Source organism: Ischnura elegans, assembly GCF_921293095.1.
Source record: "Ischnura elegans chromosome 13 unlocalized genomic scaffold, ioIscEleg1.1 SUPER_13_unloc_1, whole genome shotgun sequence".
NCBI lineage: Eukaryota > Metazoa > Arthropoda > Insecta > Odonata > Coenagrionidae > Ischnura > Ischnura elegans.
The window spans coordinates 6,334,222-6,394,335 of record NW_025791657.1 but is presented as its reverse complement, the minus strand read 5'-3'; the positions used below and the strand labels follow the sequence as shown (position 1 = coordinate 6,394,335).

General features: G+C 39.7%; 4 protein-coding genes and 1 long non-coding RNA gene across 5 annotated transcripts; 3 read left to right on the top strand and 2 right to left on the bottom strand.

Moving 5' to 3' along the window:
* Positions 1-15,841: 15,841 nt before the first annotated feature.
* Positions 15,842-17,122, top strand: LOC124172532 (uncharacterized protein F54H12.2-like). Its single transcript, XM_046551979.1, has one exon. The coding sequence runs from the start codon at positions 15,842-15,844 to the stop codon at positions 17,120-17,122; it is 1,281 nt and encodes a 426-aa protein (XP_046407935.1).
* Positions 17,123-25,801: 8,679 nt separating this feature from the next.
* On the bottom strand, positions 25,802-28,002 carry LOC124172399 (gastrula zinc finger protein XlCGF71.1-like). The gene has a single exon (XM_046551854.1). It carries the CDS (start codon positions 27,912-27,914, stop codon positions 27,132-27,134), a length of 783 nt encoding a protein of 260 aa, XP_046407810.1. The 5' UTR covers positions 27,915-28,002; the 3' UTR covers positions 25,802-27,131.
* Positions 28,003-28,280: 278 nt separating this feature from the next.
* On the bottom strand, positions 28,281-37,815 carry LOC124172420. Its single transcript, XR_006868160.1, has 3 exons — positions 37,672-37,815; positions 37,448-37,567; positions 28,281-28,722 (listed from the first exon to the last, which is right to left on the bottom strand). It is a non-coding gene; the product is annotated as an uncharacterized LOC124172420 (long non-coding RNA).
* Positions 37,816-43,176: 5,361 nt separating this feature from the next.
* Positions 43,177-44,364, top strand: LOC124172531 (E3 SUMO-protein ligase ZBED1-like). The gene has a single exon (XM_046551978.1). The coding sequence runs from the start codon at positions 43,177-43,179 to the stop codon at positions 44,362-44,364; it is 1,188 nt and encodes a 395-aa protein (XP_046407934.1).
* A 4,120-nt stretch (positions 44,365-48,484) lies between these two features.
* On the top strand, positions 48,485-59,572 carry LOC124172530. Its single transcript, XM_046551977.1, has 3 exons — positions 48,485-48,535; positions 54,518-54,596; positions 59,139-59,572. Exons 1-3 carry the CDS (start codon positions 48,530-48,532, stop codon positions 59,570-59,572), a joined length of 519 nt encoding a protein of 172 aa, XP_046407933.1. The 5' UTR covers positions 48,485-48,529.
* Positions 59,573-60,114: the final 542 nt, after the last annotated feature.

The following is a 60,114-nucleotide window of genomic DNA, read 5'->3' as shown; positions in this document are numbered from 1 at the left end:
ACAGTGCTGGTTAACCCTTTCACCGTTGTTCAATATCCAAAAACTTTCTCCTCTCATGTGGCGAAAAGGTTAACATGCGTTTCGTAGATCCATGGAGAAGGAACTACCAGGATGGATTCTCCGAGCTCACCCTCGCTGGTCCCTCTCTTCGACCCTCCAAGCGAGGGGCCTCCCTCCCCAAAAGGGACCGCTGTGACTGCATTTTGAAAATCTTTATCAATCAATCCGATCATCAAAAAATGATCATTTTCATCGCACTCCTGCCAATCAAGCAATCAAATACGCCTTTGAACCGTGTTACTGCGATGTAAAGTAACGATTCTGTTAACTGTGATAAAAACGTGGCTGCGGACCAGCGGAAAATGGCCATTTTAGCAGGAGTGCGATGCAAACAAATATTTTTTGATGAACGCAGTGATTGATATAGAATTTCAAATTGCAGTAAGAGCGGTCACTTTCCGGGAGGGAGGCCCCCTCGCACGGAGGGTCGATGAGAGAAGCCAGCGAAGGTGAGCTGGTCGAGGAAAGGGTCCCGGATTAGTGACCCTTCGGAGCGCTTCGGCGAAAGTGCTGACCGCATGGCAGGGACGAAGAAAAACTACGTTCACAGCAGTCTGCCGTGCGAATGCACCTGGTACGTTCACAGCAGTGAAAGGGTTAAAAAAGTGAACAGGAATGAGAATTGATGCGATGAATAATAACATGAGAATCTGGGGGTTTCTTATCATTTTTTATTGCCTACACCGAAAGATTATTACTCATGGAGTGTGCATTTCACGCTTTTAGATTTTTAAATGACGATATCTATTTTTCGCAATTAAATCAAAAGTGAAAAATTTCAAGCTCGCGAAAACGCGACGGTTAAGTATGAATGATGGGAAGAGCACAAGTGACGTCATTTTGGTTCCCGGTGTAGGCGAGTGAGGTGACCTTGGGGTGAGAATATGTGCACCGCTGAGATGCAGGCTGCTAGCAGGTAGCGGAGTACCATGCTAGCTGGTAGCGGTTGGCTTAAATAAGGATTATTATATTTTATCAAACGAAGGAAACTTTCTGACCACAGGCAATTTCATTAGGGGATTATGAAGACATGTTTCCCTGAGTTCTAGTGCCTCATGCATGCATTGGAGTAGAGACAGGAAAGGGATTCCAGGACACTTCCGGTCGGCCGCCATCTTGGAATAATGCAACCAATGAAATGCGAGTACGTCACCAACTCGATGACGTCACCAACTTGATGACGTCATAAAAAACTCGCTAAATCACGATTGCATCATTCCAAGACGACAGCCGACCGGAAAATGATCGAGGAATCCCTTTCCTGGCGTCTACTTTGTCGACCAAAAACCTAAGTACATAAGAATAGTGTAATACACAACCAAATCTTAATGGAGAGTAGAATGGAGAAAACAAATAAATGTAAGAAACGAAATAAGAGGACAGGGAACAATGTAAATGGAAATACACCAACTTTATGACGTCACCAACTTGATGACGTCATTGAAAAACTCGCTAAATCCCGATTGCATTGGAGCAAAAAACCTAAGTACATAAGATTAGTGCAATACACGACCAAATTGAAACGGAGAGGTGAATGGAGAAAACGAAAACGGGTTACTCACGGTTTACTCTCTCTCATCGAAGTCAACTCTCGCAGGTAGAGTTAGGGCGTTGTCCGGTTAGAGTTGATGCAATGGGTTGACGAAATTCAGGCGCTCACCTTGGAAATTCTCCGAGCTCCGTGTGGGGAGGAAAGTAAGGGCGTTGTCCGGAAAGACGAGAGGTCCCTACCCCTTTTCCCCCTCACGAATTCTCCTCGAGGTACGCCGGATGTTACTCGTGTGACTGCTGAGACTAGACTGACACTTTTGCCCGCTTGCTCTGTATGAAGTCCCCCCTTTGCCTCGAAGTGCGCATGCGCGGAAGTTTTATAACCTGTGGAAAAAAATGGTGCTGTTCCATGTCCGACCCGGGAGGTAGCACCGAGGACTCGTTATCCCCTATATTTAACGTGGCGGATTCCCCCTCGGAATGAGACATTTCCTCGAGGCATATCTCCACCTGAGGGAAAAATGACTGGGGAAGGAATGGTGAGGGATTGGAGAAGGAGCGATAAAGGGAGGTAATAGGTAAAAAGGGAAAAAATGAAAAGAAAGGGATTTGACGGGCAGACCTACTCATTTTCTCCCTCCTCCTCCATCTCCTCCAGATCCCTCAGCTCCTCCTCTTCATCTTCATCACCTCTCTCCCCCTCTTCACTCTCCGAGTCCGCGATGAACGAGGGAGGTGATGATGATGATGATGCACGTTCATCCCCGCCTGAGCTTAATTCCACCGTGCTAGCAATGGAATCAAACTCAGACGAGGACACCGTCTCCTCGCTGAATTGAGACACAGTATCCAATTCATCTTGGTGAGTGTAGATGCTGGCTCCGAGGACATTATCGGGCACGTGCAATCGGCAACCCGGACAGTCCCGCGCAGCCCTCCTGATGTGGCGAACAGGACGCTCGCATACATCGCAACGCGGGACTGCCGGGTTGTACGATGTCGATTTCATCACCGTGTGGGTCATGTAGAGGCCTTCCATCTGGACCTGCAGTCTATGGAAGCACCTCTCACAAACCCTCGCCAACCTGCTGTTATTTCTGACGAATATCCGCCTCTTACGCAGGATTCTCGTGTGAATTACCCAAATGATGTACCTAAGGCACGCCCAAAGAGGTTCGTCGCGATCCATTTTACAGAGTTGAGTGAGAATTGTTAATATGACTACCATTTATATAAATCCCCATCTTGTTTCCTTATCCTAGGTTGCGGTCTACTTTTGTAAGCGAGAGCCCTTATCTTTTGCTTCACATATAATTAATTTATCATGCTTCACGGTGGAGTCCACCGCTGCACCCATACCACTGCAAAGACTAGCGGTTTCTAAGAGGCGTGAGTTCATATCTTTCCCACCAAGATAATTAATTAAACATGCACAAAATGTGAGAAACTGTCTTCAAATGCCTTATCTATTGCACCGGTTATATTTAATTTTCATGCTTCAAGTTGGAAACCGCCGCGCTACCCACACCCCTTGAAATATTCCGCGGTTCGTGCGAAACGGAGTAATTATTTTAACCCTCTCCCTAATTAATCATGCACAAATCGTGAGAAACTGAGGCTTTAAAGAAGTGGCTTTTAACGGTTCCCACCAAGACCTGCCACGCCCTTCCTAGGAAGCGACACCCACCCTCCAACGGTGAAATCTCCCCCAAACCAAAGCAAGCAACGTTACTGTGACCTTATCTATTTCCGGACAACACCCTAAATTCTCTCCGCTCACAGAGCTGCGTGAATTTCCACGACCTGAGCCCTGGTCTTGTGAAAAAGATGAGGCGTACCATATCTCACAGAATTACATTAATAACTCATTGCATCAACACAACCATATGCTGAAAATTTTGAAGTATTCAAAAAGAAAGAAAAATGGATTTAACTCTACTTATGGGTTGGAGTTTAAGGGGAGTGGTATTGCCGCAAAAAAAAAAGAACACACAAGGTATTAATAAAATTAATAAGCATAGTGTATTGTCATAAATTCAGGTTACACAAACACATATTCACGTTAAATAATTTTTTTTGTCCTTAGTTATTTTTTTTGGTTGAAACATTCGAAGGCGAATAAAGAAAAAAAATAAAAAAATTGTGCTCACCTTCCTCCTCGCAACCTGCACATTCAAGAACTACACTTTCCTCGGCGAACGACACTCTTTACTTGAAAGCATCAACAAGAAATGAAATTAATTTGATTGTGCTCACCTTCCTCCTCGCAACCTGCACATTCAAATACTACACTTTCCTCGGCGAACGACACTCTACACTTGAAAGCATCATCAAGAAATGAAATTAATTTCACATCAAGTTCGCACCACACATTAAAATAATATCACTTTTTTAGCAGAAAAACTGAGCTAACCTATTACTGCTTAAGCTAGGACACACTTTGAACTTCATTCACTTTTTCACAAAATAAAAAAAAGGTGACACAGGACAACACAAGACGCGATATTCTTCTTAGGGGAAACATTCACTTCGCATTAACTTCGGCCGGGGAAAGAAGCGACAGCAAGCCAACATCGTTGATAGTCAAGTGAAGCCTCTCAGAAACACCGCCTTGCGCATTTCTGTTATAACTTTCCACGTCTTCTGTGTCCAGGGCTCTGCAATACTTTGCGGGCAGGAATACTTTCCCCAGGACCTCTCCTCCCGAGTCCGCAATTACTGCAACAAGCGCCTCGCCATACTCGGTCTCCATGCGCTCTAAGGAGCGCACGACGTAAAGTACTCCCCTCGGCAAAGAATTCTTCCGCACAAAGGGAATGTTCGAACAGTTAGAATTGCTGACTTTCTTGAATAGGGCTTCCATGTTGCTCGCTCAACTGCTCAACGAAGACTGATTTCCCGCCACGCTCTCTCTCACGATAGCGTCACCAAGCGGCCAACGCCCAATCTTCCCACACCACGCAACGCTGAAGCCAACGGACAAACGCCCCATCCCACTGCAAGCAGCCACTCAAAGTCCTTATCACTCCCCACCCCACCACTCCCCACCCCACCACTCCCCACCCCACGCGCCGCCCAGGCTGATAACTCCCCGTGGCAGAGACGCTGAGACTTTATCTCCTTCCGGCTTCCCAACTCAAAATAGGCGCTGGGGAAGTTTCCTCGTGCGTCTCCCTAACGGTCGTTTTAGCAAGCGAGTGAAATACTCGCGTGTATATTTTAAATTAAAACAAGCTTGCACCCTCGGGGCTTGAATAATAAATGTGCACGTTGTGTGTTTTTTCTGGTACGCAAATTCATCCCTAAAAAGAGGGCGAGGTGAGCAATTTCCCAAACAACCAACCATTCGCTACAGCATGCATGCGATATTGTTGCGTGCATATTTTAAAAATGAAAAAGATACTCGTGCTTGGAGGATTAAAGAAGAGGCGTGGTGGTTTAACGGTCGAGGGGCGGTCAGGGCGAGACAAGGTTGTAAGGGAACGCGTGTTAGGTCCTGAGAAAATATTTGAATCCGTTGTGTTATTTCCCAGGCGCAGAAACTCTCCACTTTGTGAAGAGGCGAGGTGGTTTAACGGTCGAGGGGCGGTCAGGGCGTGTCAAGATTCGAAAGGAACGCGTGTTAGGTCCTGAGAAATATTTGAATCCGTTGTGTTTTTTCCCAGGCGCAAAAACTCTCCACTCTGCGAAGAGGCGAGGTGGATTAACGGTCTAGGGGCGGTTTTGGTTTTCTCGCATCCGTTTTGTGTTTCCCCAGGGGGGCAAACTCGCCACTTAAAGAAGAGGTGTGGTGGTTTAACGGTCGAGGGGCGGTCAGGGCGTGTGAAGATTGGAAGGGAACGAGTACTAGGTCTTGAGCAATATTTGAATCCGTTGTGTTTTTTCCCAGGCGCTCAAACTCCCCACTTTGCGAAGTGTCGAGGTGGTTTAACGGTCAAGGGGTGGTTTTGGTTTATCGCATACGTTTGGTGTGTTCCCAGGAGACAATCTCCCCACTTAAAGAAGAGGCGTGGTGGTTTAACGGTTGAATGCGGTATTGGAGACGTGACAGGGCGACTCATGTTTGCGAGTGCCGCATATGCATATATATTGCGGTATTTAACGATGCTTAGGGCATTTATTGTCAAACTATTGTGTTGTGCACACGAATCGCTCAGTGTTATTTGAGTTACTGGTTATTAGCGCTGGTGACATTTACTGTCAAGCTATTGTGTTGAGCACACGAATCGCTCAGTGTGATTTGAGTTACTGCTTATTTGCGCTGTGATTTTTCGTGATATTAGTGAAGTGTTGGTGTGAGGAATAATTGTATTCATCATGCAGGTTCTTTGCAACGTGTGCTTCGTGCATTACGATTCAACTCATGTGATTGGACATGAGATGACTGAAGTTCACCGCCGTCATATGATTCATCAGAGTGGTGGAGGAGGAGCAGGTTCTCCGAGTGTTGTCGAGCTCAATTCCGCTGTCACAGGCCGTTTGAAGACATATTGGATAGTGGGTAGCAGGGAAAGGCGAACAGACCTTATATCATTTCTAAGTGAAATTGAAGATATAGTGGTGTCAAAAGTTATTGGACATCTAGAGCAAACGACGCTGAAAATAAATATCCTAGTGCAGGCAAAATTCTTGAAAGGGGAGGAAACCAAGGATTTTTGGTTCAAAACAAAGAATGAGAAAATTCACGAAGTTGATGATGTGCGTGAGATAGTTCGAATTCATTTCGCCAAGTTGATGACGGAGAAATCAGAGTTTGAAACTAAGGGCTCAGGTTGGTCTCTTCTAGAAATATTGGGATGCGAGCTACGGGTAAACAAATATACAGCAATAGGTGGTTCGATGTTTGTAAATCTTCCAAATATTATCAAACACAGGAATGCAGTTGTGAATGTGCAAAATAATGACGCCTTCTGTTTTAAATATAGCGTATGGGCAAAAAATGTGCCGATCCATCCAGAGAGAGTCAGCAAATATAACACACATGAATTTAACGCGGGATATATATGGGACTGTGTGAACTACCCAGTCAGGTTGCAGGACATTCCACGCTTTGAAAAGGTCAATAATATATCAATAAATGTATTTGGTCTAGATGAAGATGATAATGTTTACCCGATGAAAGTAGTAGATATAGAACAAGAAGATCACAGAGATTTGCTGTACTTAACAGACACAGATAGAATCCATTACGCATGGATAAAAAATTTTAGCCGATTGGTAAGTTCCCAAAAATCAAGAGGTCGATGCAGGCTGCATATTTGCAAAAGATGTTTCTCTAATTTTATTTCAGAAGAAAACCTTGCGAGGCATCGCGTAGACTGTGTCCGAAATTCACCAACTAGAATACTACTACCAACTGAAAAAGATAAATGGCTCACCTTCAAAAATTTCTCTCATCGTTCTTTCGTTCCGTACGTTATTTATGCTGATTTTGAATGCCTTCTGCCTAAGGTGGCAACATGCGAGCCTTGCTCCGACCATTCGTATACGACCCATAATCAAAGGCATGAAGCGATGTCATTTTGCATTCACATAGTCTCGAAAACGGGGGAAATGTTCGATCCAATACTGTACCGGGGGCGAGATGCGGTAGCAGTTTTTATAAGAAAATTAAGAGAAATTTCAGAGATGGCATCGCGAGTTTACAGTACAAATATCATAATGGAAGACCTGACGGAGGAGCAAATTCGCTCCTTCATCACAGCTGACCTCTGCCACATTTGTGAAAAGCCTCTGGATGGTGAGCGGGTTCGAGATCACGACCACCTCACCGGTAAGTTCAGGGGTGCGGCCCACAAAGATTGCAATATAAATTTTCAGCTACCCACATTTCTCCCCGTTTTCATACATAACCTTTCAAACTATGACGCACACTTGATTGTTCCCCACCTAGGAATAGATGGCTGCAGAATCGGAGTGATTCCCAGCACACAAGAAAAATATATATCATTTTCGAAATACATAAATTCCTATTTCAGTTACCGTTTCGTAGACAGTTACAGATTTTTAGATACAAATTTAGCCAAGCTTGTTGAAAGAATACCAAAAGACAATCTGCGAGAATCCAAGCGTATTTTTGGTGATAAATTCGACCTCATCACGCGAAAGGGAGTATTCCCTTACGAATATGTTGATGCCTGGGAAAAGTTGGAAGATAAGCAATTACCTACTCGGGAAAAGTTCTACAGCTCCCTCACCGAAGAAACTGTATCCGAGGAAGACTTCGAATTCTCCAAAAAAGTTTGGGAGGACTTTGGTTGTAAAACTCTCGGTGAGTACTCCGATGTCTATTTAAAAACAGATGTTCTTCTTTTGGCCGATGTATTTGAGTCCTTTCGAAGCGTATGCATGTCAACATACGGGCTGGATCCAGCTTGGTATCTGACTTCACCTGGACTGGCCTTCGATGCGATGCTGCGCCTCACCGGTGTTCGGTTAGAACTGCTCACCGATTACGATATGCTGATGATGATGGAAAGGGGTATAAGAGGAGGAATAAGTCAATGTGTTAAACGCTACAGCGAAGCCAATAATAAATATATGGGAGAAGAATACGATGCACAACAGGAAAGCCGCTATATAATGTACGTAGATGCCAATAACCTATATGGGTGGGCAATGAGTGAACCTTTACCTACTGGGGGATTTCGATGGGTTGAGCCCATGGATGCTGACAGTATTTCACTGATTCCCGATGATAGTCCGAAAGGATACGTATTTGAAGTCGACTTAGAATACCCACAGTGCCTGCACGATTACCACTCCGACCTACCCCTTTGCCCGGAAACGCGAATCCCACCCACCGGAAAGTGTCCAAAACTATTGACAACCCTTTTGAACAAAGAAAGATATGTCCTGCACTATCGAAATTTAAAATATGCCCTCTCCATGGGTTTAAAATTGAATACTGTGCATCGCGTTATTGAATTTGACCAATCGGCATGGATGAGACCATACATTACACTCAATTCTGAGATGAGGAAATTGGCAGTTGACGACTTTAGCAAGGATTTTTACAAGAAAATGGTGAACTCCGTGTTTGGCAAGACGCTAGAATGCGTGAGGAAGAGGCTTTCAATGGACTTGGTTTCAAATGCGAAGAGGCTCAATAAATTAATAGCAAATTCTAGATTTATAGATCGCACTATCTTTGGTGAAAATCTCGTGGCTGTGCATCGGAGAAAGGCATCAATACTAATGAATAAACCTATTTACATCGGGCAGGCAGTACTAGATATTTCAAAAATACACATGTATAAATACTACTATGACAATCTGAAAGCTAAATATGGTGACAAAATGCAGCTCTGCTACATGGACACAGACTTCTACATTGTGGAAATAAAAACTGAAGATTTCTTCTCCGATATGCTCACAGATCTCTCCTCCTATGATACTTCAAATTACCCAGTTAACCACCCTTGCCATTCCCAAACAAATAACAAAGTAGTGGGAAAAATGAAGGACGAAAGCGGTAGCGCGATCATCACGCACTTCGCAGGTCTCAGAAGTAAAATGTACACCTATAAGTTGTTAGGAGGTAGAGTCTCAAAACGGGCAAAGGGAGTAAAGAAAATAACTGTTTCAAATAGTTTATCATTTAATGACTATGTGACTTGTCTACGAACGGGAATAGATTCATACAGAAAAATGAGCATGATAAGATCGGATTTACATAACATGTGCACTGTTCAAGTCAACAAGATAGCTCTCAGTTCGCGAGATGATAAGAGACATATAAAAGATGATGGAATTAATACATTGGCGTGGGGGCATTACCTAATTTGAAATAATTTTATAAAAAAGACCACTTATCAAATGCAAATGGTGTTTTCCATCGAAATGGAAACTGAACCCACCAACGATCACCCGTTCTATATATTGCGATAGCGTGAATAATGTGGGGATTGTGCTCTCAATATATATATAGCGCGAAGTTCCGAGGTGGAAGTCATTCATTAGGTGGGTCTTGTTCAGTGTGGTCTAGAGGCTTCTGCTTCCCCGACTAGTGCAGTGGTGTCACCAAGTGCCCCTTCCAGCTACCATTCGGATTCATAGATATTAAAATTTTCTCATCCAAATTAGACTTTTCTTCACGATTTCGTACGTTATTCAGCCTAGGACATGTGGCTTTTCTTGATAACCTGCTTATTTTCCACAATTTGCAACTCTCAGGAGTTGTCCCTCAACTCATCCGATGTTGATAATAAGTGCATGCGGTCTTTCCTGCATGCATTCGGATACCTGGACGTCTCAGATAACCAAATGATAAATTTGAACCATTCGGATGTTGAGAATGCATTTTTGAGGATGATAGAATTTTACAACGTCAGTGTAGATGACGCCATCAAGCTTACCCGCTTACCAAGATGTGGAATGAGTGACATCGGTAGGTACTCTGCATCATCTGCCACTTGGTCAAAAAGAGTCATAAAGTGGCGATATGCTCTTAGCGACGCCGTACACATCAAACTTGCTGAAGCGGCGTTCAAAATGTGGGGAGATGAGACGAATCTGGAATTTCAATACGATCCTTATAATGCGGATATAATCATTTCCGAGAGAGGTGGGTTACACAGATATTTCTCCCCCTCTCAGTTATGCCCGTATCGTTTTTTCGGTCCTGGATACATATTGGGTCATGCGGAGTTTCCGGCCGAGTGGAAAGATCATATCGAAATTCATTTGGATGAATCGGAGACGTGGTATTTAGGGCGAGATAAAAACGCACCCGCACATCACACTAACCTTTTTCACGTACTTCTACATGAAATTGGACACACTCTCGGACTCTCGCATTCTAACGATCCGAATTCGATCATGTACGCATCGTACACTGAATCGTATCGATTATCTCTGCATGAGGACGACATTGCGGGAATTCGCAGTTTGTATGGAGACCCACCCGCGGTGCAAACCCAACCTCCACCTCAGGGGGAATCCTGGACTGGGGATGAAGATGAGGAGGAGGTAGATGATTGGGTGGGGGGAGGTAAAGGAAGAGAAGAATCAAACGATGAGGAGGAAGATGGGGTAGAAGGATTTGAAGGTGAAGGAGGTGGGGGGAGAGGAGGAGGAGGAACAGTTCCTGACAGTGATGTTAACATGTGTGACATTAAAATGGGTCGCGATTTCCTCATAGTGAACCAGATAATGTACGTTTTTTACGAGGGCAGGGTTTGGTTGGTGGACGTGAATGGTGGGGGTAATGTTTCCAAACCTTTGCAGCTCTCCGAGTGGTTAGCATTTTTGCCAAGGAATTTCAAAAAAGTTAAGGCAATATATCAAAGACCGTCCGGGGAAATAGTGCTCTTCTCCGAAAAATTAGTATACATGTTCCAATATCCATCCCTACAACCCGTACCAGGTTATCCAAAGAATGTTAGGGAATTGGGTTCCAGAAATGAAGTCGATGTTCAGGCTGTCGTTAGTTCACATACTGGGCGCACGTACTTGTTTTACAACGATGAGTACGTAATGGAAATAGATGAGTGCACATTTAAGGCTAAACAATTTGGAATCACTTCCAGACTTTTTACCGGTATACCTGAAGGAGTAGATTCAGTGTTCCGTTATCTGAATGGGATGTTGTACTTTTTCAAAAATGATATTTTTTACGAATTCAATGAATTCAGTAACAAACTCGTGAGGGCGGGCAAGTACGACCCGGCATTATTTGGAATCAAATGCGCAACCCATACGTCGACCTTAATAGGTGAATTGAAAAAGTTGATTACGTTTTTCGATCAACCAGCCAACGTTTAATAAAGATGGGCTCACGATGTGACTGAGTTAGTTGCCCCCATGCCTCTGAAGTGGAAACATCCTTTCACTTGCATCTGCGCTGGACCTTCCTGCTGCGGTAAATCAACCTTTGTCGTAAAATTTTTGAGGAACTTGTGCGAATTGGTGGATGGAGATATTGAACGTGTGATTTGGATCTGCTTCAAAGGGAGTGAACCAAAGGATAATCTTCCCGGAGTTGAATTCGAGCACGAACTGCCTTCTTTCGACAACCCGACGAGGTTACCAACCCTTTACGTCATTGACGATTTAATGCATGAATGTTATAACTCGGAAGTCAGCAAATTATTCACCCGGGGTTCTCACCACTGTAACATTTCAGTGATACTGATCACGCAGAATATATTTCATCAAAGCAGAGAATCTCGAAATATTTCGCTGAACGCCAAACACATCGTAGCTTTCAAAAATCCCAGAGATACTCAGCAGTTCCTTTATCTAGCGAGGCAGGTGTATCCAGAGAAACCTACGGAATTGTTCAAGGCATATCAGGATGCAACCGAAGAACCGTTTGGTTATTTAGTGCTTGATCTTTCTCAGGAGAGGTCTGGGAAACTAAGGTTTACTAGCCATATTTTTCCAGACGAGCAAACGTACGTGTACGCTCCTACAGCTGTCGTAGGCAGTTGTTTGGAAGTGGAAGCATGAGTGAGAAACTACTGCGTAAGCATTTTCACGTTTTTCAGAATATAAAACGTAGTTCACCAAAGCTTAGGAAAGCAATTATTTCGCTTTCGGGTTTAGATCTCACCAAGGCGTTGTGCGAGGTTTGCATCAACGTTCTGAACGGAAATCTGCCCATTGATCCCGAGGTTAGGAAAAAGTTGACCCCCTTCAAGTCCGTACTCAGGACTCTGTGTTGCAGGAAAGTGCCGCTGCGAAAGAAACGAAAAATACTAGTTCAAAAAGGGGGATTTCTCCCAGCACTATTAGGAACTCTCCTTTCCACAGTGATAGGGGCTTTCGCTTCGAGATGAGTTTGAAAAAGTACTTGCTTATCGATCCTAGGGAATTCGACAAGAGTATTTTCGATAAGCGCAGGACTAGTTTGGATCAGCAGTTGACTAGCGTTTTGAAAGAGAAAGGTTTAAGTGACTCGGAGAAGTGGTACAGATACAATCGCGCCTTGAAGGAATACATAGCCGCTGCTGAGGAAGTGCAAAAGCCGATCAAAATACCAATCTTCGAACAAGAGAAAGAGCGAATATTAGGTGAAAATTTCGAACTGCCAGCGAAAAAGTTAGTCCAATGGTCAGGAAGGAATCAAGAAGGCGCGATGGGAACACAATCGCAGGCGACGGAAGACTTAAAACCAATAATTCCAGAGGGTCTAACCGAGGGCGAAAGAAAAAGAAGCCTGAGCGGCGAAAGAAAGTTAAAATCTCCGAGGCGGACAGAACGAGTCATAAAAAGAAAGTCACCATGGACTCCGTATCCTACGCGAAAGAAAAGTTAAAGAAAATCTACTACGAGCCCTCACATCCCGCTAGTTTTTCATCCGCTTCGAAATTGAGTGAATATTCGAAACTACCTCGTTCCTTTGTTGCAAGTTGGCTCAGCGGGCAAGATTCTCACACACTTCACAAACCTGCTAGGAAAAAATTCTTGAGGAATTATTATGCGCTGTATTCAATCGATGAGACATGGCAATGTGACCTTATCGATATGAGAAAATACAAACGGTTTAATTCAAACTATCAGTACATTCTGACAGTCATAGACCTGTTCTCAAAGTATGCTTGGGCGTTTCCCCTGAAAACCAAGACATCATCGAGCATAATAAATGCATTCAAAAAGATTTTCAAGACACGCATTCCTTTGAAGATTCAGTCCGATAAGGGCAAGGAATTCGTTAATACCCAATTCAAAACTTTCCTTTTGAAAAGAGGCGTTAAATTTTACACAACGAACAATCCGGATGTGAAAGCAGCTATCGTGGAACGCTTCAATAAAACACTCAAGAGAAAACTTTTCATGTACTTCACTGCATCGAACACATACAATTTCGTGAAAGTGCTACCACGTTTGTTAAATTCATACAACGACACTGTTCATTCCAGCACTGGGGTAAAACCCAGCTCTGTTTCGATTCGCAACTCGTATGAAATCGGATTGCGACTGGCGAATTCGAAGAACAACCATAAAAAATCTATGAAAAAGCCCCTACTCTCGGTAGGTGATTTCATCCGCATCAGCAAAGAGAGGTTGCCATTCATGAAGGGGTACGATAAAAATTTTACTGAAGAAATATTTAAAGTAAAATCAGTTAAGATAGGTAAAAGCGTTCCAAGTTATCACATAGAAGACCTAAGTGGGCAAAAGATCCAAGGCTCATTTTACGAGCAAGAGCTCGTCAAGGTGACTTTGCCCGAACGATTTAAGATAGAACGCATACTGAAGAGGCGAGGAAAAGGAAAGGCTATGGAATATTTAGTTAAGTGGGAAGGTTACGGTGACCCTTTTAATTCTTGGATTCGCGCGACGGATATCTCTCATGTATGATTTAATTTAGTAGGTCCAAAACTGGACAGGTATAAATTGGTAGCGAGCGAGCCAATTTGATCATAGTATTTCGAGTGTTTTGGGGGAGTCAACATGTCGCAGCATTATGTCACAGTCTTCAGCAGTAGTTCCCTCAACATATTCAGAGAGAACACAATATCCCATTTTACGAATGTTTTACCGAAGGAATTCATGTTCGATGGAGAGTGGGAGGTGGGATTGGCTCAAATTTCCTACCCCGAGATCGAGAACACCCATTCACGTGAAAGAGGAGGGAGAGTAACGAGAAGTCTGGAAAGCAACCGATTGCCTTTGGCAAGGAAACCCTTAGGTGCGATCACTATTTCCATGCCTCTAGGTTTACCCCCTCTTGTGTTGGAGTATGGAACGTACGCATCTTTTCACGATTTCGTTTTCCCCAACAATAGCGTTCATCGAGTTCACCTCCTGGACATGCTTGAAGAATTTAATTTTGATTACAGGATGAATAACAGAACTCTTTCTGATGCACCTCCGAACGTTAACATCACAATCAACAATGAAAAGTATGGTGTTCGTTACGTGCTCGATCCCAACATCGTGAAATATTCTAGTTTCACCGACGTGTTGAGGACGCTATATGCGGATGACTTTAGTGAAGTATTCAGAGAAATGAAGCGCGAACTTTACACTTCAGACTTCGCTTTTGTGAGAGTCGTGCCATCGCTTTACCTGCAACTACCTAAAGGAACATACAGTTCTTTTTATCATTTGTGGAGTGTGGTGTTCTTAAACTTCGACGTTGGGGTAGTGTCGAGCATAATAGGGGAAATCTCACTTTTTAGACTGTTGCTTCCCGAAGTACTATATAAACCTTATGGTGAAGAAGACATGGAGGATGCCGCTCACGTTATAAACTCGAACGATGGTGTAAAGATTCAGATTCCAATGGGGTATTATCACTCCATGCAACATTTCTTATCATCCATGCAGACTGATGAGGCGGGAAGGGCTCATACCCACATTCTGGAGAACACGAAGTCATATTTGGATATGAGAAGGGGAAAGGCTCGCGGAGAGATAGCTAAGGTTGAAGAAACCATTTCAGATTTTAATCCCGAAACAAGTTACATGTATGTGTATACGGATATGATTCAACCGAATGCAGTCGGAGAGGTTACCACCAGGCTATTACGGATAGTTAGGGCGAAAGAAACGGATCACGTCTTCAATCCCATTTACTACTACCCTCTGGAAAAGAATCGGATAGACAGTATCGAAGTTAAACTTTTGGACGAAATGGGAAGATTGATACCATTCCATGACGGGACAGAACACTCTCGGCTCACGTTTCATTTTAGGAAAATTGACTATTAAAAAGGAGGACTGGAGCGGAGATCGCGCATTGTGTTACGAGATGTCGGCGGATGTGCGTCGCTATTTAGTGCACGTGGGACGAGGGGTTGATGGAAACATTGGGCAGGTGTACGTTGCTAATCGCAGATATCAAAGAGGACGAGGATTCGGGAGCATCTTCAGCAGCCTTTGGCGAATGGTGAAGCCACTAGTCGTTAAGGGTGCGAAAGCAGTTGGAAAAGAAGCTATGAACGTGGGAATGGGAACATTGAGCGATATTGCTGCCGGTGGACTCCCTCGAGAAGCTTTTAGAGAGCGCGTTAACGAAGCAGGGCGGAACCTCAAGAATAAGGCTGAGACTAAGATTTCTCAGATGATGACTGGGTCAGGACTCAGGATAGTGAGAAAAGGGAGGATTTCCAAATCTCGCGTCACAGCAAAGAAGATGAAAGGAAAAGGTAGCAAAATGAACTATATTAGGAAGAAGCGTAAGAATCAAAATGGCAGGGGGAAAGTAATTAAAAGGAAATCTAAAAGAAGGGTGAGGAAGAAAAAAAATAGGGCCACTGATATCTTCTCTTAAAGGGGGAGAGTTTTTATAATTTTTTTCATTCGGAGTTTAGTTGTTGGGGGAGTAACATTCACCATCATGACGACCGTACTACACAGTTCCCTGGACTTGTTCTCCGTAAAACTGGAGCAACACGAAATCACGGGTAGGCGAGAAATTCCCCACAAACCTACGACTTCTCTAGATTCAGCGACTACGATTGAATTTCACGTGCGGGATGGAGGTAGTGCCACATATAAGGATTTGAGCAGTGCTCGACTGAGCTTGAAGGTGAAACTCACCAAGTTAGATGGCTCCGATTACACTTCGTCCGATGAAGACCAACCCGGTGTAGTAAATAACATTTTGCATTCTATGTTCTCGCAATGTAACGTGGAAATGAATGGGCATTTGGTGACACCCTTTGAATCAAATTACCATTACAGAGCATATCTAGAAACAATACTTAACTATGGTCTGGATGCCTCGAACACTCATCTCAAATGTGCGGGTTGGGTTTTGGATGGTGAGGGTGAGGATTTGGAAAACGAGGGGTATGCGGAACGGAAGAAGATGTTCAAGAATAGTAGGGTGGTGCAATTGGAAGGTAGGATATTCTCCGACGTGTTAAATCAGGAGAAGTTCATGTTGAATGGTGTTGACGTGAAAATGAAGTTTTCTCTGGCCAAAGACGCTTTCTACATCAAGGAAAAATCTCAACAGTCCAAGCTGAAAATTTTGGACGCTACGCTGTACATGACTCATTATAACGTTTCTCATACACGATTATTATCAGATGAGAAATATCTGCTCACCAATAACGCAGTCTATCCATACAGAAGAACCGACATTAAAACGTTCACCATACAGAGAGGCGTCCGTTATTTCAATCAAGGAGGACTCGTGCAAGGCAAGTTGCCCATAAGGATATTATTCGCTATGATCTCACACGACGCTTACGTAGGTTCGTGCACCAAGAATCCATTCAAACTGCAACATTTCAACATCACCAATTACTGCCTGTATTACAATGGGCAACCAATCCCATCACAGGGTCTTGAGATGTCCTTTGATAATTTGACTGGGTTTTACACTCACGCTTACTTAAGCATGATAAATGGCATTGGAAACCTGCACTCGGACAGAGGTAACACGATAACAAAAGAAATGTTCGCGAAAGGTTATTTTATTATAGTGCAGGATCTCACACCGGACGGATCGAGCACCGAGGATCATACGTCACCGGCTGAAAGTGGTGATTTGGTTGTGGACATCACGTTCGCGTCTTCTTTGCCGGCTCCGGTAATGTTATTGATGTATGCGGAATACGAGAGTGCGATAGAAGTCGATAAAACCAGGTCGGTCTACCTTAGATTTTAGAAAAAAATGGACAGCTCGCAGATAGAGAGGTTATTAACAGGAGAGTTAAAAACAAGAAAATGCTTTCGGGGGGTTTTCGCATCCGATAAGTTGCCCGGCAAGAAGAGAGCTGGCACTTACGTCATCAACTTGGACCCGTCCAATCTGCCGGGGAGTCATTGGGTAGCGGTGCACATAACCCGTTCCAAAAAAGCAGAGTTCTTCGATTCTTATGGATTTGAACCACTCGTTCCACCTATTATAAATTTTTTGAAATCGGTCGACGCGCATTTCAGTAGGAATCATTTTCGATTGCAAAACGAGAAATCTGATCTATGTGGTGAATACTGTTGTCTGTATGCTTTTTTTAAATCAAAATCGCTATCCCTAGGTGACTTCCTTAAAAATTTCACCAGGCGAACCGACCTGAACGATTGCAGGTTGCTTCAACTTTTTCACTCTTCGTTTGGGAAAGCTCCCCCTACCAGTCGTTCCCGCACTTGTCATAAGAATTCTCAACGCTGTTGTTCCCAGTTCTCAACTAAAATGAAAAAAAGCAGAACATAGAAGGAAGGAGTGACTCACTCTCCGTTATCGCCTGTTCGCGGTTAACGATTACAGCGTCAGTTAACCATATATAATCAACGTGTGGAGTCCGCAGCTCACCACTTGTGATGGAGATTTGGCGAGACGAGGACGGGAGAGCGTGGAGGATACTCGGCAAAGTTGAACTCGCCTGTCCTCCCGTCACCGAGGGTGAGAACCTGATTTTCACAGTCGCTGAGGACGGAACAGACGTCAATTCAGTATTAGGCTTCGAGACACCCACTAGCTCGAAAGGAAAGGCGCGCAAAACTACTCGCGTAAGGAACGCAGGAAAAGAGCCAGTCACCGGCACTGTGCAAGTCGAGGCACCCATCACCAGCTCAAAAAGAAAGCCGCGCAAGAGCAACAACCAAGAAAAGAACTCAGTGATCGACACCGGTACTGTGCGAGACTGTCAACACACCGCCAGCTCAAATACAAAGACGAGCAAGACGACGCACGAACAAAACGTGGGGAGCAAAACTTCTGCGCAAGTAAACGAGCCCACAGTCAGCTCTTCAAGAAAGCCTGCGAGGAGCACACAGGAGAAGGAGAGGCAAGTGAAAAAGAGGAAGTCTTCGCCTGCAAATCAACCAACAGAACCCCTTTCTCAAGTGGATAACAGTGGTGTCACAGTAGATGTGCTGAAGGAGTTAATCACAGTGATTCAAAGAGAGTGAATGGGGATTCAATTTTTTAGAAAAAAATGTCCCGTGAGTGCATAGTAGACTTTCAGGCCCTAATTGGCGACAGTGGAGAATTCGTGGTGAAGGAATTGGCCATGATTGATGTGCGTAGCGGGTCGACGCGCTTGTGGTCGTTCAAGAATGCACCGGGCTCGTTCTCGAACAGGAAGAACGAATGGATAGTTCGGAACCATCATGGCATGGATTCAACCGTGGGTGTACTCTCACATGATCACTTAACCATGATTCTCAACATGTACTTGAAGGGATTCGAATATCTGTTTGCAAAGGGGCTTGAAAAGTGCAAATTCCTCTCCACATTGGTGGGGAGGGAGGTGAAAGATCTCGGAGAACTAGGAGCGCCAAAACTATCCAAATTTCCTCGGGGGAGCGTTTGCTCATTCCATTCCTCATCGGGAAATCTCGTTTGTGCTCTTGCGAACTGTACAAATTTGAGGGAATGGTACCTATCAAACTATGGAGGATTTACTTCACAAGGAAGCAAGGCGTGGCGTGCTACGCCCCATCTGGACTGAAATTCTTATGGAAATATTTTTTGAAATTCCCCACCCCCTGTTTCATCATCACCAACGGACTTTTTTTAAATATACCACCTCAGTATCATCTTTCCCAACGGACTACATGGAAACCGGATGTGGTTACCTCTCCCCATTGTTTCATCATCACCAACGGACTTTTTTTGAAAAAATACCACCTCATTCTCAGTATCATCTTTCCCAACGGACTACACGGAAACCGGATGTGGTTACCTCTCCTCATTTCTCGAGTAAAACTTGAGTCTTCGTTTGAAAACAGGATGTGGTTCAAGCCGCTCCATTCCCAGTGACACTTGAAACAACGTGCACGAGTTCTTCAGTTTCGTTAAATCCAACGGTCGAGATGGACTCCCCTTCTCCTATGCTTTCGAGTTGTCCAGAGGCCACACTGGGAGAGACGCCTTTGAAAGTGTTTAAGGTGGGGAGTGGGTCGGACACGTACAAAATATACGTTCCTCTCTCCATATCGAAACTGTACCAGGTCGACTTCACATTGACGCTAAATTTCCACAACTCTTTTTACTGCACCTTTCTGCATCAAAACTCTGAAATTGACGTCGTGGGGAGCAAAGTTACATTCTCAGGCTTCAGGGATACTCAAGGAAGAGTGGAACGATTTAACGTCGTGCCCTTGACTGAGTTGCTGTCTTCGGATCCAGTTACCAGGAGTCAAGCACTAAGACAGAATCCCATCATTTGGGTGGACGTCTGCGAAGAGAGAACAAACCCGTATTTCCCAACATCACGAACGTGCACCGACGGCGTAGCTCACTCTACCAACAAACCTGTGTTTTACACGGATCACTCGACGTCGTCCGTGAAGTACGAACATAGCGGAGCTGAGAAGGGACAGCGCCTCAGAACGCTAAAGTTTGTGGTCGTTTTCTGCGAGCTGCACGTTTACTAATAAGTGTCATCCTTCATCTGTGAACATGTCTATCGCGAGTAAGAGGGCGGGAATCCGTTACTACATGCACTCGGTGACAATTGGAGGCGTCGCTGTGGAGTACAAAAAAGGCAAAAGTCACGCCGACCTATATGCAATACCTGTTCACATCGCACCCGAAGATGAACCCCTGGATCTTGAGTTAAAAATTCGTTTTGATAGGCTGGCAGTATGCCGAACTCAATTGTTTCATTCAAGCGTCTGGTTGATGGGGGATATGATCACATTCCGGGGATTTCTCAGTGCACAAGGAAAGATAGAGCCGTTAGACCTTGGTATGCTGAGGAGTCTCGATAAGCTGAAATTTTGGATTGATGTGCATCTGCCGGCTCGTGATCGTATCGAAGTTAAGTACTCTAAGAAGGTGAACGCACACCTAGGTGATAGCGGAGGAGATTCGAAAGTCCTGTACGTAGGAGAAAGGGTGAGGACATTGGAGATCATTCTGTACAGGGCGAAGAAGTGACTCTCTCTCGTTTCAAAAACGATTTCCATCAATTTCCATCCATTTCTTTATTTTTGACCAGCGACAAACTGTCATACATCAACTCTTCCCGACATTGTTCATTTATTCCTTTTTTTATTTTCGACCAGCGTCGAAATGTCATACATCGACTCTCACCCAATTCGTTTTCCATCAACATCCTTTTATTCTTTCGAAAAATAATTTTCCGTAGTGGAGATATGCCTCGAGGAAATGTATGTTTCCAGGGGGAATCCGCCACGATAAACAAAGGGATAACGAGTCCGCGGTGCTACCTCCTGGGTCGGACATGGAACAGCACCATTATTCATTCTTGTAAAAAATTATGGAGTATGCGCGGAGAGAGAAAAAAAAAGTTCAGTGCAGTCATAGCAGTCGTACGAGCAGCATCCGTTAATGCTTGAGGGGAGTCCGTGGAGGGGTAGCAGTAGGGAGGGCCCTTATCTCCTTTCCCCTCCCATTCCCAAGCGAAATTTAACGCGCATGCGCACTGCTGGAGTCCGTGGAGGGGTAGCAGTAGGGGAGGGTCCTTATCTCCTTTCCCCTCTCATTCCCAAGCGAAATTTAACGCGCATGCGCACTGCTGGGACACAGGGATGCGACAACGAGAGTGGACTAAGTAAGGCCAGTCGAGGCACAGCATTCGTACGAGAAACAACCTGCGACGCTAACCAGCTCAACGTCACGTCGACAATTCGAGGAATGGACATTTCATCTTTTCGGGCGAATCACAACGTTCACCATCGAGCTGAGCCTGCGCACGGTTGAATTGGCGAGGGTCTCCGGCGCGATTGGGCGGCACGTTTACGGGATTAGTACTGCGTGAGTAACCTCTTATTCCCTTTCTCAAATTTCCTCATTGCTTAGCTTTAAAAATTTTCGTTGTTCCGTCTCTTCCTTATTCATCTGTTTCGCCCTTCATTTTTTTTTGACCGGCCACATTTTGGAGGTGTATTTTCACTATTTTATGTACTTAGGTTATTGCTCGTCAAAGTAGACGCCAGGAAGGGTGGTTCCTTGTTCATTTCCCGGTCGGTCGCTGTCTTGGAAAAAACGCAAACAAATGAATGCGAGGTCGATGACGTCATCAAGATGATGCTCTTATCAATTCGGTGACGTCATATATGACGTCATCAAGTTGGTAATTTCATCATCTTGATGACGTCATCGACCTCGCTTTCATTTGTTTGCGGTTTTCCAAGATGGCGGCCGACCGGAAGTGTCCTGGAACCCCCTTCCTGCCTCTACTCATTGGTTATCTCAGACGATGTAAAACTCCTATCTATTCGTATAGAAACTAAGTCTCTGTGATGTCACGTGGAGTGGCATGGTATGGGCACCAATCTGGCCTTTTTTAAATGAGGATAAAATTGACCATTGCCATTCGTCTAAACTGAGATTTCTAAAACCAAATAATTTGTATATTATGAATAAAAAAAATGGTGGGTAACGAATCGCAATCAATGCCATTCGTTTTCTCTGATGAAGGAAACTATCCTGTTCATTTATTCGGCCGAAAATGACAGAAGGTTACACTCGAAGGTGTTGGGGCTTCGATTGTAGAAAATAAGAAAGACTATGGTTACACAATAGGGTAGTTTCCTTCATCAAAGAAAACGAAAGGAATTGATTGTGATTCGTTGCCCACCATTATTGTATTCATAATATACAAATTATTTGGTTGTAAAAATCCCAGTTCAGACGATGGCAATGGTCAATTTTAACTGCATTTGAAAAAGGCCAGGTTGGCGCCCATGCGATGCCACTCCAAGGGTGCGGTCCAATAAATGCTATTTTTGCCACCAGACGCTACAGACGAAAGTGCTCCGGAGCACCGGTCCATAGGCGCTACGTTTGCTACGAGAATTTCTTTTCGGACCAGTCAGGAGTAAAGTCAAAATGGCGGAAATGAACGAGGGCGGGAAAACTGGTATTATGAAATCGAAGAAATGGTTTTAAATTAAAATTGAGGCGATTATGGTCATTGAATAATGATAAATATTTTCCAATATCATTTTAATGAATTTTATCTTCCAATAGCGAGGTTCCACAAAGTAAAGCAAGAAACTTTGGACCATATTTCTCACACCTACCCTCGCCTACCCCTTCTAATATAAAATCATTACCCTAGTACAGGAAAAAGTAGGTACTCTACCGTTTTCTCACTTGAAACATATTAACTTATTATGGCTGACAACTATTATAAAACATTAATCCATTCCATGTTTATCCAATTTTTCTTTAGATTTTTATTTATGGCATGAGTTGATGTGTCGATATATGTTCATACAATCCTTTCTTATAGTACATGTCCCTTTTAATAATGTTTTGTTGCCTTTTGAATGTTACGGTTGCTTCCAGAGTCATTTGACTTCATTTTGGGGGAGATACGAGAATGTCTACGGAGATATAGTGCTTGCTACATATTTATTTTAATCACTATTAAATTTACATCTATCTACTATGTGAGCCTACTTCGTAGTCACCTTTACAGAAAAAAGGCGTCCAATAACGGCAACGTTAGTACACTCTCCATAGCCTCGGTGAATTCCCTTCGAATATCCGCCAAAATATGACTCGCTCGTTCGCAGACCCTAGTTTTTACGGGAGTGTCTGAAGCGGAGCGAGAAATGGGTGTATTACGTTTCCCGACGTCAAACCTTAACCTGAAGCGCTCCGTAGTGAATGACGGACCGCTTGGGATCTCGTCTGTGGCGCTGCGAAGAAGTAGTAGCGTTCAACGGACTGCACCCCAAGTGACGTCACAGGGCCCTTGTTTCCATACGAGTAGATAGGAGTTTTACATCGTCTGAGATTACGAATGCATGCATGAGGCACAGAGCTCAGGGAACCATGTCTCAATAACCATCTACTAAACTGCCTACGGTCGGAAAGTTTCCTTCGTTTGATAGGGTATTAATAATCCTTATTTAAGCCGAGCGCTACCTGCTAGCAACCTGCATCTCAGCGGCGCACATATTCTCACCCCAAGGTCACCTCACATGGCAACAGCGGGAACCAGAATGACGTCACGTGGAGTTTTCCCAGCATTGATATTTTGCCGTCGCGTTTTCCCGCACTTGAAATTTTTCACCCTTCATTTAATCGCGAAAAATAGAAATTGTCAATTAAAAATCTAAAAAATGTGTGAAATACGTACTCCAGGAGCCTTTCCATTTAAGCAATAAAAAAATCAAAGAAAACAACCATATTGTTTGGTTGCATTATCAAAATTTCGATGTCTTTTTCAAGAAAATGGTTAGGCACATAAATAGTTTCTTTAAAATATAGAAATTCACAACCAATTCAACATTTTTCCGGGACAATGTGAGAAAAAACATATGAATTATATAATAATGGATAATAATTTTTATTTTTACAGCTAAAATAAGGAAAAAGAGTATCATTTAATGGAAATAGTGGTGTTTGGCCGAACGTGTTATCCTTCCTAGTTTTTCGTCCTGATTACCAATCAATCGTGTCTTTGATTTGTATTAATTCGATAAGTGTGAAGAAGGTGAACATTTCACTATGAAAGAATAATGGGCAAATCAAAACTTTATCTCAATAGTTGACTCACTAGCATCCTTTACTTCAGCCATTGGTATTTGGGATTTTAAGGTCCTATGCCAACGATGACATAAAAGTTGTAGTGAATATGCCAAAAGATAAGCTATGGTTCCAATCTTAACCCACTGTAACCCAATGTTGCTTCACATGGGGATACAAATATAGAATTACAACTTCAAAAATCACATCAAAAACACACACATTTTCAGCTCAGTTCAGAAAAGATTTAAACTACCCTTAATTTTGTTTTGCTAACTTTAACCCTTTCACGCCGGACCTTGGTTCAGGGAAATTCTTTCTCAATGCGAGTGTCTTGAAAGTTTTCTTTACTCCCTTGTACGAAGCTTTTTCGCGTCAACTGAAGGCAGTGGTTCCCTCCCTAACCATTTTTGGATCCAACTCAGAGGGCGCCGATCCCTTTTCTCGGCCTCTGTCCCACAACCTAGAAGGATTAAAAGCCCCTTCCTAGCACGAGTCGGCGGTCAACTGGCTAAAATGTTAATGCAAAATATATTAAAATATTTGTGGCTCGCACCGATTTATTTTCATTCAAAATGAATTCTGTGTTTTTTTCTGAGCATGCAGATATTTTAAACGAAGTTCTGATGTTGATCTTGACGGATTTAGTATATGTACTAGTTGTTCTATAACTCCGTTGCGATTAACGTTAGAATTTTGTTTGAACTTTCCATGTGGTCAGCAAAAAAAGATGAATTCATTTCTAGCATTTAATTTCAAAAGTAAGCAACAAATATTTTTTTGGAAAACACACTGCAAATAACAGTAGTTGACGGCGTGTAGAGGATAGGAAAGGGTCGACCTGAGCGGCCGATGATGGGACTGGGCTTGCGCTAAGGCGGATCGTGAGGGGCGACCGCGTCCGTGGGTCTATTGTGTCCGCGACGGTCACTTTTTTCGACCTGTGCCGCACAGGCGCGGCATTCGTTGTTTAGGGTAAGAACATTCAGGACGCACTGGTGTGGCATTCGTTATTTAGGGAAGAAAATCCTCGCCGCAAAGGTGAGGCATTCGGCGCGAAACGGTTAAGGGTAAAACAAATAGCTGCCACAATGATTATGAATGATTAGAAAAGTTTTTAATTGAGAAGTCTAAAATTTTATTATTCCCTGAAGAAGCTCTGGGTTAAAAAGGGTGAAATTGGATATCCTAAAATTCTTTACTTATTTCATATACCTACAGTGGTTATTAAAAGACTTTTCTAAAGTCCATTCCTAAAAATCTGTAAAAACCCTATGCATCAGCCATACCATCATTACTTATGGAAACTGGGCCTTTTAATAATTTGCAATTGAGTGTATATAAATGCCGTATTATATTGAAAGTATTATACTCTAGAAAATATTATCTCTGGATATAGTCCTAGCCATACATAAGCAAAAATTTGCAGTAACAAATTTTTAAATACCACAGGGACCAATGAGACATAGATACCATGGAATTGTTGGTAATTCTAATGGAAATATAATTCCCTACATTTATTAGTGGATTCACTATTAAGTACTAATACTAGCCGGAAATGTTTTGTATACAGATGCAGTTTATTGTCATTTGTTTAACACATATAGGTACATAATTACAGTAAGAAACAGGTTACCCTAAAACACAACAATCACAAGGATATTTGGAAGCACATGGTAGCAGCAACCATAACACAGACTCCTAAGTCAGATGCCTTAGGTTAGACACTTCCCATGTCCATCCTACTTTACCATCTAGTTTATCTATAAAGAGAAATGTATTCTTAAGATACAGTCCACAAAAATCAAATAATAGACTAACAAAGGATTGATTAAATTAAAATAACTACGATATGCGAAAGGAAAATTTTTCAGTAAAAGAGTTGTGACAGTTGTATGACAATATTTTACAATATAAAAAGACAATAATTAACCAATGAAAACTTATCATTATTACCATTCCCAACTGGGTATTTCCTCATCATTTTTAACAATACTTGTGTGAACGACAATAAATTATGCGCCTATGAATAGATTAGTTAACGGTAAAATGAGAACAATCGTGATACAAGTGTAACAATATTTTTAGGCTATTGGCAAAATGTGTACGATTTCAACCCAGAAAACATCATTGATTTCATTAATAATACACATTGAGACATAGCAAGGAATGAGAGGAACATAAAAAAGATATCAGACCTTGAGCAGACAAGTTCGAGTGAAAGTTAGTGGCATATTGTCTTAATGCAGAGTGAGCTAAGTGGGTGGCCTTGCACTATTTTGCTACCCAGCTCCTTCAAAATACAAATAAACAATCCATGACTTCTTCATGCATTCACTACTACGTCTCACCATCCCTATTGGGTATTTGCTCATCATTATAAAACACTACTCGTGTAAACAATAATGAATTACGTGTCTCCTGAACTTTTTGCTTAAGGAAAAATGTCAACAAATGCAATATCTAAATGGTGTATCATTCCAGCGAGTATGCATGCCAGGTGCATTTCAGTAACCAATTTGAGTAAACCCTTCATACCGTCAACTAGAACTATAATGTCTCTTAGATGTGGAGACGGAAATGCCTCACGAAGTCGCTCTTCTCAGAGAAAGTTTTCCCACATTCCCTGCAAGAATAGGGTCTCCCTCCTATACGGGTGATGGTCGAGGGTGGACTTGTGAGCAAAAGACTTGCTGCAGGCATTGCATGAACAAGGTCTAACTCCTGTGCGCATGAGCTTATGTACGGTGCATGGAGATTCAAAGAGAGAAGGATTTCAAGCAAATGCTACGTGCATAAGGTTTGTCTCCTGCGTGCGTATGTTTGTATGTGGTTAGCTGGCTACTGTGATAGAAAGATTTGCAGGAAATGTTACATGAATAATGTCAGTCTCCTGTGTGCATGTGCATATGGCTTTTAAGGACACTAGTATGCGTGAAGGACTTCCTGCAGACACTAAAGAAATAGTGTTTCTTCCATGTGTGTGTGTGTGTATACGCATGTGCTTGGTAAGGTTATAATTATGACCGAATGATTTACAGTGTATTCTACATGAAAAAGTTTTTTCTCCTGTGTGCGTAAACATATGGTTGTAGAAGGTGCTTCCCTGAGTGAAGGATTGCCTGCAGACACTGCAGGAATAAGGTTTATCTCCTGGGTGTATACGCATATGCTCGGTAAGGTGATCACTACGACTGAATAATTTACAGCATTTTTACATGAATCAGGCCTCTCTCTTGTGTGTACCCATATGCCTGTTGAGGTTGCTCCTATGAGAGAAAGACTTACTGCAGACACTACAGGAATATGGCTTATCCCCCGTGTGTATATGCATGTGCTTGGTAAGGACATCACTGCGACTGAATGATTTACAGCATATTTTACATGAATAAGACCTCTCTCCTGTGTGGGTACACATGTGTCTGGTGAGGTCAGAACTCAGAGAGAAAGACTTATTGCAGGTGCTGCATGTATAAGGTTTCTCTCCTGTGTGTGTACGCTTGTGTTTGGTGAGGTTGCTACTCTGAGAGAATGACTTATTGCAGACACTACAGGAATAATTCTTCTCCCCTGTGTGTACACTCATGTGATCGTTGAGAGTAGAAGATTTAGTGAAACACTTAAAGCACACACTACAGGAATAAGGCTTATCCCCAGTGTGTGTAGCCATATGCTCTTTGAGGTTGCTCCTGTAAGAGAAAGACCTATTGCATACACTACAGGTATAAGGCTTATCCCCAGTGTGAATACGGATATGCTCGGTAAGGGAATCACTGCGACTGAATGATTTACAGCATATTTTACATGAATAAGACCTCTCTCCTGTGTGGGTACACATGTGTCTGGTGAGGTCAGAACTCAGAGAGAAAGACTTATTGCAGGTGCTGCATGTATAAGGTTTCTCTCCTGTGTGTGTACGCTTGTGTCTGGTGAGGGTGCCCCTCAGAGAGAATGACTTATTGCAGACACCACAGGAATAATTCTTCTCCCCTGTGTGTACACGCATGTGATTGTTGAGAGTAGAAGATTTAGTGAAACACTTATTACACACACTACATGTAAAAGGCCTCTCTCTTGCACTTGAACACTTTCCCTTTTTGATGTCTCTTACCCAAGGGGAGGAATTTGAGGAGACACTTTCTACACATGGGTCAGTTCCCACTGCAAATTTTCTCCCTTTTCTACCCTTTCCTTTCTCCTGAGTCCCTCCGGATATTTCCTTTATAGGCCCATTTCCTTTTCGCCTCAGCTCTTGTCTTTTACTATCTGCATCTTTTATATCTAGCACATTGGATGACTCAGCATCAACGTCCAAATTGCTGGCACCAAAATGAGTGTCAAGGTGTTTGATGAGCTCCCTTTTGCTGCTGTATCCACCGTTACAGTGGTAGCAATTATATGAATTTGTGTTTGATCGTTGACCACTAAGAGGATTTTTAGCCTTGCAATTGCTAAACTCATCTGTGTCCCCCGTGACTGCCTCTGTGCAACACCTCTTTTTACTTATTCTAATCATCCTAAGGACATTAGGGATAATTGGTGCGTCACAACCACTTCCAATCCTCCCAACAGACCTTGTGTCTCTGCCTCCACTGATGATGGATGCTTGTTTGTCCATCGCCAGGAATTGAGCAAGATGTTAACTTATCAGCAAGAACAGTTCCACATTTTTCCAAGTCTTCATTCATCATTTTCCATCATTCCCCTGTATCGGATGGTCCACTCTCAGATTCAACGAATGTCAGTGAGGCTGAGGAAAGAATACAGTCACCACTTAGATGGTTCCCTAATCTTCCTTCCACCAGCTGGGAGCCCTAGAAAAAAATTTAATATTTTAACCACAAAAGAAAGTAATGGTGATCTAACTTCTTAAAGCACTTTGGTTGATAACCAAAGCAATTTTATAGAAAGCAAAAACTTGCTTCAAAGATTCAAGATGGTCCGCCCCTTTTAATATATGCTCGTTTAGAAGTAAATTGTGAGTTAAATGCTAATCTAATGTAACAAACAAAAAGATACCATAAAGCGTAACCTGTATCAAGTTAGGTAACCAGAATTAGAAATAAGCTCAGGAATAGGAATTAATAAATGGTGTAAGCACAAAAGAGGAAAGGGGTAATGGATGAGGAAAAGGAGCACACACTATCAACTATTCAAGAAATAAAGATCTGGATTGAATAAAAGGAGGGAGTCATAGGATGGACATACAATCTAGCACTTAAAATTAAGCTACTTAAAGGGAAACAAACCATAACCTGTGGGACCTATGAAGTTTTGAGTTTCTATCATTCTTGTGAGATAAAGGTGAGCAAATACACTTTTCTTTTGCTGTATTACGTGGATGTTTATTACAGATTTGAAAGAGTGCAGGATTAAAAAAAAGTCACTTGTCATTTCAAAAGTAAACAATAAAATAATCAATTGTAGAGACTACAACAAAATAAACCATGCTGTCATTATTCTGAAGTTCCTTCTGAGCCAATGCAGGGGCTAGCAAGTCTTTTAGACAAGTGAATTGTTTTGGAAACTGTAGAAAGGATTCTGAAATACTCAACTCAGCAAGCAGTATATGATTCCTGTTGCAGGAATATGATATCCTAACATTCTCAATGAAACTATCCTTTTCTAGACACACAAGGCTATTTTATCTGGGATTCTTTTCGTCAGTGGTGATCACCCAGTCCTCCCATTAATAATTTACTCTGGTTTACTCTGCACACGGTACTACCACAGAATAGGAACTTGGGAATCATTATGGTGACTTAAAGAAAATAACATTTAAACTACTGTGGCAAAGATTCTACCTAGTGAGCAGAGAAGGAACTATAACCACCATACTCCAGAAGAGTGAGGCACATGACTAACTGTGGCTCTTGGCTCCATAAGTCTCTCTTTCTTAGAAGATATCTAGTTTATACAAATCAATACATTTTTATTTATAAACAGTCACAGCTAAATTTTCACTTGACGACAAGCATTGTCCATTTCGAAGGTAATGTCAGACAGTGTTCTAACATGCCAGGTTCTGGGTGTAGGTATATAATTAAATTCAAAATTACAAGTCGTTATGTTTAACTAAAAAGCAAGCATAAGTTAGTACATAATATTAGAATGTAGAACGAAGTCAACATTCATAACATTGGAAGCAGAGATAGCCCACAGGTCTACATCAGTAATCCATGTGAACATTAAAAACTACCTGACACCTATGATGAAACCTTGTACTACTTGATATACCTACACTAAAAATGCCAAATGTAGTAAAAATCAAATGATATTGCAAGAAGGGATAACCTTTAGACATTACACAGTCATGCTCATAAGCATGAAAACATAATTAACATGTTTACATTACACGATGCTATATTAAAACAGAAAGCATCATATTGTTGGCAGGGGTAACGTTCAGGCATACCTCAGTATATCATATGAATATAAATACAAAAATTGACAGAAGTACCTAATGTTATAATGCAAGCTGTGGTCAAAAATCATCATAATCGAGGCAGAGATAACTGTCAGGCATATCTCAGCCCTTCATGTAAACAAATACTCTAATTAATGTATATATTTCACATGAAAAAGTCACACTTATTGTTACCCAACGCATGGAAAATCTACCATGCATACCTTAGTCCTCCATGTAAATATTAAAACCCATTTCAGAGACCTAACCCTAGAATGCTAAATTAAGCCAAAACTCTTAACATTTTGCGGACCGGTCACTGAGATCTCCATGTTTTGCGCGCTGAATGCTGAAGACCGGCCACGGAGATTTCCGTGTCTTCACATATGATAATAAAACTTTTTCTCCTTCTTTTAACATTAGTTACTTATACTAGCATTTGCTTCAGTTGAATTTCAGAATGTGTTTTTATTGATATAGATTAGGCTTATACCATTCAAATTATAAATTTATCAATATTATTTCAATGAACGTAATCCACTTTTAGAGATTACTAATGTATAGGAACAAAATGTCACTTAGCCGTGACGTGTGAAAAAAACTTGAATAAACATTCATTTTTCTGTAACAGCAACTCTCTAAATTCTACAATATTCTGAAATTACGAATTATTGTATTTTAGATTATCAGGAATAATTTTGGTTGGATTTCTTAGATCCTTTCATATGGCTCTAACAAAATCTATTGTCGGTAATTCTTTCATCGCCTACTTTGTGCCATACATTATAATGTATGCAGCCAAGTGAATAATGCATATTTCACCTGAGAGTGAATTCAGCTTTCCTTCTCACGTGCCATGGTCTGGATTCTCACAAGACATCCTATCTTCAGAACTCCATGTAAACACATCAACGAGTCTTGAAGGGCAAGGACAATGAGGGTCATTTCAGTGGGACCCTATCTTTTGGTCCTTGATAGAAAAGGACCAGATGGCCACAACGCTTATCTTTGTTAGTCTCTAATGTTTCCCTTTGCTAATAATGCATATTAGTCTCCTTTGGGACGTTCTCGTGTGGTTTACTCTCTTCGTTAGAGATCTGAAGTCACGTTAGTGAGGAATCAATTCCTTGGATGAAAATTGGTGTACGTTTACCCTATGAAAGTGCATGCATATGTAGCCTACGTATATTTAATTAATTTCCAGCAATAATTCCTGTGTACCTTACCAACTGAAAAATTACTCCAAAAACAATAAGACCCCGTCTATGGTAATGGCGTTAACTAGTGGTGGTGCTTGCGGATTGATGGAGAAGGATACATACGAAGAACTTTGTGTTGATGCATAATCAGACATGCCAGATGATAGTGTAGACGAGTGTGAGAGCTCAGATAGTGAAATTGGTTTTGATATTGGTGGAAGACGACCTAAAAGAAAAGCTGCACAGTTAGCTTACACTGATGATAGTGACTGGGATGCAAGTGATAGCAATGGTAGCTTAGTGAAAGACACCTCCGTAACATGGAATAAAATTGTCCTTCCAAGAAGTTTGGAAGATTTTCAGGGAGTGGCAGGAATCGTCAATAATAATCCTGATAATTGTGAATGTGAGTTAAAAGTGGCAAAAATGTTTTTTGTGGGATGATCTTCTTGAAATTATGTGTAAAGAGACCAATTTGTATCGAATACAGAACAAAGGCAGATACAAGTCTTCGCAGAAAACTGGCAAGTGGAAAAATATAATGGTGAGAGAGATGAAAGTTTTCTCAGCAATTATAATTTTGATGGGGAAAGTCAGGAAATATTCAATTCAAGGAATATTGGAGCACTGATGAATTTATCAATACACCCATTTTTAGTATTTTTCTCAGCAGGAACAGATTTGAACAAATTTGGAATTCTAGGCATTTCAGTGAAAACAAATCAAATTCAAAATCATCCAATAGGCTACATAAAATTAGACCAATACTATCATATTTCTTAGAAATTTTAAAAACTGTCTGTATGCCTAAATGTGATCTCTCCCTGGACAAATGAGTAATACCTTGGAGGGGAAGATTGAGATTTAGAACATGCAATCCAGGGAAATCGGTGAAGTGATTATGTACTGGTGAGAATGGTGTGTGAGAGTTAACCCTTTCGAGACCGCGGAGTTTTCGTCTTAGCTTGACTGCTGTACCGAGCCCCAAGAGACTCTTCTTTCTCATGGTACGGAGCATTTTTGGAGGGCATTCGTTAAGAAGGGTCTCGCTGAACCTTTTTCGACCCCTCCACGGTGGGACTCCGCATTATCGCGGACTCCGAGAGTAGTTGTGCTCCCTCCTTTCCGGGTTTACGACCATACCCGCGGCATTGGTTCGCGGTCAACTTATGTATTGCTTATATGTATTTAGTAAATGGATAATTGTTGCTTGCACGTAAATTACAGACATAGAATATAATTCCTCATTTTTATCTGAGCATTGTCAAATTTTAAACGAAGTTCTAAGGCCATTATCAAAGCATTTAACGCAGCAACAATTTCCATGTTGATGTTTATACATAACTCGAGATATAAGTTAATATTTGTCGTAGAATTTCGTTTAAAAATTGTAAACACTGCTCAAAAGACAAACAATTCAATTCTTAGTTTATATTTCTTGAGAAATGAACAAATATTTATTTCGAAATTTGACTCTATAAACAATTGTATGACCGCTGTCCCTTACCGCAGAGAGGGGTTATAAAAGACGAAGGGTCCGGGTACCTGCTCCCGGATTCGGAGGGTTAATCCTAAACCCCGAAGCGTTGGGTCCCGAGACAATGGCGACCTAAACCCCCGACCGTCCTGAAAGGGAGAGAGCTAGAAAACGTATATATACGGGTTTCGTTTTCTTGACCGGGAAAATCTCACACGTACATATACGCCCGTGGTCTCCCGGGTCAGGAAACGTCCACACGTATATATACGTGTACGGTAGGGAAAAGGTTAAAGTGGTTGTATTTGCAGCATAGAAATGTACACAGCTGAAGGAAAAAAATAAGAGGAAACCATTTTGACCCTTTTAGATCTGTATTTACACCATTGGCATCATGTGTTCCAAGATAATTATTACAATAGCGTACAAATAGCTGAAAATCTTCCAGCGAAAAGAACTCGAGCTTGTGGAACCATCCGTGCAAACAGAAACTTCCCGCTGAATTTAGGCATGAAATAAAAAGTATGAAGAAAGGTGACTACACATTCTGTACACGGGGGAAGTTCTGCTGCTTGCGTGGAAGGACAAGAGGGTGGTGAGGATGATTTCCACACTCCGAAACTCGAATATGGGCGAAGGAAAGCAAAACAGATGGACGGGACAGATACAGAAAAAACAGATTTGTATTTTGGAGTACAATAAGCACATGGGAGGAGTTGATAAAGCTTATATGAACTTGGCTTACTTTTTAGTACTAAGAAAAACTATGAAGTGGACAAAAAATGGTGTTGTGGTTGATCAACTGTGCCCTATTTAATTCTTTTGTAGTTTATAAAACATTGAGCACTTCTACCCGTTTGACCTTCAAAAAAGTTGTTTTGGAAGTAGCCTAGGGCTGGGCTAAATGTGAGGAGGGAAGAAGTGCGTCTTCCCACGATGATGACAAAGAGGGCGAGATAGAAAGGCCAACTCAGCGAGCGCATCGTGGATAGCCCGGCAAGGATAGCAGAGGGAATGGTGAAACACACTCTAGAGAAGATAGTGGGGCACGGAGAGAAGAAATATCCATCGCGTATATGTCGAGTTTGTTCTGCTAATAAACTTAGGAAGGAAACTCGGTACATCTGTGGATTCTGCAAGGTTCCCCTGCACAAAAGGAGCATGTTTCACCTAATATCATACAAAAGTAGTTGTAAATACAAACACCTCTGGTAAGAAAAACGCTTCAAATTTTATTAACATACGTTGAAAAGTAAACATTTTTATGAGGGTTTTCATGTAAGTGTCATTTAGGTTAAAGCTCATTTAAATGCCCGGACCTACCCGATGAGATTGGAATTAAATACCCAGTCCCCAACGTGTTAATGATGGAGGCTAATATAACATTCTAGGCATATATCTCCTTCATGGAAGCAAAAATAAAACCTAGGTACTTCACGTAAGTACCTGACCTAACAATGGGGCATTTTATTAGACCTATAGCTATTCGAGGCTTGGTTAACCCACTAGGACTATCTCACTTCTTCATAGAAACATTAAAACCAATTTTGGCATACCTTAGCCCTGCTTCAGAGATTCAGCTAAAATACGAAGGAAATGGTAAAGTAGTAAAATTTAAAGCCAGAAATGTTGCCCAAGGTTTTTCTCAGATACCTGGTGTGGATTTTGATGAGATAACTAGTCCTGTTTTAAAGAAGAAATCAGAAAGGATACTAATTGTATTAGCTGTGGAAAACAAATGGCATATAAATCATCCAGACGTCAATAGTGCTTACCTTAAAAACTCCATCTGCGATGAAGTTTATGTCGAACAGACTGAGGGATTCCTGGATGGGGGAAGTGTTCAAAACATTTTGTGTACAAATTGAAAAAAAGCTTATATGAACTATATCAGTCAGAAAGGGAATGGAATACATATATCGATGGATTGTTAAAGGGCATGTCATTGAAAGAATGTATGACTGAACCATGTGCTATTCATCTGAAAACCTCATAATTGGTATGCATGTAGAGGATTTATTGGTAATTGGGGAAGAAAATAAGATTAAAGGGTTCAAGAAATCATTGGGTAAGTTGCTACATTTTAAGGATTTAGGTCATCCCAATGATATTTTATCAATGAGTATTTCCAAGGAAAGGAAAAATGTTGTCCAAATCGGTCAAATGAATTATATGGAGAAAATTTTGAAAGGGTTTCCAATGGACAATTCCAAGAGCTGTTCTGCTCCATTGCTAGTGGGAGGTGAGCTAAAAAATATTCAAAATGATGAGGCTTTTGATAAGCATTTATATCAAAGAGCAATTGGGAGCCTACTATACCTATCAAATTGTACCAGACCAGACCTAGCATTGACAGTATGTAAATTAGGTCAAAAATGTATTTCTCCTTTGAAAAGTTATTGGACGAATGTAAAACATGTACTTAGATATCTTGTTGGAACAGCAAATTTAACTTCGATATATTTCAGAAAACAGGAGCCTTTTGTGGTTTATTCGGATGCTGACTGGGCGAACGATGCAAGAGACAGAAGAGGCCTAAGTGGCTTTGTGATTCTTCTTGCAGGTAAACCAATTGTTGGGCAAAGCAAAAAGCAGTGAGTGATGGCAAGTTCCACAGTTGACGCTGAGTATAGAGCAATATATGAAGCAGTTAAGGAGGTGTTGTGGTTGAAACAATTTTTATTTGGAACTTAATCAAGAAAAAATTGGGACATTACCAATCAATATTTTGGTTCACAACCAAGGCACAATGTGTGTGTCCAAAAACAAAATTTTATCTTAGCAAACTAAACATAAAGACGTTAGGTTTCGTGCAATTAGATAGAAGGTAAATGATGGTGTCATTGATTAAAAATATGTGATATCAAGTGGAAATGTAGCAGAAATGTCAACTAAATCTCTCTCAGGACCAAAGATATTGGAATTAAACAAAACCTTTGATTGCCATAATCAAAAAATGTTAAGTGTAATATTGTATGTTTAAAAAGAGAAAAAAGTGTTTAGACTGATGATAAACCATTGCTTGTCAAGGGGAAGTGTTAGAAGCTAAATTTAAAATGTGTGTGCAGGGCATTGGTTGTTGCTTGTTTATTTTTTATAATGATGATTTAATTGTTGTCGGAGGAGCCATATTACAGAATATAGTGAGACAGATATTTAAACAATTTTAAGACAAAACATATGCCATGAACATCCCCCAACGACAGCACTAAAAGTAACAATCAGATCAAATGAATATAATCAATTCATTAGGGCAAATAGAGAGAGTATATTTGAAGTCATAAGGATAATCACGTGCACAAAATAATCAGGGAGCTTCAAAGAGATTGTCACGATAATCCCCCAAAACTCAACGTTGAAAGAAGTGTTATGAAGTAATGGAAATAAATAGTACATGATTTCAATAAAAGAGAACATCTATCAGCACTAGAAAAACATGGTGAGAAGCACAAAACAAACAGAGGGCCTGAAATGAAATGTCTATAGAACAGCACAGTTTTTGAAACTTAGCATTATCATTAATCGGAAATAGGAAGTATTTGATTGCCATTCAAGACACAGTGAAATAAGCATGGCTTAATCAATCTCACAGGCACAAATTGATCAGACAGCTTTAACAGAATGTTAAGAGCATTCACCAATACTCAGCACTAGAAGAAGCATTATAAACAGATGGATATAGGCAAATTGCATATAAAAAAGGGCCTGACATCACTCGAAAAAAATGTTCATACGTACAAATTAATCAGGGGGCTTCAAAGGAAATTCCATGAGCCTCACTCAATGGTGAGCACTTACAAAAAATTATCAACAAATGGGAATAAGCTCTTCATGGTGACCATAAAAGGGAGCAACTATAGTATATATGACAATTGAAAAGTATTTTCACAAGCACAAAACCATTAGGCAATTTAAAAAATATGAACATTCCTCAATGGTCACCACTAAAAACTTTCTGAAGAAATGCAAGTTACAACTTTATGAACACTCAAAAAGTAAATTCAGAAGAACAACACAATAAAGAATCTTCAAAGGATATGTCATGATAATCCCCCAAAACTCAGTGCTAAAATTAGCTTCAAAAAAAAATTGAAATAGGTGCTTCATGATGGCAATGAAAGAGAGCATTTATCAGCACTCGAAGAGGATTTCCCAGAGCACTAAGTAATCATGCAGCTTCAGTGTATATACGTTCAATAAAAACACAAAAGATTCATGGTTGGTGGCATGATTTAAATACCAGCGAACATTTAGAAAACATAATCAAAATATCAAGAGAACAACACAGAAATGTATACAGAATACTCAAACATGTAGACTAGCTATTCACACCAAGAAAATAATCTTAGTTCAAGAGAAACTATACGCATGATGTTACTATGAGGTTCTAATATGAAATTGTGTATTTTAAGAGACCTATCATCACAAAGACACAATAGCAAATGCCCATTACTCACCGTAAAAATATGGATTATATACACCAATACTAATTCCGTGCTACGGCATTAGAATACAAGATTACGTTTAATTTCCTCAAATTATGACAGGCATCAGTGGATCCAGCACCAACTCAAAACCTATATAGCAAATAAGTAAATAAACGGAAGTCTTTCGTTAAAGGCCAACAAAAACATGTTAACAATTAGCGTAACCACTAACTTTCTTACAAACAAAAACTAACCTCGAGTAATAGAATGTCCGGCATCAATATGAATGTTTAATTATGAGACAATATCTCACAAAGCACACAAAACAGAGAATTATTATTCTCCTGGATAACAATGTTCCTGCAAGCGCCCGCTCAGGAAGAAATCGACCATCGATAGCGTCGCTAGGCTCAACAACACGTCGCCGCGGCACCCAGAAGGAAACTTTTGCCCCGTTTACACCACGATCGTCGCGACGTTGATCGCGACCAAGGTGATAGAAAGTAAGGTGGTCTCACTTCGCTGTTTACGTTTCGGCGGTGACGTCACGGCCGACACCTCGCTCAGCCGCCTGGCAGGATTAACATGCTATGCCCGGGTTTTCCTGTCATATTTATTCACATTCTCGCCTTTGGGCTAGATATGTCGATGAAACGGCTGTGGGGTGGTGGAATTTATATGTATGACATTTGAATGCGTTCAATAGAATAGTTTGTCATGAACGAAAGGTATTTTTTTAAAGTGAATAAATGAAGGACGACGCCGAACGGCTGCTATTTTTGATTTTACGAACAGAATTGCCTTGGCCGAACTGAAAAAGCGGAATTTCCGAAGAACAACTGAAAATGCCATTTTGAAAAGTAATCCTAGAAACTCGTGAAGATAAAATTTCGTAACTACTAAGAGTTGTTTCTAAAAACTAGCATTTGTTGAGTCCAACTCTTCCCCTCTCGCCTACCAGAGTGAATTCTTATATACTGTCTTCAATTTTCTGCACCATTGTCGTTAACTATAACCATCTAGCCATAATACCATGTAGAACTTTAACGCAATTAACATTGTTAAGGGTAAAATTTGTGTTTATTATTAATATGCATTTGTGCAAACGGTGATTATTTCTTTTAGGAGTCATTTGAATCACCAATAGTAGTTCCTAAGGAAAAGGTAATGAAGGGAAAACTATAAGCGTGTTTCAGTCAAGTTTTTACAGGACGTTTTTCCGTACATATTTGAATAGTTAACAGTGTAAATCTTTTCTAGAAGTACTAATATTACCTTCATGGCTCTGAAGTAGCAATGCTTAATATGGAATAATTTGAACTTGGTAAAGTATTAGCTGAGGAACAAGATCGAAGAGTTTAGGGAAACTTCCATTAAGATAGTACAATAAACATACCCCTATGAAAAAATTGTATAAGACTGTTTCAAATTTTTATACATTCTTATACATTGCCATGGCAATGTATAAGAATTTGAAACAGTTTTATACAATTTTTCCATAGGGGTAATTCGAGGAATTTTGATACAAATGTGGTCAATTTGAAGGGTTAACCATTACTATATCATTACCCAAAATAAGACAGAAACAGGTATGCAAACAACAAGCTAATATGCACTATAAGTGCTTTTCAAGAGATTTGGAGCATGGATAAAAGCTGCATCAAATAAAATCACAGATGGAGGAATTAAAAAAGAAAACAATACACATATTTCAAACTTATGTAATATACATAAAACAGCAAATTTTACATTTCCAGAATTCAGATTTAAGAATGCTATTGAAACTATTATTTATACAACCAATGCAAAGTATGCAAATTAAAAATAAATCTCAAGTGTAATTGATGGAACATATCTATTGATATAGTTTCAAAGGAATAGGAAAAGAATCATGAATACGGGATGAAAGCCACCACAAATCTTCCATTGTTACTGGAATAGCTGAACCTGTAATTAAAAATGTGTATAAATTGGTGAGCTGTACTAGAGGAACTAAAAAATGAACTATTCAACAATTTCAATGAATAGCACCAGTGTACACCAAATTTTCAGTCTCATCAAACGTTATAAAACCTCTTGATTTGTATCAAACATGCTATTACTCGAGTGTCTATTTCATCATTCACAGTCTGTGCTACAGGAAAACTAAGGTTGGGCAATATCAATTTGCAGAAAACATTCTGCCAGTCTAATCTAATGCGAAGATGGTGATCTTTCTGCCAACTGTCTTTCCCTGGACTCTTCCCTTCTTCAGCTTAAGAGCTGAAAAGCATTTATGCAAGAAATCCATGAAGAAGACATAGTGCATCAGGCATAGAAGAGCATCCAGCACAACTATTCAAGATAAATAGATTAATAACAGGAATAATGCCTCAAATAATATAATCACAACAACGCAACGATTTACATACCTATGGAAGGATATTTGAAGTCCGCTCTTCTTAGCTTTGTAAGAGCTATTACCACAAGTAGCCACCGTACAACGCATTCTTTATGATGCTCTCACCACGCAAAAAGAGTAGTAAATCGGCAGTATTAGTCAGGGAGCGCAATATTCGTTGCTGAAGAAACTGAATTCCCATGCGGTTCATCCGTCGAAAATGGCCGGTGTCTGCCGTGACGTCACAGGACTTCGGCAAGGGAACTGAGACCACCTCTCCTTTACCACCTTGGATCGCGACTACTGCACGTCTACACGTCTAAAAGTTACCATCGTAACTCAGTGCTGCCCTCGTTGTGGAACTGTGTCAGATAACAACTGACGACGACACTGCGTGAGAAAATTGAAATCCTGGAAATTAAGAAGCAAAAGAATATTAATGTTTTCATGTGCTAAAACTGAAGCTAGACCGAACTGTCGGTAAAACGTTAAAGAATATAGGTTTCTTTATGGGAATCTGTCCAAAGTTTAGCAATATTCGTGCGGTAAAGACAGTAGATATGTCTCCTTGCTACGTTCCAAATTGGAATATTTTGCTAACTGGTCACTTTATTATAATATCGACTCCATCCGGATTGAACGTGTCCAAAATAAATTTTTCAAATTAAATAATTGCGATTTATTAATCTCTTTGTCTGATTACATCACTTCATATATTCTTTCCCTAGTCAATTTGAAAACTTGCACGACCAAGGATCCTCCAACAAAGGCATATTCCTCTACAAAATTATCAATTAATATTTAGATTGTTCCAATCTCCTTTATTAGTAACTTTTAATGGATCCCGTCATAGCTATATAAATCCTCACCTGCTTGTTTTTAATTACCATAGAGCAAATTATGTCTTCAACTCCCACCTATGATGAGATAAAACTAAAACTAGTCACAACAGTCCGTGAAGTCTTTAAGAAACTAGATTCTTCGAGAGAATATGTCAAAACATTCAGGAATATTCACGCATTAAAGACAGTACATATTGTCGTTATAATTTAACTAGAAAAGGCTTAGATTTCGGCTTGATTCGGCACAAGTATTGATATCTCCATGTCCTCATCTAAATGTTATGGTTATTTCTGGCGAATTTTATTGTGAAATCCTGTATACAATGATTTAATTGGTTAACATTTTGTGCATGTTTGTTATTTTCCATCATCTGTGAATTATAATGTAAGGATACATGGTTATGGGTTAACCTGTAAATAACGAAATGCATAAAACTGGTATAGTACAGAATATCCGATATCATTTGGTAAATAGAACATCAGAAAAAACTTTCCCCTAACGTCCTTCCATTGCCTGCTGAATAATGTCTTCAATCGTTGCCATATATCTTTGATATATTAGAGTTATTTATGAAATATCAATTACTGTATCAAGATTGCAACGGCGCGAAAGAATCGTATATGCATCGATCTTCATTTCGATCTCTTTTTTTCTTGGCACACTAGCGCTAACCATCGTAAGTTCGGCAGTGTTAGGTACTAAGGCCTACGATGGTAACTCTGCGCGTCTACACGACGTTTTGAGGTTACGATCGTACGGATCAACGTCGCGACGATCGTGGTGTAAACGGGGCATGATCTTGGGTAGTGATGGGTGAAAATAATCGATTATTCATGATAATCGATTATTTGGTTCCGATTATTTCGATTATGTAATCGATTATGGGGTGTCGATTTAATCGTTGAATCGATTATTTAAGCTCGATCCTCACTTGAAAAAATCGGCGGCACTTGTCGTTTTTGAATATATCTCTAATCGCGTGAGAATCAAGAACCAGTGGCTATATTCATATTTTGCAATTTTATCGCAGTAGATCTGAATTGCTTGTGATAAAAAACATTCATAATGTCTCCCTTGAAAAGTCATTTATGGAAATTTTTTCATAAAAACTCGGGAAAGAGTGCGACATGTCGTACTTGCGGTAAAGTAATCATTACGTGTGGGAATACCACTAATTTTAAAAAATCATATGATGCGGATGCATTCCGATATGATGAGAGATGAGGTAGAGCTTACCATTAGTTTGGCATTTATCTTAATTTAATAGAGCATTTTAATTGCAAAATATTTATTTTATAAATATCCAACTTATTAGGCAAAAGAAAGCTCAATTTTTTCTTGAAAATAATCGTGTTTAGTATTTGAGAATTATGAAGAAGAAGCTAGGGAAACAATCTAATGATTTATCACATAATTAATCACCTTATAGCTGCATTCTTATTAAAGAAGGTGTACGTCAATTTGTTAAACACAAATTCTACTACTTTTAAGGTCATTCGAAGCCAAAGTGGCAGAGTCACCAGAGTTCCTTCAAATACAGTGAGCATACATGCATTAGATGATGAATCTGGGCCTTCGTCTGCTCCTTGTTCAATGCCTTTGGTAATATTTCAATGTCATATACCTATGTCTGATACTTCTCCTGTCATCTACTTAAATGATGTGTAAGCAGTGACACACTTATCTAGAAATCATATATGTATATCACAAATTTAATTCATTCATTTTTTAGCAGATGGTGAGCCCATCTGCAAACACAGACCAAAACGAAAGTGACCATGCAAGTAGGAGTGAATCAAATACTGTTGAAATGCTCTCTCTGGCTGACACTCAGCCACATCAACTGCAAATTAGAGACTCGTTCAAGAAAATCAGATCCTATGCAGGTAAATGCACTGCATACAAATTTGTTATCTGATTAGCCTCAGTATCAATCCGTCCAACAGATATTAAAAAGTTTCCATGACATCATTGCCATAGATAAGGACTAATAAACTTTACTGAGTCTCCCCAAGACTCAGTATTTTATTTATGAGTTTTGGAAGAATTTCATAAACAACCTTTCCACCTGAAAATAGTTCAAAGTGATGTTTAAATTTCGATGAGTTATTTATTGATTACCAAGGTCAACTTATAAAATATTCTTCTTTCTTACACAGATGGTGGCAGTAAAAATGATAAAATAACGAATGCCATTTTGTATATGATCTGCAAAGACCTTTTGACATTTTCTCATGTGGAAGATGAAGGGTTTAAGTACTTGATGAAAGTAGCAGTGCCTTTGTATACAATTCCAAGTAGAAGAAAAGTAACCTTAATGATTGATAAAAAATATGAATTTATAGCAAACATGTACAAAGACACATTGGCTTCAATGAAAAATATAACACTCACAACAGATATCTGGTGTGAGACAAAAAACACTAGAAGCTTCCTAGGCATAACAGTGCATTACTTAAACAACAATGATCTAGTCTCTGCAACAGTGGGTGTCGTAGAATTGCGAGAAAGTCACTCTTCAGAGTATTTAGCCAGAATGCTTTTGAGTGTTTGTGCAGAACGGAACATTGCACCCGAAAATGTTACTGCTGTTGTGACTGACAATGCAGCAAACATAGTGAAAAGTGTAACTGACACATTCACAAAGAAAAAGCACTTGCCATGCTTTGCACATACATTGAATTTGGTGCCAAGCAAGGCAATCGAGTCAACAGTTGGTCTACCGGAGATAATTACCCAAATTAAGTCTCTGGTCACCTGGTTTAGGCAGTGCGTTGCAGGAGCGGATATGCTGCGCAAATTGCAACTAGACATGGGTAAATCAGAAGGGCAAATACTGCGGCTGAAGCAGGACATAGCAACACGCTGGAATTCCACATTTTATATGCTGGACCAATTTGTGAAATTGAGTGCCCAGGTCAATAATGTGGTGATCAAGTTCCCCCAAGCACCACCTATGCTAACAGCTTCTCAGCTGCAAGAGGTGATTGAAATAATTGCATTGCTGAGACCAATAGAGTCCACCACAACCGAAACTTCTGGCTCCAAATATATTACATGCAGCAAAATCATTCCACTTGTCCACTGCTTGGAGTCCCACCTTGATGCAGCAAACCCCACCTTTGAGATCAGTATTAACCTAAAGAGAAAACTGCAGGAAGAAGTCCATAAGAGATTCAGCAAGATCGAGGGGGTAACCATCTTAGCTACCGCCACCTTACTAGACCCTCGCTTCAAAAAGCTTCATTTCAAGGACCCACTTCTATGCCCTCAGGCCATCAAAAACATAGCATCGATGATGAGAGAACTAAATGAAGATGAAGGCATTTCAATCGCTGCCGCAGATAACTTGGAAGTTAATATTTCACAAAATGAAAAATTTTACTTGTGGAGCCACCACAAACAACTGGTAGCCACAAGAATCCATGCATCGATAATGGATAACACTGAAGTTCCAAATGAACTCACTCAGTACTTTGTGTCACCTATTTCCCCATTAGAAAGTGACCCAATCCAGGAATGGGATAAATTAAAAGTACTCTATCCTACCTTGCACAAAATAGCAATGAAGTACCTACCAGTTGTGGCAACGTCTGTGCCATCGGAACGGTTATTTTCAAAGGCAGGGAATATAATAACTGAAAAGAGGAACCGACTGACTGGAAAGAGGTTATCAAAATTAATATTTTTAAATTCTATCACTGAATCACAATGTGGACTTTAAATGCAATGGCTCACAGTGACTAATATGTTTCAAATTAATAATCTAAATAGGAAAGATCACATAAAAAACCTTTTTTTCTCCGAAAAATGCAACAACCTAAAAATGGTATGACTTATATAACTTATTAAACATGTGTTATTAAATGAATATAAATTAAATCATGTTGCATGGTTTAATCACATGAGAGGAAATTTTTTTAATTTATAAAATGAAGCACTTTCACATCAAAACAAAGGATATTATTTTCCACAATGGTAATTGTCATGAATCCCTCACTCATCAATGTGCATATAATCAAGACTATGAAAAGGGGGACTAATTGAATCCCTGGATGGTGATGAAGTTAACTTTAATTAATTAGTAATTAAAGTAACATTAATTAATGCACCTAATTCACAGAAAACCTATACTGGACAGGTAGATACTTAGGATCCCAATTCTAGAGAAACCGATTCGAATATCAACCCTGACCAAGAAATAAATATAATTTTTCCAGTTATATTTCATTGTGTACATGTTCATGACCCCGGTATTGCACACCGGATTTCCAATCTTAATACTTGCATAACAATTAGCATCATATTTTCGCCAGACCAAAAAATAAAACATTGTTTCCAAACACTGATTTCTTCTTCACCACTTTCCTCAGGGTTAGTTTCATATAGAATTTATATTAATGTAGAGACTCCTTATTTTAAATAATTAAAACCACAAAATTAACCGATTTATTCAACAGTCGGCCTTCACCTGACGACTGTTAACGTTTATCCACGATGATCCGCATGAATCACGATTATTTAGTTGGTACAGATGTTACAATTAAAAGAATCACATGATGGCATAACTCGATTCAATTTAGAAAAATCATACAATGTCTACCGATTCTAAACATGAGAATCATATGATCTTACTTCCGATTTTCTTGAGAAAAGCATATGATAAATCAACCGATACCCCACAGAAAAAGTTTCAAATGATTTTCTAATAAAATATCGTATGATATCATCGCCATTATCCAACAGAGAATCGGTATAATCGTATGATTCGTTGCCTGCACATAATCGGTAGAATCATATGATTCGATGCCTACTAAAAATCATATGATTCGATGCCTGCAAAAAAATCATATGATTCGTTGCCTGCACATGGTAGAATCGTATGATGCGATGCCAGCAAAATATCATATGATTCATAAATCGTTACCTGCACATAATCGGTAGAATCGTATGATTCGATGCCAGCAAAATATCATATGATTCGTTAATCGTTACCTACACAGAATCGGTAGAATCGTATGATTCGATGCCTGCACATAATCGGTAGAATCATATGATTCGAAGCCAGCAAAAAATCATATGATTCTTCCGATTATCAAAATAATCGATTATGCCATCCCGATTTTTACACTGAATCGATGCTTTGGATCCGATAATCATTTGATACGATTAATCGATTACGGCGGAATTTCGCCCATCTCTAATCTTGGGTCTACTTTGACCGCTAGGAGCGCTTCGTTCGTGGTACACTCAGAGACGCCTGGCGCTATAACAAAAAAGTTCAGAGGCCTGGTGACGATTTGACGCTATGACGGGGTCCTTTAAAATTTACTAATAAAGGAGATAGGAACAATCTAAATGTTAATTGATAATTTTATAGAGGAATAGGCCTTTCCTGGTGGATCCTTTGTCGTGCAAGAGTTTTCAAATTGACTAGGGAAAGAATATATGAAGTGTTTTAATCAGACAGTGAGATTCCTAAATCGTAATTATTTAATTTGAGTAATTTATTTTGGACACGTTCAAGCCGGATTGAGTCGATATTATAATAAAGTGACCAGTTAACAATATATTCCAATTTGGAACGTAGCAAAGCGACATATCTACTATCTCTACCACATGAATATTGTTTATATTTGGACCAATTCCCATAATGAATACCACAGTCTTTAAAGTTTTACCAACAATTCGGTCTACCTTTAGTTATTGCACATGAAAACATAATATTCCTTTGCTTCTTAATTTCCAAGATTTCAATGTCCTCACGCAGTATCGTCGTCGGTTGACACAATTCCACAACGAGGCAGCACTGAGTTACGATGGTAACTTTACATGTGTAAACGTGCAGTTCGTCGCGATCGACGTCGCGACGATCGTTGAGTAAATAATTTTAAACGTTGTGTAAATAAAAACGGGGCATAATTTTTGGGTCAGAAGTGGAATTAAAGCGCCATATCGGCAGCCTCAGAAACAAACATAATTCCCAAATTTCTTTTACATGCAATTCAAAAAAGGTTATCTAAAAAAGCACTTAGGAGTTCATGCAAATAAATTCAATATATATCAGTTTACGTTCAGAATACAAGAATTAATCAATTTTCGATGGCTACAAGGTTCCCTAGCGGCAAGAATTGCAGCTACAAACCTGGACTCTAGACCAATCTTTTCTTACCTTGTCCGATATAAAATAGGGGAACATATACCATAAAAAGGGACTATAAAAAGCTCACATTTAAATATCACCTAAAAATCACATTGCAACATATAGACATAAAATACAAATACTCATTGAAACCCTAGTTTAAAATAGCCCAGTCAAGCAAAGAGTAGTTCAGACCTAGGGCTTTAATTGCGTATCTTACCACGAGAAGACCATGTATACAATAGGCCTACCATCGAAAAATGAAGAATTCTTCCATTTGCATTAATTTAAACCAATATATTATTGAGGTTTATTGCATTAATCCTGACATGGCTATTTCGAAAAAACATTTTTGAACTTTAAAATAAAGAAATTCTGAAATCCTTTTGCTGACAAAAGGGAGTTAAGCACTGTAACCGTAAGGGAGCTGAAATTGGGCTTAAATTCCTTTCTGGTCTTATATTTACGTAATCTTAACAAAAAGTTGATAATCTACCGTAAATAAAAGGAATATAGATGAATTACAAATGAAATGACCAATGGATGCATCAAATGGAAAGCAAGTAGTCCTCAAACACAGATATTTGGCCTATTATATAGGTATGCTCTTAGCGGAAGAAAAAGCAACTATAAAACCGCGATTCTAAACCAATCTTGTATACACGATCTTGTGATAACATACTTATTTCACAGGTAAAATGACCGTGTCATATGATCATGAAAATTGTTGATAATATTCTCTATCCATGCTGTTGCATCGATATATATATATTTGAGATGATTTATTAATAGTTGACTTATATGGACCTTTCCTTGAGCATTCCTAATTGTTTTCACGTATCATCCAAGTGAAAGTAGTTTCCTCCTGGGATTTTATGATCTTTGTCAGTGCTGTGTGGATGATTTCTTTGAAGATTGATCTGATTTAAAGATTGCATGAGATTTTGAAGTGAAAAAATGAGTCGTACCACTGGAATTTTCACGGATTCGTCGGAAAGGAAGTCAGGGAATGACCTTTGTAGACTTTGCAGGAGGAATCATGGTTATTATTACAACATATTCACTTCGAAAGTAGAATGCAAAACAACTGTTAAGGATGCCCTGCATGATTTAGTCGGTTTACAAGTAAGTGGCATATTATTCCTTATCAAATTTTTTACAATGGTGTTACTTCATCTCGCGTTTGCCCAGATAATTTCGAATAATGTTGACGAATACTTGTTTTTTTGCTATCTCAGGTTGCTGTGGGAGATGGCCTGCCCACTACCATGCGCCCACTGTGTTTGAAGAAACTCACGGAATTCATTGTTTTCAAAAACACTTGTTTGGAATCAAACGCCGTTCTGAGAAAACTTTTGCCGAGAAATTACTGCTCGGTGAGTACTTTTCGTTTTTTTTGTATTTTTATTAGAATCCTGGTACATCATAAGTTTCGGTGAGTGTAAAGTGACACACTTGCGTTGTGTGACAGCAGAAAGAACTGTAGGGACATGATTTTTTGCGGACTGCAATAGTTATGGTATACATTTGTAAGGATTAACTGAATATGGTGATAGATTAATCGCTTGGTGGCTCAAGTGGAGGAAAAATATTGTGTAATTGCTTGATGCCGTTGAATCCCATTTTAACTATATAAGCACTTCGATTAACGATCAATTGTAAACTGAGCCTACTTATTTTTCAGCTACAATAATGGGGGAATGAAATATACATTCCTGTGCAAGACTGCCTGGTGCCCTGAAACAATATGCTGGTAAGTTTTATTACCATATGCAGTGAACCGTGAGTTGAACCACCTTCAGTTGTAAAAAGGTTGTATGAAGAAAGAGGGTGTGTCTGTCATAAATGTTATTATTCCAACATACTTTTATTGGCACTTCGGCAAGTGGCCTTCTTGCCTCCACTGCTAGGGAGCAGGGTGAGGATGCAAGTGAATTAAAGCTCTATATTAGTGAAGAATCTCACCTCTTTCCCTGCAGTGAGTAACAAAAGGCTGTTCTCCTGCAAGGAAGGAGTGTGGATCCCCAGGGGTAGGTACTGTTCGTTGAAAGTACAGTGATCTTTCTTCAAGATTCCTTTTCTCTTAATTACGATGATGCAGGAGTATTTACAGGTAGTGTAACCCATTTAGTTCCAAGTTTCTAAGAACTGAAAACATGCATTCTTATCTCAAAAGAAGCCGTTTTTTCCTTTTTATGTTGTCTGCAATTGTTGCAGTGTACTTGCTTTCAATTTTAGCTAGTTAAATTCTGCTGTTGATAAATTACATCTCAATACGATCACTATTTTACTATGGAAAATCCTGGAACCAATAAATCATATCTCATGAAGATGTTTACTTATGATATAACATCCTAGGACTGATAAATCATAGCTCTTTAAGAAAACAAGGTCTCAGATTGTAATCAAACTTTTTAGTGGTGTAGTCCATCAGGGGCTGTCCACGAATCACCCACCATATGGGGTTTATAAGCAATGGTTTCAACTAAAAACGCAGTTAAACATTCACAGATCTATTTTTTTCCTGTAGAAATGGTCTCCCTTCAAGTAGGAGTACTAGCCCAATGGTCATGGTGCGTGGCTACTATCGGGATGTCCTAGCTTCAATTTTCGCGTTGAGCACTTTAATCATAATCATTTCTACTTTTCACTTTACAAATTTCAGCTGTTCATCATTATCTCAACGATTTTCGCTGAAAAATTTAGTTTTCTGTGTGGACATCTTTTTCTGCAATGTGGCGGCATCAAATTTTTTCTCATTTTTTCGCACAGATGCCTAGTTTCAATTATGTTATTTAGGTTCTTTCATTATCAAAGAAAACTTAATTCTTTTACGTCATCGTTTTAATAGAAAAACATAAATTCCAGAGGTATCTTATGAAGATAATATTGCAGTGCAGGCGTAACATGTATTACAGACCACTTTCATGGTGAAAGAAATGCGTGACGTATTTAATTTTCTGAGTATTGAATAAACATTTATTTTGCACAGAAAATATTTATTGGGAATACCAAATTTTTATGTTACTGTTCAGGTTTCTCGGGTTAACAGATTTGAGTAAAACTTAATTGATTAAGTAATTGGGCTTTATTGCCAACAAAGAAAATACATTCCCTTGCTACACACCATGGCCCCCTGGGCCCATGGTAACACACCAGGCTCACATACCAACACATACAGAGTGACTGCGAGAGACTGACCGAGACTGCCTCTCCCGCCAACTAACGTGCGTAACCAACGTGCGCACACCAACGTGCGCACACCAACGTGCGCACACCAACGTGCGCATGCGCATCAACAGTTTTGCGCAATATAGATGTACCACACATATATCCAACACACCTCCTTACATCTATATTGCACTTACACTAATTCAAACCCAACACATTTCGAAAACTTTCAAACTTTTGACGACACAAGGATTTAGTAAATACATCAGCAACATTATCCTCTGAATTTACCTTGACAATATCAATCATACCATCCCTAACACATTCATGCACATAATGGTAGTGTACCTCAATATGCTTTGAATTTTTAGTAAAATTACCATGCTTTGCAATATCAATTGCACCTGAATTATCTTCATAAACCTTCATTGGCTTTATTAATTGTACATCAAATGTACTCAATAACTCTTTTATAAATTTTAATTCACTCACTGCTTCTGACAAAGCTACATACTCTGCAAAAGTTGAAGCTTTCGTCACAGACTTTTGCTTTTTCGATTTCCAATATACAACATTCCCAAATAATCTTATAACATAACCTGTTGTGGATTTCCTATCCAAATAATCACCTGCCCAATCAGCATCAACATAACAATCAATAATATTTACACAATCATTCATTTTGTAACATAATTTCAAATCCTTTGTTAAAATTAAATATTTCAAAATTCTTAAAGCATACTTAAAATGCGTTTCATTATAACAATTTTGATATCTACTTAAGTAATTAACGCTGAAACTTATGTCAGGCCTTGTAGCTGAACTTATATATAATAAGGCACCAATTAAATTTCTGAATTTAATGTTTTTGTCACAGATATCCGCCTTCTCAATTTTTAAGTTTACTTCCATTGGTGTATTGTACAATTTACTATTTTCTAAATTATATTTCTTAACCAATGATTCAATATACTTGGTTTGATTTAATTTCAATTCATGCTTGTGGGACTCATATTCAATGGTAATCCCAAGATACTCTTTAACTTTCCCAAGATCTTTCATTTTAAATTTTTCAGATAGTAAGACTTTAACTTTCTGTATTTCTTTCTTATTTGCACCACAAATTAATAAATCATCAACAAAAATTAATAAATAAATAGAATCTTTTCCATTTCTAAGAGAATATAAGCAGGAATCAATATCACTTCTTTTAAAACCTAAATTTGCCAAAAATTCATCAAGGCATTCATACCAAGCTCTTGGACTTTCTCTTAAACCATATAAAGCTTTGAACAATTTACATACTCTTTTTGTACCATCTTCATAGCCTTTTGGTTGTTTAACATAAACTTCAGAAGTGACCTTGCCATTTAAAAAAGCAGTTTCCACATCCATTTGGTCAACTTCTAAACCCATCTGACAACAATATGACAAAAGAATTTTTAATGTCTGCATTCTTGCTACGGGAGAATAAATATCATCAATTTCATCGGTTTGCTGGAAACCTCTCACAACTAATCTGGCCTTATAAGTACCATCAGTTTTTTTTGTATACACCCATTTAACATCTAAAACTTTATTTTTAATATTTTTGACCAATTTCCAAGTGTTATTTTTAATTAAACAATCAATCTCTTTATCCATTGCCTTTTTCCATAATTTACTCTCGTTGGACTCAATCGCCTCCTCAAATGTATTTGGTACATCCGTTCTGCACATATTTACAAATATACCGCTATTGTACACATAATAATCATCAAGTTTCTTAGGAGGATTCCTGTCTCGTTGAGATCTACGAATTTCAGCTTCCCTCTTAGTGTCTGACTCTAATGATTCATTTTCAGAACTATCGTTACTTTCATCTTTCAAATCACTGTTTTCATTGTCCTCATGATCAGATTCATTCTCATTTAATCCAATACATACAACATTTTCTTCTACAATATCTACATGCCGTGCTACTATGACTGTACCATTTATTAGTACCCTGTATCCAACATTACTATAACCAATTAAAATACCCATATCTGCCTTTTTATCCCATTTTGAAGATCTTTTCTGTTCTGGAACTCTAACAAAAACAGTACTTCCGTACAAACGTAAATTGGAAACATCTGGTTTCTTACCGAAAAATATCTCATAGGGAGTTTTTCTTTCAATAGTATTGGCTAATGTACGATTTTTCAAATACGTTGCAGTAAATATAATTTCTGGCCAATACCTTTTGTGCACATTTGCTTCTGCTAACAAACAACGTGCCATATTCATTATGGTCCTGTTAAACCGTTCCGCTGTTCCATTCAGTTCATGTACATATGATGGACAATTGTTAATTACAATACCTCTCTCTCTGGTAAAATTATAAATGTCACCATTCAAATACTCCTTCCCATTATCACATCTCAAAAATTTTACCCTTTTACCTGTAAGATTTTCACATTCATTCACAAATTCAACAAGACAATCAAACACTTCAGTTTTAGATTTCATCGTATAAACTTTAGCAATCTTACTATAATCATCAATGAAAGAAACAAAATATTTTTCACCTTTAAGACCTGTGGTTTGGAAAGGTCCACAAACATCAGTATGAACAATTTCTAAAATATCTTTTGCTCTGTTCCTATTATTCTTAAATGGAACATTACTCATTTTGTTTTCAATACATAATTTACATTTCAAAAAATCTGATTCAAGTTCACTCGGAATACCGTCCAGCAACTGATTTTTCACCAAAGTATTTAAATATTTAAAATTTACATGTCCCAATAAACGATGCCATTTTTCCTTTAGAGTCATAGAATCAACACTTTTATTTGCAACATTTACCAAAGTTCCTGATTTTACTTTGCTTTTCATAATGTATAAACCATTCACTTCCAAAGCTACTGCTGTAACATTACCTTTAAAATCAATAATTTTGGTCATTTTGCCTTTAGAAACAATTGTATTACCCACAGTTATTTTGCTGTAGCTAATCAGGTTTGATTGCATATCTTTAACATACAATACATTCTTCATATTAACTAAATTCTTCTTGCCAAATGCATCAAAATAACTTAACACATTTCCGATTTTTGTGGCTTTTAGAATTTCATTATTACCCAAATGAACATTTATGGGTTGCTTCAGAACAATACATTTATCAAAATATCTATCATCATTAATGATGTGGTCTGTACAGCCACTATCAAGAAGCCACTTTATTTCATTACGATCTACATTACTTATCTCAGTGTTATGCACCGCACGATGAGCAACCGTTGTAAGCCATGCGCTGTATTCTTCATTCTTCTGTCCTTGGTCTGCGCATGCTCCGTGCCATACTCCGCGCTGCCCGCGATGAAAGCTGCCACGCCCCCTTACGAAGCCTCTTCTTCCGGATCCTTGTCTGCATCGTGATGAACGCCATGTGCCTCTGCTACTTGTCATTTGTCCACTACTTCTGCAATCTCTTCGTATATGTCCCACTTTACCACAATGGAAGCATGTTCGCTCTTGCCTATTTCTATCCGCCGCGAATGCGTTGCTTTTCCTAGCCGAAGTCTCGCATCTTTGATTTTTCAACTCGGCCATTTGAATTTTATTCCTCACATAGTCAGCTGTTTGATCCTCTTCTTTTAACGTGTCAATTAAATCACCAATGTAACTGTACGAGTCAGGCAACGTGTTCAACATATAATTTAATTTTTCCTTCTCTGAAACACTCGCGCCAGCGGTTTTCAACTCATTTACCAATTTTTCAAAGTCACTGAAAAATTTCGCCGAGTCACTGTAATCTCTAAGTCTCAGTCTTTCCAATTTATTTCTACACACAATCTGCAGTGCTGTTGACTCTTTCAGATATAAACTATCGAACTTCTTAATTATATCGTACGCCGTCGTTTTATCACATACAAATTCCAATTGCTTATTTGAAATAGCGCCGTATATATAGTTCATTGCCTTTAAATCATTTTCATCCCAATCCTCTTTGTCCGATGAAACTTTTCCTCTCATTATGACATTGTCACACTTTTTAAGTTTCAAAAATAATGTCACACGTTTCTTCCACATACCGTATTCTTCTCCGTCAAACACCGGTATAACCAAATCACTGTACTTCGCCATTTTACCGTCACTCGTACAATAACCAAGAAACCACCACGTGAACCACGGACTTCTGCTACCATGTTCAGGTTTCTCGGGTTAACAGATTTGAGTAAAACTTAATTGATTAAGTAATTGGGCTTTATTGCCAACAAAGAAAATACATTCCCTTGCTACACACCATGGCCCCCTGGGCCCATGGTAACACACCAGGCTCACATACCAACACATACAGAGTGACTGCGAGAGACTGACCGAGACTGCCTCTCCCGCCAACTAACGTGCGTAACCAACGTGCGCACACCAACGTGCGCACACCAACGTGCGCATGCGCATCAACAGTTTTGCGCAATATAGATGTACCACACATATATCCAACAGTTACATGGTTTATAAATTAGTTTTAGTCAATCATTTAAAAGATATCCTGAATCCGCTGTTAATGCATGATTTGTATCTTGATGATTACTTCCAGCCTTCTTCAGGTGAGGATGGGGACCCAATTGAGAGCTCCACTTTTTCCCTACACATTGAGTCCAATACAGAGGCATCTGGTGAGTACTATTATGGATTGCAAACAAATAACTCCATACATGGAGGAATTGATGTCAATAATAATGGACAATGTATTTGTTAATCCTTTAATTTAGCCAACTTTTCATGTGACTTCAGAAATGATTGAGAATTTGACAGTGGCCCATGTATCCACAGTGGACACGAAGTGATCTCAATGGCTACGAATGGCTGTATACAGTTAAGGCTTTGGCTACCATCAGATTGCACGGTACCCCGCTTTCTATGATCATATGTCTCTATTGATGGCTTCAAACGAGTCAAGAATTCACTAATTCTTGATTTACTTTGTGGTGTTCTTTTATAAGTTTTCCTGGATATCAGACAATTACTTATACCACTTATTTTCTATCTGAGGACGACCTGGGTTTCAATGAATTATCATCATCTTCATAATTTGCGTCTGAAGTGGTATAAGTAATTGTCTGATATCCAGTGAATCTTATAGTGACAAATCACCAGAATTTAGCACTTGGTGTGAAAATGGAGTATCTATAAGTAAATTTCGGTGTTGATAGGAAATGTGAACATGGAACTTGTTCAAATGAATGCAAAAATTATATTTGCTTTTCGTCCATTTTATATTAGTGAGAAAATTAGTGAATACATATATTTTAAATAAGTGACCCGGAAATGAAATCAGTGTGGCTAATATACAACCGAACTTGATTTGCACCCCATAATTGGAGGAGTTTGGTATGTTAGTTCTGCATAGAAATGATAGTGGGTCTCATGCTAATTTCTCTGAGTTAGATAATGTTTCTATCTATTTGTTTTATCCGTATTGCCGCAGGAGCTGAATTCTGGGGCAGTCATATTTTCCCTTTCGTGCCGTACATATTCAACCGTTCAACCGTTCGCGCCAACATTACATGGAGCCGAGGGGCATTTTCATGTGTAGAACAAGTAACGTTGATTATAGCTGTTGTGGATTTTTCAAGGCAAATGACCGGACGTTGGCTCTCGCCCTTGGGGCCACTCTCAGGCAATTTATTCTTTCCTGCCGACATCTACAATTGGAAAACGCTTTCTTTCTATGAAAACCATGAGAATATTTTAATCTCTCATAATGGGGCGAGTTGCGAAGGTATTTTCGTCCCTCAGATCTGGGACCTAGTTAAACTAGCATCTGTCCCTTACCCAGGCCACTGATCCTGTCGTAAAATTCATCCACAGTCAACTCATAGCATTACCATTGTTCTTTCAACCAAACATTGTATTTGATTTTGAATAGTTTATTCTTTTAAAATAATACCTTCAGTGAGGATGGCTCATAATTGAGTGGGAGGGTTGGGCTTAATTGGCGAGGGGTAGCCCTGAGGACTGACTTAGCTGGGTCTCTGGCTGGGCCTGAATGCATCAGACAATTGCTGCCTCAGCTGTCACTGCCCCTTCCCTCGTGTCGGTAAGAGCCGACGCCCGGTCGTGTGCCTTGAAAAATCCGTCACAGATATACCTCTTTGTCAGGTCTTCTACATATGAAAATGTCCGTCACCTCCACCCAATGCCCGGCACGAAAGGGTTAAGCCCAACCCACGCACTCATATATATCCCACCCGAGTACTCCGTCGCAAAGTGGTTATATTGTCAATGAATTTGGTAATGATATATTTTGTTGCATACTACAATGTATTATGCCTTGAAATGAATGCTTCATTTTTTTCTCTATGCATAAGCAATTTTTAAAGCAAAATTTTAGTGTTAGAAATAACGAATTTCTGAAGGTATAGTCTTTGTACCTTGTTGTTTCAATGGCAGAAATCCGTTTAAAATTCTACAATGCTTTAAAATATTCATTATTCTTTTAGAGGAGTAAATTATTGAAAATCAAATGCAACATTTGGTTTAAAAAAATACTGGTAACACAATAAGTTGTCAATGGACTCGTGCTAAGAAAGAGTTAGAGGGTCAAGTCCAGTAGCTGGCATAAAGGAGGAGCCCACACTTAAGTTGGGTCCCAAATCTGAGGGACGATACAGGGTAATTCCACCTCCAAGAAAGAGCTCCACACGGAAAGGTTTCAAATATTCTTATGCTACTCATAGCACGAAAATGTTTTCCTATTTCCCGGCAGGAGGCAGTTAAGGTGGCTGCCCATAATTTTGCAGCCCAACCCATAACCCTTCAGCGGGGATGTGGGCCGCATATGTGGGCGATAGTGTTTCATTCCTGTTTATCACATGATGGCATATTACACATGTGATTTGTAGGAGCTGTGCATAATTAAGTCGTCTCGAGCCTCTCATAGTTGTATGTTAGTAAATAGCCCAAGGTTAGCGTTAGACAGACCACGAAAGGAAGCGGGCAAGACTGGGCCACATGTGTGGCCCTCACCCCTGTGTAACATTTTTCTGCCACCATCACTCATAGCTATGCAGAAAATTTTGTATGATGTTTTTCTACTTTGATGGGGAAACAATGTTTGACTCATTTATCTTACTATTATGGGTATGTCGGTGTCCAAGTGCCCTGCTTTCTTGCATCCTCCGTAGGGGATTGTGTGGGGCTGCAAGCAACCTAAATCTCTAGTTTTACGAGTAATGAAGCTCAACCCTATTCCCCACTGTGAGTAACAAAGAGCTGCACTCCTACAATGCAGGAGCAATGATTCCCATTAGTACAGCATATTGAAATTATCCTTCTTCTGGATTCCTTCTCTCTTAGATCAGCCAATGCATGAGTATTTACAGTGTTTGTTGCTCACCTGTAGAGTTTCGATGCATGCAAATGGTCCTCTTAGAAGAATTGCAAAATAGTCATTGGAATTGGAAGCGTTCCATGTTCATTTTCTATGATAAAATGGGAATAAGCGGTCCTGTTTGTGTGACAGTTTTTCATGGTAGTTAACCTTTTGATAGAACTTATTTTACATATTTTTACGGCCCAAAGGACCGCACTGGAGTAGTAATTCAGCGGAGGATACTGCTATTTGATTAGTTGAAGCAGTTGTGGGTGCTAACAGGAGTATTATTGGTGAAACTGGTTCATTGTGACCTGGCTAAAAACTTTGCTGGTGGAAATAAGCTCACATTCGTTAGTTTGATAAAAAATAGTCGGTAAATTGAGAAAGAATTTTTACCCAGCAAGAGCAGAGCAGTGAATTCATTCCTTTTTGGTTTCCAGAAGAAATGTATGCTCATTTTATGCTGCCCCAAAACGATAAATCAGTTATTGCTCTTTCCCCAATGCATCACAAATCTGCCATTGATGCTGAAATATAGTTATATTCTACAAAATAGCTAAAATGGGCAACTATCTACTGGATCAACTCTGTGCAAATTATATTATGTGGCATGGAATACAAGATGGTGGCCAATAGTGATTTTTTATAATTTATTTAAAATATCTGCTATTATATCTGTGTTTTCATGGTTGATTGAATAACTTCTCTAGTTATAAGAAATGATTTTTTTGCTGAAGATAGCTTGGAAAATGGTTAATCTGAAATAATGAAAAAGAGTGGAATTACTGCTGTTCTTAATCTTTTACTGGACTAACTCCCCTGGAATAGAATCCTTGTAGTCATCTTAAGGATCATTCTCCAATCTTAAAAAATAATATTTCTATAGCCAATGTTTTTTTCAAACCTTTCTGGTTTATTTCACTCGACAAAAGCCTTACAAAAGTCACCCACTACTGCCAATGGTATACCTTCGCCTTGTGGTCATCCTAGAAGTAGAACCTATCCAGTTTTCACCCCTCCTTCTGTCACCAGTCATCTCGCCCCTTGTCCAAGATCCCCCTGCGGCCTATTGTATTTCCAAAAATGTAATTTATCTTATTCAATGTCAACAAGCTCCCTCCTTTCACATAGGTAAATCCTCAACCTAACCTAAGGATCAACAACCTTAGGGCATCATGCACTCTCTCCCACTTTGTATTCCTCCATGTGGCAAAACATACTGCCACCCATTAATGTCAATTCAATGATTGTTACAATGTTTAAGTTTTGGCCTCCCTTCCCCCATAGACCACCCACTTAAATTTCATTCCACCAAATTAACTTACATATGGCTTTTTCTAAGCATTACTTTCTCCCGGCTTAAATATTATCAGATAATCCCTTTAATTGCCTCAGCACACTATTTCCCCCTTGCACCCTACCTACCCTCCATTCCCCCTTCCCTCTCCCTCAGCTCTCTCATCCTTAACCTAGTCTTCTACCTATCTCTGAGGAAGGTGGATGTGTCCTACCAAAAATTTAGTTCTGTGAATGCTTTCATCTTTATAGTTTCTTTTGTATGTGCTCAACCTGGGATGTTTTTATGTTACCTATATATATTCAATGTTCATGCCACAAATATAAGACATAGACACACAAAAAGGAACAGTCACAAAAAGAATAAAACTTGGAGCTTTTAAAGTGGTAACCTTCTCTCTCAACCAAAAAATGTGAAGCTTTCTTAACAGAAGAATGTTTCTTTGGTTGAGAAGAAAGGTAACCACTTCGAAAGCTCCAATTTTTTCCTATGAGTGTTTTTTGTGTTTGACTGTGATAGTTGTAATTTGAAATTATTTTCCAGGGCTCCCAGCTCCTGAAGAAATGCTGTCGCAAATATCATCAGCTTCGTATCTCCATGATGAATGCATTGGTCCCAAATCTTTGGTGGCACAAATTGATTCCAAGCCTGGAGCATCCCAAGTAAGGATTGGAAGAAACGTTAGGGATAAAGACTTGGAGAAATTTGGCGCTCTTGATACTGATAAGATATCATGTTGCTCAATTCCTGATGATAGATTATGTAATACAAAAGAAATTGAATCACTTAAAAGCAGCGGAGGCAGAGCCACAGTGACTGTTGCTGTGGATGAAGCTGGTTTTGTTGCACCAAATACTACGGATAGCCTTAGGTGCATCGGAATCAGTGGAAATGACAGGAGTGGCTGTGAGGCAGTCATGAGAGACAATGAAGAGGTACTTGATTGCTCAAACAAAAATCCTGGGAACAGTTACTGATCTAATGAAAATTCATTTCATTCCTTCAAATGCAGAGATGGATTTAACAAAAAGAATGAGCTAATCGATCACACGAAAACTCATTTTGTTGCTCATAATTTTATTGCTGTAGCAAAATCATCAAACCAAGATGTATTTTCAAGCGGAAATGGCAGTTCTTGTGAGCCTATCACCTCCAAGGCCATAAGTGGAGTGGTGAGAAAAAGACTAGAGCCGAGGCAAAAGGAAAGTGGGCTTCTAAGGAAAACGAGTGGGGGGAAAGGCGATGAGAAAATTATGAGACGAGTGACGAGAAGCGTCGATGTTGAAGAGAAATCGACTTCTCAAAGTTCATCTTCAAAATCATCATGCAATAGAAACCTACACGATCATATGGGTGCGAGGGAGAAAGAGAGACCATTTTCATGCAGTGAGTGTACCAAGTGCTTCACTCAGAAAAGTTACCTCACCTTACACAGTCTTACACACGCAGGAATTAAAACTTATTCATGTGGTAGCAAGTCTTTCACTCAGAGAGGTAATCTCGACAGACATGCGAACAG

Coding starts and splice junctions, on each gene's coding strand:
- LOC124172532 (XM_046551979.1), top strand. CDS start 15,842: ATGACGACCGTACTACACAGTTCCCTGGACTTGTTCTCCGTAAAACTG.
- LOC124172399 (XM_046551854.1), bottom strand. CDS start 27,914: ATGCGTGTACACACAGGGGAGAAGAATTATTCCTGTGGTGTCTGCAAT.
- LOC124172531 (XM_046551978.1), top strand. CDS start 43,177: ATGCTTTTGAGTGTTTGTGCAGAACGGAACATTGCACCCGAAAATGTT.
- LOC124172530 (XM_046551977.1), top strand. Junction 54,597..59,138: donor GTCCAATACAGAGGCATCTG/GTGAGTACTATT, acceptor ATTATTTTCCAG/GGCTCCCAGCTCCTGAAGAA.